The sequence below is a fragment of the Chamaea fasciata genome, unplaced genomic scaffold (genome assembly GCF_029207755.1).
Source record: "Chamaea fasciata isolate MVZ Bird 193981 ecotype frontalis unplaced genomic scaffold, bChaFas1.0.hap1 SCAF_12, whole genome shotgun sequence".
NCBI classification, from domain to species: Eukaryota; Metazoa; Chordata; class Aves; order Passeriformes; family Sylviidae; genus Chamaea; species Chamaea fasciata.
The window spans coordinates 12,320,427-12,391,797 of record NW_027094097.1 but is presented as its reverse complement, the minus strand read 5'-3'; the positions used below and the strand labels follow the sequence as shown (position 1 = coordinate 12,391,797).

General features: G+C 40.3%; 3 protein-coding genes across 3 annotated transcripts; 2 read left to right on the top strand and 1 right to left on the bottom strand.

Moving 5' to 3' along the window:
• Positions 1-2,041: 2,041 nt before the first annotated feature.
• On the bottom strand, positions 2,042-16,245 carry BCO1 (beta-carotene oxygenase 1). The gene is made up of 11 exons (XM_066194666.1): positions 16,122-16,245; positions 13,219-13,347; positions 11,784-11,913; positions 10,403-10,550; positions 9,388-9,535; positions 8,200-8,420; positions 7,095-7,352; positions 5,884-5,986; positions 5,180-5,274; positions 3,455-3,566; positions 2,042-3,278 (listed from the first exon to the last, which is right to left on the bottom strand). The coding sequence occupies exons 1-11, from the start codon at positions 16,183-16,185 to the stop codon at positions 3,106-3,108; spliced, it is 1,581 nt and encodes a 526-aa protein (XP_066050763.1). The 5' UTR covers positions 16,186-16,245; the 3' UTR covers positions 2,042-3,105.
• Positions 16,246-24,329: 8,084 nt separating this feature from the next.
• PKD1L3 (polycystin 1 like 3, transient receptor potential channel interacting) lies at positions 24,330-59,847 on the top strand. The gene is made up of 43 exons (XM_066194386.1): positions 24,330-24,780; positions 25,324-25,488; positions 28,104-28,289; positions 29,198-29,308; positions 29,724-29,871; positions 30,441-30,670; positions 31,308-31,712; positions 32,797-32,895; positions 33,607-33,656; positions 34,753-34,858; positions 35,470-35,677; positions 36,274-36,394; positions 36,648-36,789; positions 37,289-37,489; positions 37,646-37,791; positions 38,243-38,437; positions 39,265-39,390; positions 40,549-40,731; positions 41,741-41,865; positions 42,660-42,786; positions 43,666-43,800; positions 44,458-44,683; positions 44,941-45,134; positions 45,534-45,764; positions 45,972-46,073; positions 46,269-46,447; positions 46,796-46,942; positions 47,462-47,661; positions 47,817-48,043; positions 48,560-48,773; positions 49,677-49,905; positions 50,661-50,892; positions 51,357-51,453; positions 52,133-52,273; positions 52,981-53,166; positions 53,983-54,310; positions 54,409-54,542; positions 55,439-55,566; positions 55,902-56,062; positions 56,749-56,959; positions 57,471-57,572; positions 58,726-58,857; positions 59,651-59,847. Exons 1-43 carry the CDS (start codon positions 24,330-24,332, stop codon positions 59,774-59,776), a joined length of 7,587 nt encoding a protein of 2,528 aa, XP_066050483.1. The 3' UTR covers positions 59,777-59,847.
• A 719-nt stretch (positions 59,848-60,566) lies between these two features.
• GCSH (glycine cleavage system protein H) lies at positions 60,567-67,439 on the top strand. The gene is made up of 5 exons (XM_066194665.1): positions 60,567-60,706; positions 63,949-64,028; positions 65,001-65,064; positions 66,618-66,749; positions 67,310-67,439. The coding sequence occupies exons 1-5, from the start codon at positions 60,586-60,588 to the stop codon at positions 67,405-67,407; spliced, it is 495 nt and encodes a 164-aa protein (XP_066050762.1). The 5' UTR covers positions 60,567-60,585; the 3' UTR covers positions 67,408-67,439.
• Positions 67,440-71,371: the final 3,932 nt, after the last annotated feature.

The following is a 71,371-nucleotide window of genomic DNA, read 5'->3' as shown; positions in this document are numbered from 1 at the left end:
CAGAGGAAAACATTGTTGCATTTCTGGTTTTTAATGTGTCCTGGTAAACACTGTTTCTGCTTCTTCCTGCTGCTTATGTGGGGCAATGGGACAAGGTGTAACACATAATATCCAGTTCCAGAGAGCAAATTCATTGTTATACCTTGTTATTTGTTCCATTTAATGGGTGTATTAACAAAAAAAAAAAAACCAAACCACAAAACAACAACAACAACAAAAGCTAGACCAAACCAACTACAAACCAAACCACTCTATCAAGGTCCATTTGTAGCATCTCTGAGGTAATTAATTATATGTATGCATACCCGTGGCCTGGTTCTCTCACTCAACTATGTATTTTTATTTTAATGGAGATACTTATCTTTACTATTTTTTATTTGCAGTCACCCCATCTAGATTTGTGTTAAGCCATTATTATAATAATTCCATGAATTTTGTTGGGCTAATTTATGACTTAAATTGGTGCAAACCCTTGGTATTTCATTTATAGCAAAGGGTGTCAGAAGCAAACCAAATGACACTCATTACCACGTGCCAGGTTACCACATAAAAAAAACCCCTACAAGTCTTGCAGCCACTTGGCAAAGCATATCTGCATTTCCCCTTGCTTCTGTCAGCCTGGAAATGATAGTGTGTTACCATATGCAGGGTAAATATTTCATCAGATTGGTATTGCAACCACTAAAAACATTCCTGAACAAATTTGTGATTAGCTGTATGGTTTTATTCCTATTGTCTCTGCTGCAGGAGGATCCTGGGATTAGCAAATGTAGATTTACATCACCGTTTTTCTCCTCAGGTTGACTACAAACTTAATGCTAATCCAATCCTGTGTAGTACTGACCAAGGGAATATGGCACATCTAATTTAAAAAAATCATACCCCAAGACAAGTTCCAATCATTTATTTTCTGCATTATTTCTACAGGAATGTAAATAACACATTTGCTTTCTTAGACTACAGGTTGTTTTTATGATGAGTGTATCCCCTACCCTGTCATCTCTACCCGTAAAAATTATCTCCTCAGAAGTCAAGCAACTCCTGTATCCAAACCCATGATCATCCACAAACAACCCTGTGAGTACTGCAGAAGAAATTCTGGAGAAGAAACTCCTAGAAGGAAATCAGTAATAATGGCTGGACTTTTGATTCATTGCCACCTCGTAATTCTAGAAATGTATTTGTGGACATTTTTTAAATCCAGACTTTTTCATATGAAAAGAAACAGAGCTCGTGTCTGTTGCCAATATCACAAGTCAGTCGTCTCTTCCAGTACTGGTTCCATATTATTTACAAAAATGGAATGAAATTTCTTTGTTAGACGATAAAGTGCTATTAAACACTAATGGTAATGTGCCTTAAAAACACTAAAAGTGACTATTTCTGCAGACACACCTTACTGAAGTGCTTATTTCCATTTTATGGAGCATGTAAACATTTGAAAGCCCAAACCTGCATGTTTTAACTAGATCTGACCACAGTTTTGGGGTTTTTTACATTAAAAATAGCCTGTATGCCTTTATCCTAACAAAGTGCAATGACTTAAGCAGAGGAACAGAGCAGACAGGAACTACAGATTGTGTTGGTTCAGTTCCTGCTCTGACACAAACACCTTAGGTAATCACAAACAGGTCACCAAACACAGATTCTCAGGTGGTTGGGGGGTAGTACATGTCAACAATTTCATTCTGTTTCCTTCCCATGAAACACTGTGAGCAGCACAGGCACTGAGGGAATGTGTGTGTCAAAGTGAGAGGCACCTGAGTTGTGTGATGATACAGACAGACCAGATGAACACCCGAAATGGATGGATGTGCACCTGGTTTTCTCCGTCAGTAAAGATGCTTCCAACAGCAAAGATGTCTACCATGAGAAAATACAATTCAAAGCAGAAAAAGCTCTCACTTAAGGAAAAGTCAATACCTCAAATCAGGAATACACTCAGGGGGGTAAGAAATGCCATTTCTGTAACACAACCCATCACATTGTGCTTGGCACTTGAACTTTATGTTGAAATGTACTTTTTAATTGCGATTGGGAGTGAGAGTTGTGCACTTTTATTAGAAAGCATCTGGTACAGAAAAGGATAAACATGTGTGAGAACACGGATACTCCTAAGCAGTCATAAGGCAAATGCTTAATTATGGCAATAACACCTTCTTAGTTTCAGCTACTGTGGGGTTCAGATGAGGCCTAAATTAGATCTTTCACTCTTTCTCTGAACTATTTGTTGCCCATGTGTGTCTGAGTTCTGCTTGAATACACTCATTCACATACATACTGCCATTAACAGAGACTAGTGGCAATAGCAAATGCTACCATTCTTCTTATCTTTTACACAATGTAATCATCAAATTACGTGAAATGCCATGGCAGATATTCTGCCCAAGGAAAACTGATTTAAATACAAACTACTTAAGACTGAATGTCACTAAAGTATAATTGAATGCTACATATAACCATGTACTCTATTTCAATAAAGTCACTTGATTCTGTCAACATAAAAGCAAAAAATACACCATGAAATTAGTAGAAAAGCTGGGGGAGGTTAGGTTTTGGATAAGAAAAATGTAGCACCTCAGCATAATACTTTGGTTATGGTAGAGATTAAGAAATCAAGCACCAAGAGAATACATTGCCATGAATTATTGGTATCATGGTAGAGAGTTTAACATGAGGTTTTCTGGCAGGAGACAACTTTCATTGTCAGCTGCAGTCTTGCAACAGCCCTTGGAAGTTACATGACCTGCAGACATGTGACTCATGCCATGTGTCACCCTATGAATACAGTACTTCATTTGCTCAGAAAGCTTTGTTCTACTCAAATAAAACATTTCTTGTTACCTTTGTCTCCTATTCCTTGCCCCACAAGCTGTATTCAACATTAGCACTTCATATTGATAATTCTTCTTTCGGAATAGTGATATACCAGTTTTGCACACAATAATTTGTAATAAAGTCATTTCTGTCTCTTTTAAGAGATTTTGTGTAGGTATTGAGGAGGTTATAATTAGTAATTTTTTATAAGAGAAGGCTTTTCCTGGAGGATATTATCCCACATTCAGCAGCAGGTTATGTCAGTCTGTGCAATACAGCAAATAGATTTTACTCAGTCTCAGTTTTCATGGCTTGCTGTGGTATAAACATTCCGTGCAGGTCCATATGCATTTCTACATTTACTGTGGCTCGACATAGCTCTGTGAAGGTTTTAGCATCCAAGACAAGTAGGAAGGGTGGATCCTTTGGATCAGTCTTCACAACACAGGTCAGAACAACACCTGTGACATACAAATGAAGAATTAGAAGCATATAAAAGTTTCACTAAGCAGAAAAGATAACCCCATCTCAAAGTGGAAGCATCAACCCAACTTTCTTGACTGAAAATATTGAAACTTATAACATTTAATACAAAACTCATGTAACCCCAGCTTTCAGAACGTTGTCATTATTTTACCATCATCCTCTTCTTTTGCATCAGGTCTGGGAACGAAAACAGGCTCGGATGGCCAGCAGTCATCCTGTCCCCAGTGGAGCATTTCCTTTGTCTGGGTATTAAATTTTGCAATCTAAATGGTTGTGACAAGAAAAGAAAAATGTCAGTGACCCTGACAGTGGCTTTTTCTGAAGGTACAACATGAACAGATGGCTGGCAGGGGGGAAATAATGCTAAGTGTTAAGGCAGGTATCATCACAAGATAAAACACCTGGAAAATGTTAAATTTTGGAGTCACATTTTATGGCTGCATAATCACACAATCATTTCATTTAATTAGATTACAATTGCACTTTGCATTTACAGGTGTTTAATAGTTCACAAATGCTAACAGGTCACAAGAGTCTCATCACTGAAGTAATGCCCCTCACTGCAGAGAGTCCAAGACACAGAATATTTAAGTGACTTGTCCCAATTCACTGAGATTCTGTAGTAAAGCAGGAAGCAGGACTTAAACTTGCCATTTTCTAATCCTGTTTTTTTTTTCTTTTATTGCTACTTCCATATTCCTCAAGGCCTTCTGTTGTGCAGTAGGGTACATATGCCAGAAGAAAGGCTGTTCCTAGTGAGGTGTAAAAATTAAACCAGTGAGGCAGACACTGGTGTTTACTGAAGGAACAGAGTGTGGATTTTCATCCCACTGAGTGGCCAGACCAATGGCCAGAGGGGAGACCTGGCATTTTTAGTTCACTTCCATTAAGGCCTTTTCTCTACACATAGAGATGCAGTTCTATTCTTCTCCATTTTGATCTTTTGCCAAAAATACGTTTACACAGAAGTGAAACCATTCAAATTACTAGAGGAAGAATTAAAAAGAATTCTCTCTTCTAGCCAAGATGACAGCACTTTCACTGACAGACTTTACCTAAGGATTAGGTTGTTGTGCTTGCATTCATTAAACTGCAACTAATGTGAAAGAAGATCCTCCTACCAGCATTTTTTATTATATTTGAGACAAGCAGACATTATCTACACTGTAAATCATGAACTTGCAGATTTGTTTGCATTATTGTCAGATGTACTGCAATAAGTTTTCTTGCATCATGCGGAAATCCAGCTTTATTTTGTAATCAGTTGTGGTAGTTATATGCAAGAACCAACAGTGACTTCAATTTGCACTGCCTTGTAGTCACAGAATAAGAATTGTAAAGAGTGAGTTTGTCCATATAATACTTAAACATTGAAATCTAAATACTTTTCCTTTTAATCCATTTGTACTCCAGGCTGTCTCCTGGCATCCTGCACATGTAAACAAAGCATTTGCTGGCTCTAATAGAGAACTAGCCAGCAAAATAGAAATCCTCCCCAAAATTAGGTATTGTTGTAATATTTAAAATGTATTAGGTAGTTTTGCAATATCTTATTTTTATGTTAGGCTTCCTAAAGGGAAAAATATTAAATATATAAATGTGAATTATATTTCTTTTTCCTACTCTCTCCATTGTAGTTCCTGGCACATCACAGAAGGTTCAGCCCAATTTAGCAGAGAAGTGAGGGTCTCACTAACTATTCAAGAGACTTTCATGGAATATAAAGCTGGAGTAAGAAGCTTGAGTTTATGAATACTTTATGAGGGAAATGGTACAAAATTAACTTTTCCTTATGAGAATTTAGGCATTTCATGTTTCTTTGCATGTAAATGACCCACCAATGGAAAAACACTGACTTTATAAATGTTAATTATACCTTTGTAGGAACTGGACTCCACTGGACTTGTGTTGCAAAGACATACTTGTACTTTTTGCCATTATAGTCATAGTTGATGCGGGGCAGTTCTATCCCTGCGTAAAATAAAGTTCAAGACTTAGGAACAAGACAAGAGAAAACACCTCAAATGTACATCCATATAGACACACCAATCTTCAGGAAGTTTTGCCCTGTAAAAAACCTTGACACTACTTAAGTAAGGTGTTGTCTAGACTTTGAATGTCTGAATTTCTAAGAATCTGAAGACGGGTATTAATAAAAGTAAGCCAGGGCTATTAGTTCAAAAGGCAACAATTTTTCATTCTTAGGGATTCATTAGACTGGAATTTATGAGGGTTTTTCTGGTTTGTTTGGTTTTTTTCTTTCTTTATAAATACATGACATGAACAACTGGGATAGAATTGGAGGCTGCCGTTCAAAGAAATTACTCTCACCTTAGGTAATTACATATTTACATATTCCTGTTATTATCCCCTGATAAAAGGTTAAAAATCCTCTTTCAGAGGCAATCTTTATAAAACACAGCTAAATTTGAACTACTACTTATAACAGACTTATTTAACTAAAATTACTCTTTTAACAAGTAGATTTGCAAGATATATTAATAATTGTGAGGTCAGACTTGGAATCCTGTATTAATACAAAACTGATGTAGCATCACATATTTAAAGGATGTGTCTCACCTTCACATAGTATTTCAGGTTGGCAATAGATGTTTCCATCTTTCTCCTTTACAGCAGTTGCAGTAGAGGGAAGTGTGACCAAATTAGAATCCATTGCAGCATCCTGGAAGAGACAAATGCTGGAAAAGTCATGGATCTCTAAACATATGCTTCTAAGTTAGATTTTTATCAGGTTTGATATTAATATTAACAATTTGGGGATTAAAAAAACAAGCTTCCAGAAGATCCTTCTTATGGCATTTTAGATTCTGAGGTTTTCATTAGAAATCTTGTTGCACTCAGAGTATTTTAATATAACATAGAAGAATACTTTTGAATCACACTGAGTCTTTAGAAATGTTTAGATACACATGGCTGTGATCCAGAAGTACCATAAATTTAAGAATTTAACAAATGAAGATGGGTTTCAAGGAACAAGGTATCAAATTTTCACTGAAAGTTACCAAGGTTAGGTTTTTGCACCTCCTAAAAATCAAGTACAAAAATAGGTGTGATATACTCTGCAATGTCCTACTGCTGAATTCTTAAGATTGCAGAACAGCTGGTGTGATCCAACACATCCTTTGTCATGCTGCAGAGCTGTTTCTGAGACAAGAACAGAGCAGCAAGGTTCTAGGATGTAGAAAGAAAAAACTAATATCCATTCCAAAGGTGCCAGGCAGAAACTTGCCCAAGTTGCTGGGCAGTTTAAAATCTTCCCTGCAAACAATGATGTAAAGTGATGCTTTAAATTAAACTGAAAGATAAAATCTTTTCTCTTCCTGCTATATATCACACTTAAATGAAATCTTCTAGTTTTAATTGAACCATTGCACCACTTGGGAGCACATGTGTATTGTATGTGGGCTTCCAGTGAAGTGGAAGAAAGAGGTTGTGCAAAACCTCATGCATGCCCTTGCAGTTAACAGCCAATATCTGCTTGTATTTGATGGAATTTAACGAATAATCTCATTGGGAAGAAACTGACATGTTCTTCACAGCCCTGTTCTCCAGAGTGGATGCTGTAAGAACCAGGATCCATAACCATGCCCAGTTCCCCATAGGCACTTCCCACAGGACACACAAAAATCAAACCTTCCGTATGCTTTGGGCATCACAGAATCAGAAATTTGCACATAAGAGCTGGCAACTAATAATGTACCCATTATTCACACCTGATGTACTTTAAATTACAGATCAAAGAATAGGTTAAAAAGTAATTTTCTTTCTACCTTGTCACACTGCAGAGGAACCACAAATCTTTTGCAGGTTGGTATGGAGGTAAGTTTGACGTTCTCTTCAAAGTCTTTACCCAGGTTTTTTAAATAAAACATGTCATATAAGCTATTGTCTGTATAGGCAATAATATCAAAAATAATGTGGCCATCCTCTTCATAAGCATTTACATGGTGAAAAAACACCATAGCATCGGTGTAAAACTTGGTGGGCACTTCTTTTTTAGTCTTCCTGTCTATAAAGTGAAACCAAGTCTGGAAGAGAGAAAACATTTTAAACATTCATAATCAGCAAATAGTTATTTAGAAAACTATTTTCTAATGGTAACCATCAATATTCTGTCACTGTGTGTTTGTACTGAAGGATATTAAGAACTCAGGGTTTGCTGCTAGGAGACAAGGAGTTCCATCCTGAAGAAAACACAGCAGTAAAATGAGTGTGGGACACCTTCAAGCTCATTTTACTGTTGCAAATTATTATTTGGGCTAGGGTGAGGATTGAAGTTTTCCAGAAAAACCTGGAAAATCCCCTACTCTCTTTTTAAGTTAAATAAATCTGGCTTGGTCGAGATTTTCTGTGGTGCGGGTGCCCTGTACCTCAGCAAGTCCCATGTGTTTATGCCCAGAGCATGTTGAAATAAGATCCTTAGAAAACAGTTTTTCCCTCAGTTTCCACAGTGAAAGACTCTTCTTTTGTTCAGGGCAGGCTTTTCCACCAGTCTGGCTCTCCAGCACAAACAGTGCACGTGGAGCAGATCTCATCCACCACAGACAGAATTTTGTTTGAACCAGGAGCAACTGGATCTGTCTTGGATGCTAGTGCAGATTGGAATTTCTTTGCTAGCAGTATTTCTAGCAATGCCAAATTATCCTCTCTCTCAAGAGCTTCAGCATCATATACTTATTTGAGAAATTTCTGGATATGGGAGACAGTATTCCAAAACACCTTCTAAAAAAACTGTGCAACATGAAAGTCAAAGTTTGGAAAAAAAAAAAAAAAAAAAAAGTGACTACTGAAATGAATGAAGCAGATGAAAAACAGAACAGTGTGGAAGAGGTCACTGGCCTGCCTGACTCCATTGCTCGGCAGTAGGAAAAGTACCTTATCATCCTTATTAAAGGCCAGGCAGGAAGCCCAGCTCACACCTCGGATGTAAGCAGTTGCCATTTTGACAATATCCAGTCTGAAGGGCTGCTCTATGAAGATAATGTAATTCTCTGTGAGTCCAAAGCTGTGGTAGTAGCTGGGGTGGAGCAGAGAGCGAGAAGGGATGGAGCAAACCACTTCCAGGTGCTTGAAACAAGATTTCTTCTTTTCTTGTTCTGAAGATGAATGATAAAAATTAAAATTATATTTCTAATAAATTCCATTCCAAACTTGTACTTTGGAATGTGCTCCTTGTTCTCCCAGGCACGGAAGAACTGGTTCCTCTGAGTTTTATTTGCATTTTCCTGTTAAGAAATTGTTTGTTTACTCCTGTATAATTAACATAGAACTTTGCATGCAGGAAACAACGCAGTGAAATCACACTGCTGGATCCATTCAGGCACAGCCCCCTCGTCTTGGGATTTGATTCCACTGATTACTGTCTTCAGAAGTCCCAGCACGGAGGAGAAATATGTTTAATGAAATCAGCAGCTTTAAAAAGGGGTTCAAATGCCTCCGTGTTTTTTAACTTCTAAGGAGATGTTCCCAAATTTGAGCTCCAGCTAGAAATTGCAAACTGGTCTTTCAGCAGTGGAAGGCCTCTCGATTGTTCAAGGAGGGACAGGCAGCACAATAGCAGCTGATTTTCAACAACACACAGCAAAAAAAGATCCTGAAGGAAAAGGAGCAAGGGATTTACTCTGTGAACTATGGACAGCATTTCAGCAAGGGCCAATGTTGGCCAGGCTAGAGAGGAATTAACTCTATATTAGGTTTTATTTGGTGTCATGCTTCCCTATAATTATAGTATCAGCACTTTAAGAAAATTTTCATTTACAAAGAAATTAAAATTTTCAACTTCAAATTATATGTACTGCCCTATAGAGAAAACTGCTTTTGATTCTTCATCTAAAAGTTAGATTCTTCCTACTGAAACACCCTATTTACACAGTACTCAAGAAGAGCCTTTGTAATAGCACATGCCCAGACAGGCTAAGCAGTTAATATGAAGTTCACAATAGGTTGAAATTAAGAAAATTAACACCATGGGTTACTAGAACAGCTGTATCACCACCCTTGCCCTTTGAAGAAAAAAAATTGCTAACAAGTTTCTAGAAAACACCAGTAACAGATATATCTTACCCGGTACAGAGGAAGGAATCTTAAATAGAAGGTATTTTGTCTTCCCTTTATCAACTATTGAAGTGCCCATGTTGAGAACATTTCCAGCACTGTCATAGTGGGGGTGAGAAGTTGCCACATTTACAGCTACATATTTGTTGTAGTCAACCTGGAAAATGATACAGTAAGAGATTTGAGAGATGTGTAAGAGAATGAAAATTGATCTCAGCTAACACCACAAACCCACCAGGTATTTAGCCCTGGCAGCCTTACATTGGGACCCCACTTACAAGTGGCTTTGAAAATTAAATAATTAAACCAAATGACTTGTCTAGTGCTTCAAATGATTTCCTTATTCAAGGCTAAAAGAAGTTACAGAATCTGAATTACAGCCACTTCTCTCTTGAAGCCACATAACATCGGGGAGGATTAGCTAAGCAAGGTATTCTGCAAATGCCCGTTTCACCCTGAAAGCACTTTATTTAACAGGGGTGTCTGGCAATCTGCTGGAGTAAAAAGATTTCTATTTTATCTAAAGCTTGGAAATTGTACTCAAACTGTAGTGCAGGCTAGAAAAAAAATAATTTTATATATTTCAATATCTCAAGTTCTCATTTTAATAATTAAATAATATCTTACATAAGGTCCTTAAAAATAGTCATATAACTGACCTACTGATTTTTTAATTATGTAAATAATTTTATAACTACAGATACATAATAATGGCAATCATCCAAAATAGTCATGTAACTGTGCTATTATTCCTGCAACCTTCCTAGATTATGTACAAGTGAAATTGCTCAGAGGCCAGCTTTTCCCAAACTAAACAGGATTTAAATTTGAACTCATGAGTACATAAAAGATATCTTTTATCTTTTGGTCTCTTCACTATTTCACTTCACCACAATTTCAAAAGTAAGGCAACAGTAGAAGAAAAGTATTTTGTGTCCTGAACATGTTAAAGGATCCTTATGAATCAGCCTGAAATTTATTCATCAGCAGACAAGGAACCAGCATGACAGATGGTGGTTTGTACCTTCTCCAATGTCTCCAGAGTCTCTGGATTAATTTTCCTGATGAAGTTAGTCTCGCCAGTAGCATAAAAATCATCCCCAGCTTTCATAATGTTGATCAGACAGTTGTCAGTGAACTCAGGAATGGTGTGAGACAAATAGGAGAATGCCCTGTCCAGAGGGAAATTTCATTAGAGCCGTGGAAGCCGGAGCTGCCTTTCCCCCACACGGAGCACAAGTGACCCTGCAGTGCCACAGACCTGGGGCTGCCCCTCCCTGCTGTGCCCACTCCTGGCAGCTCCCTGGAGAGGGTGGGAAAGCAGAGGAGATCGACTTCCCCAATGCCCTTGGCCTGGCTGAGGGTTAAGGACATGCAAGTAACAGTTTTTCCACACACAAATGGGCATCCAGGCCCATTCCCGCTGTCAGCTCTAGGACATGCACTGGTTTATCAGGATGGGCTAATTACACACTCTGCTGTGCCTATCTTGGGAAAATTTGGCCTACCAGTCCCTACCTAAAAGCTGGTAGGTTTTTCAGTGTATGCCTTCATAAAATAGATGCAGTCATATACTCAGCAATGGAATATTTTTGTTCCCAGTGTTATTCCGTATTACAATTCTGATTTCAAAGAAGATTGAACTTCACATAGGCTTGACATTTTGCTTTATCATTGTATGATTTCATCATAGTCACTAGAAGCCAAGACAAAGTTGTTTTTGAACTAAAAATGCCAAAGTTACTCTATTGCTATTGGAAGAAGGAAGAAAATTCCATCTCAGGGGGACAACTTACAACATATCAGCTCTTTTGCAGTAACTGTCTGAGTATGTGTCCTTACCAAATATCAGGTTTGAGGTCACTGGAGGTAGTTCAGTGACAAGTAGGACAGAAGGGTGACCTATTTGCACTTGCTAGAGAATCCCTACAGCCAATTTTACAGGACCAAGGATAACATGATGGCCTATACTTCACCTTTCTGTTAAACCATCTTTATTCAAAAGGTTTTTTCTGATTTTTTTTGTAGTTATTGGTGCTTATCTTTTTTTGTTGAATAGACTGTGCATTAATAACTTCCCCATCTCTAAATATTTTTCTTTCTTGCTGCTTCTCTCCTTGCAGAGCATCAAAATGTCTCACACTGGAGAAAGATGTTTGTTTTTTATATAATCTACTTGTGTCACTGAATAAAGCAGCAAATATTGGTGATAAACTTAATTTAAAGTATTTGCCTTAGACTAACCCATAGGCAGTACATATCTCTTGGTCTTTCCAATGTGCAGCAATTGTAAATTTACAATTCAACTGTTGTATCTGTACATATGTGTCAAGGGTAAACAGAAAGACATCTGTGCTGAAGAGAGAAGTGGATAGAAGAATCTTGTTGGGAAAAGCATTGCTTACTTGGCAAATATGTTTTTGCATGGATCTGGATAAGCCATAGTCCCAAACTCAGACACCACAATTCTGTTTGCTTCTATGTTGCAGTTGTATGTGTCACTCCGGAGATACTTGCTTCTGTAGTAAACTTCACCTGAGGAGGAACAAACAGGTTTCAATCACATTTTATACTTAGTCCTTCAAAAACTTAGCACAGGTAGAGCCAGAGTTTCTCAAGCAGCTGTCCTTTAGCTAGCAATGGAATGAAACCAACAATGTCCTCAACTCCCTGTTTTAAAGGATTTATGGCTGCTGAGATTGGTAATAATTTGTCAAGATTCCCTGACTCCCAGTAGTAATACTGGGGAACTTTTGAGGGGAAAGGAGGGATTTGGATAAACTGTTCCAGAAAATAAAGCAATGTGTGCAAAAACGATTAATTATACAATCCATGTATGGGTGGTGAAAAATCTCCTGCATTGGCAAAATATAGTTATGGGAGTAACAGATTGCTTGAAGGAATGAACAGTTTAATGAATTACTATACTTGAAGGAACTGAGCTCTGTTTGCTTTAGGTAAATAAGATATACTGGCAATTTTAAAAATACTGATTGTTTCTTCAGAGGTTATTTTGTTTTGTAGAGCTGGACAGCCTAGAAATCCTGCAATGGCGTTAAAAGCTTCCAATCACAGAAATGGGAACTAAAAAGTAAATACTAGGATTAGAGGATAACAGGAGCCAATCCCATTTTTTTATAGATACATATTTTTTGCCACAAGGATCCAGATGTAAACCATCCTGTCTCACACTATGTAACAGCTGAATGGGTGAAAAATGTTTTAACTGAAAAAAAAAATTGAATTAAGATAGATAGCTGCCTGATTTTCCTCCATAAGGATGACAAGCAGGAGGAGGGGCTGTGGGGCGTCAAATGTACTGAGGTTTTATGTGTGAAGTGACACAGTGGCCCAGTTTCTCTCCTGGCAGCTGTTATAGCTGCAACCAAATCCCAAAAGAGGAGTGCTGGTCCTCCCTGAAACTGGCCTGTTCACCCACAGCAGAATGGCCTCTGGGCACTCCAAGACTTGTGGCTGCTCCTTTCCAAACAACAGAGGTTTTCTTGCCCCCGGTGGAAAGCAAAGGCTGCCCTGCAGTGACCTGCCCAGAGCTGGGTTTGTGCTGTCCTGGGGTGACAGCAGCACTGAACTTGGGCACAGCAGAAGAAAGGACAATGCAACATCTCCCTGCAAACAGCCCTGCAGAGATATTCCAGCTGTGCTGGGAAGGGTCAGGTGTCAGGGGGTGTGAGGAGAGACTTCCCCCACAGCAGCCCCCCCTCACACACCACTGCAGACAAAACCCACAACACTCCAATCCAGCTCAGAAGAGAATTAGCAATGTAAGGCACCAAAACGTGGGTTGTTGAGTTCCTTTCAATCCATTGTGCAACAACTTACCATTTTTAAATGTAAAGCTGTGCAGCAGAGCCAGGCCATCAAACCAGTGGTTGTACTTGCTGTCCCCTATGGTGTGCATCCCTGGGCCATTTCGGAGCAGTATCCCTTGTAACCAAGAGGGCAACTGCCCTATAAATAGGAAAGAGTTACCTGAATCATTCATTTAGGCAAGGAGAATGTTCTAGGACAGTTTTCCTAAAGGCAGAGGCTTCACGTAGTCAGACAGACTGTAGGTGTGTTGAGATTTGCAGTACCATATCATGATATTTGAGTTTGGGTTAACTAAAATTTCCCCTACTCAAAAATGTGGCACTAGTGATGTTCTGCATGACTATTGCTATTGGAGATTACTATAAGAAAATGAGATTGCTGGAATGTAATTTGTTAATTATCAGGAAGTAAATAAAATTGGACCTTTCCTTCCTGCATTCATATTTTACAGTGACACATTTAAACCCTTGTGCTTGTGCCAGAAAAAGCTAGAGCTTATCAGAAATCAACATTTTTTTATAGGTTATATGACTTGCATTGGCTTTCAGCACATCATCTCAGAGTTCAGGCTAAATTAATTTCACTAAAAATTTCATTATTTAAGTTACACAGCATAATACAGTGTCATTTGGGAAGTGCTTTTGTGACAGTAGTCATAATGTACTTATTTGTACACAAGTAAAGTATATGAATATTGTACTGAAATTGTATAGGTGCTGTTGAGATTTGAATCACAAATATTCCTCATAAAATCCCTGCAAGAAATGCATCACCTATCACTTGACTCACGGAATAATAACAATTAAAGAATGTCAATAGGTTTAAGTAGACGAACAAAGGCATATCACATATTAGATAAAAAGCCTGATTTGCTTCTTTGTGCATATGACTCCTGAGGGAATATTTAGGATCACATACAGCTTCTCCACATAATTCCTGCACTGGGTATTGCCTTGCATGAAAAGCCCTTCACAACTTCTTTTTCTCCTTATCATTGAGTTTGTGACTCTACATTGATTATGTTGACACTTTCTTGATAAAACCACTTTACAACAGCTAGAAATGTCCTCCTATGGTCCTTAAAAATTAATTCATTCCAACCCCTGCCATGGGCAGGTCCACTAGACCATGTTGCTCAAAATCCCATCCAAACTGGCTCTGAGCAATTCCAGAGATACGGCACTATCATTAGGGCATAATTCCATTAGGGTTACAGTTCTGCAATACATGAGGTACATAAAAAATTATTAACACAATGGATGAACTTTCATCATCATTATCATCATCATCATTATTATTGCTGATGTTGTTGTTATTTTCTAGAAGAGCCTGGAAAACTAAACCTTACTTCAGTTTCTAACACAGGAAAGTCCAAAGCAATAACTATAGTATATTTTTATATATTATCATTTTGCTGGGGAAGATAAGAAAGGGAAAAAGATCTTTAAAGCACTGTGGACTTTATTCAGTTTCTAAAATTTCTGGTGCAATTCCATGTGATTTCTGACAAAAATTCAGTATGAAAAACAAGGAGCAAAGGATCATCTAGTGAGGTTTTCAGAGAATTCATCTTATTGGAAATAAGCATTTCTGAAAATCACACTAGGTACCAAATCAGCACCCAAAAGTGCTTATGAAGCTTTAAAAATGTGGACCTTATTCTTTTCTGTAATGTAGGAGGACACATTAGTGACACAGTGAAATCCCCAAATATTTGGAAATTTATTAACTATGGCAGCAACAGAATCTCAGAAAATCACATGGCTGTAGGAGAGCATGGGATAATTGCAGCCAATGTTAGAAGTCTGATCGATATTTACAGTGCACATATTGACTAGCAAGGAGCCAAAATACTGGCAGAGTTCAGGACTACCAAAATATTTTAAGAGGTCATGGTTCTCTTTTATTTTCTTTAGCAACGAAGGAATGTTTTGCATGTGTAACTTTACCTTCTCAAATATGCAGACTTCGTTCAAATAAACTATTGCATAATACAGCTCTGATACAGATCAGGTCTGATTAGTTGTTTGCAAATAACTTCATGTGTTTTGATAATAACTTGTTATCTTGAGAAAAAAAAATTGAAAAGCATAAATCCATATAAGCATAAAATAATTCAAAGGCATTAAAACAAAACACTTTATCTGACTTGACACAAAATCTTCTCCAATTCGGCCACCAAACGGAAGAGCAACAAAGCCCTGCAAGTTTGGTCATCTCTTTAAGTTTTGTACTCGGGAATGGTAGATTCCTACCATTTTTTGGACTATATATCACAAACAACACAGCCAAGATTTACTAAGTAGGGGTTCCCAGCAACAAAACTATCCTGTAGCTGTAACCAAAAAGAAGTCTTCTGTAAAGTAAAATAAATGGGGAAAAACAACAGCTTGGTCGAGTGTCATCCCTAGAGAGCCACTTTAAACTGTCTCCCCGCAGTTTCTCCTGGATTATCTTCTAAACCCTCTTCTTATCGCTACCCTGTGTCATCCTGCACTGGTGCTTTGGTACTTAGCGGTGCGGCTGGTGAAGAGCCCCGATTTCAGAGACCCTCCCCGGGAGAGCGGAGGGCAGGGCAGGGTTACGGAGAGGAGAAACCGAAAGTGTGAGCAGAGCCATGGGGGAGGGGGTGTCCCGGCTGAAATCCCGGTCTCTGCCTCACCACCAACTTCAGTGAGTCCTGTTCAAACAGACTTTCGAAAAGTACACAGAAATGCTCATGGAGTGAGAAAAATCCCCCAGTAGAGTCACAAATATTGTCTGAGATCAGTCCTTTAAACAAAATTCCCTTGCGCCTCTCTCTCATCTTCCCTTTCCAGCGGCGCCTCGGGCGAAGAAGAGTCGCAGTTTTCACGGGTTGGAAAAATACCAAAATAGCGGCTCGTCTTACGACGGATTCTTCTTTCACTTACCTTGCACCTCAGCTTTTATGGGCTCTGGGTGCTCTTCCTTATTCCTGCCATATAGCGTATCCATCTCTGGTGAAATAAACGCCCGGTGCCTGCGCTGTGCCCGGCCGCTCCCGCAGGCGCCGTTGTCCCCCCCGGTCTGGGCTGAGAACGGCTCTTTCCTTTTACATAGAAAGATAAGGTCAAAGTGCAGCTCGAGCTGGTGGCCGGTGGCTTATAGATTGACTATTTATAATAGCTGATCTTTAATCCCTAGCACATACACTCTAATTCTTGCACATTCGTATTAAAATTAACTCCTTCACTTGCTCCAAGGGGAAGGAAGAAATGTGTTAACTCTGCTGTTTGCTCCTTCTGAACCTGGCAGAGGCAGGCAGGCACAGCCAGGGGACAGCTGGAGTGGCTGAAACAAAACCTGCAGTTTTCCGGGTAAATGTTAGACACTGCTAGGGATGCTTGTCCCATTTGGCTGGTATGGAGAGGAAAAGGAATCTGCTCACTGTTCTGGATTTGGAACTTTGGGAGCAATTCAGAGCAAAGGATCGTCTTTTCCTTTCCATTCTGTGATTTTTAAAGTGGGCTGTTCTGGAAATTAACAAATTAGCACCATTGAATAGTCATGTGATGCATTCCTTCATGTACAAGCCGTTCCAGAGTCAACTGGCAGAGTGGCACATCTTTGAACTAAATATCTTTTCACTCTACCATATTCTCCCATATGTGACCCAAATCCACATTTGAAAGTATGGCAGGATTCATTAAAACTAAGGCAGATTTTTAACTTTGTGCTTTTGTTTCTAGATAAGGTACTTAACTGAGTTCAATGTTGTTAATTTTAAAATCTTCTGGAAAGAGAATTATTTCAACATAAAGCATGTGATTGCAAAGTAAATCTTAGGCTCCATTGACCATGAAGGATAAAGAAAATCTTTGCACAATTATATATTATGCAATTTCATATGGGGTTACCCTAAAATCCGATTTTTTCAGCTGAATCACCATTGTTCCCAAAATGTTTAACATCACTTTTTAAGACTGACTGATCTCTTAGAACTGTAACAGTTATTTTATTCAAAATACAATTTGTCCTACGAACTTTTCTGACACATTGATTATACATTATTCCTCTTCTCCAAAGCTCCTGTCTGTTTGATGGCTGATCTTCACCCCAGGAGATCATCAGGACAGCGTGCCTTGGTCTCTTTTTGGAAAGCACTGACAGAAACAGATGATAACAAAATAAAAAGCCCGACTAGAAGAGAAAATATAAGGTCTTTGTTTGAATTAGTAATATTAATAAACAGCAGCATTCAGCCAGAAGGCTGCTGGAGATGAAGGGGATCAAAATCCACATAAATGTGGAGACACATACACGTAGATATGTATATCCACTGTATATACGCACATGTGTACTTGCATATATGTGAGAGTCTGCATTGAGATGTTGATTCACTTTATTCACAAAGCCGAGTAAGGGATTTCTCAGCCATTTAGGGACTGAAAAGGATCTGGCAAAAAACCAAGGCTGCCCACCTCTACTCTCACTAAGCCATGGGGAATTTTTCTCCCTCCACAATGTTCTGTTTCACTTTAATATCTTTGTTTCAGTGTATCCTCATTAATTTATGTGTGCAGATCTTAATGCTGCAGTTTTAATTATCTGACCTGTAAATTGTCTAATCTGGAGTGATATTAAGATTTCCATAGAGCAAGCAAGCAATAAAAAGATTAATTCAAACCTCTTTTGCCTCCTCCACCCCAAGTGTTCATGCAGGTTAAGGTTCAGCCATGATGAGATAATTGGAAACCTTGTTAAAAGTTGTCTGCATGGAAGAACATGGAGCTGCAGACATCCAACAGTTTCTGAAATCAACCTAAATGTGTTTGGTAGCTAATTTTAGCTCACTGAAGGTTTTGTCACATATGTTGTACAACTTAAATAAAGAAGTTTTATGAAGTTAGTTTTTCCTGCTTGTCAGTAAACAACACTTCATTTACCAGCAAAACACTTTTTTTTGTCGTTTTAATCACACTAATGACAAATAAGCTGTTTAGTACAGTATGTGAAGATAAATTTTCTTGCCAACTGTGGATTTCCCCCCTTTTTACATTGAAATGGCAAAATATCAAAGCATTGATTTACAATTATAATGTGCAATTATCAGCAGTAGAGGATGTGGATTAGGTGATTTTTCTAATTTTATTATTTCTCGATGTTTTTTCTTGTTGCAAAACCCTTCAAATATAAGTCTTCCCCAAATCAAATCTCACAGTTCTCTCCACAGTTTCCTCTTTCTATTCATCCCTCATGATAATACTTTTGAAATCACCAGTCCCCACCATGTGCAGATTTGCTTCACTATATTTCTTTCTGCTCTAAACAACTGTGGTGAAGGCCACAAACTGTTTTCTCTTGGGCCCTTTCTCACTTTCAGTTCCCTCCAGTCTCTGCCTTCCCTGAGCTTCTCTCCCAGACTTTAAAAGGGCCATGAAGACATTTTTGGAGGCTGGGGGTGACATTTTGGGTGTCATCTCTGTGGTTAATCAAAACAAAGCCTTCCAAGGCAGCAGAGCTTGTTAACTGCATTTCTAGTACAGCAATAATGCCACTGTGTGCCTACCTTTGTACTTTTGGTTCACTTACCAAGAAGCAAGTTATTGCCTTATTAATCACAGGGACCAATATAATTCCTTATCTCTATTGTACTTACTTTATTTTAATCTCAATCTTTTGCTTATAGAAATTGAGTTCTAATTAAAGCCCATTAACCAACATCAAATTGACTAGATATATATGACTTTAAGCTGTGCTAAGAACTTTCAGCTATCAACAGTTATCTACCACTACCAAATAAAGCTGCAGTAGTAAAACTGATATGAACTTAGGAGTTGTTCTTGCTGAAATCACATTGATTGCTATCTCACTTTCTAGAAACACAAGTTCTTATCTGTGTGAAATACTCTTTTATTGGCATGATCTCATTTCACAAAACTGCCACCAGACTATTTAGAAACACGTCTCTTGCACTGTCCAGATACAATTGCAAACACAAACTACTAATGCAATTTGTTCAAATTTAAATAATAATAGTTTCTCAATATTATTCTGACCAGATATTATTTGGGTCAAAACTGTTTTGATCATACACTGTTTTGCTCTTTATTTGGACAAAAATAACTGAGTTTGTGAGATTTTAATTTCCTTGATAATATTTTAATTTTGGGGAAAGGAGTTTTTAGTGAGAATTCACAATTTCTTTGATAAACAACAGGATTGCTTTCGTTTTTACAGTCATAGTTTTAATACCTATCACAAGAAATATTGACTTGTTCATTAAAATAAATGTACAATGTAACTTAATATTAAAACCCTTCAAGTGCTGAGGCATGGAATTGCGGGCCTACCCATACTGGTATCCATCAGACTGAGCCTGGCCAGTGGTCATAATGCCCAAATATTTAAACACTAGGCATTAAAACAAATAAACAACCACAGTACCCACATAAGCTTCCTCTCTGTGAGAATTTTATAACCTTATCTACACCTTTCAACATCCCCATTTACATGTTTTAATATGTAAATTATACAGTTCAGTCATGTGTTTTCAAGTGGGCAGAATGACAACATGAAAGTGTGCATCCGCTTCCACAACTGAAGGTGTAGAAATGGGGTCACAAATGGGTACAATGACAGAAGTTAATGTTGCTGCACTCTATACAACCTGCTGGCCTACTGTACATCTTTGGGGGAACAAAAACAAAAACTCAAAAGGACTGCTCTCTGGTTTTAGGAAATGGCAACTGAGTGGAGAGGGCTTGACACAAAAACAGTGTGTTCCTGAACACAGAGGCTGCTGGGCCTCTGCTCCTCTCATTATGGGGATTGTGAAGCTGATCTCTTTTGTAAGCTGTTGGATCTCTACTCGTAAGAGACATTACCAATGAAAACAACTTGTAATAGAGCTTTCTTTCCTCTCTGTTTCCATGCCCTGTAAGCTCTGAAATAGCTCATAATAAGCAGAAGAAAAAATGTGTAACCAAATTAAATAAAACAAGCAAGAGGTGGAAACTGAAACACCTTAGAAGTCTGGCCAGTTTTACACTTATGGAAATCTGAAGAGTCTGCAGAGACAGTGGCTGTAAATGATGGCTGTAAATTCAGGTCCAAGCAATTTATTTTACCTCTGTGTGTGCTGGGCGAAGTTCAGTCCATTTGTATCTACCAGTTAATGTTTTACCCAAAGAGGGCACCTTTAATGCTTTGAACAGTTCTCTAATTAAGATATTAAGGCAATGGCAGATCTAAACTGTGCCATTTAGTCAAACATAATCACAAGGACACATGAGGAGTCATCAGGTTCTTGAGATAGTTCTGCTCCTTTCTGTGTGAACTCGGGACTCAATCTGGCCATCAATAAGCCCAGCTCGATCAATATTCTTATGGGGCCCACTCATCCCCTTCTTCTTAACAGTCAAAGTTCTGCTCTGAAAGGCAATAGAGGCAAAGGGAAAGCTGGGAAAGAGGCAGGGATTGAGGCATCGACTGTGGCAGTGAGGAAAGGCCAGCTATGAGCCTAAAGGCAATGGCAGACACTTCCAAGGGGACAGTTCCTATGAGAAGATCCTCAGGGACCTATCTAGGTGACTTATCTAGGTAACCATACACGTCCTATAAACAGAAATTATGTTCAAACCAACAGCTCCTTAACATAATCCTACTTATCTTTATCCTGACCCCATCATGCCAGGCTTGAACATCTAATTCAATTATTGCACCCTGTACAGATAAGAATTGTTTTCCCTGGTTTTATAAACAAGATAACATCAAAATTGCAACTTGGCAGGGATCACTGGTAAGTTCAGTGTGTTGCCTCATGGAAAATTAGACAGTAGAGGCAACAACAAGACCAAACCCTTTTCAGTCAGCAATAACTGGGTCTCACCATCGGGATAAGCAACACAGGAGAGAAGCAAGGAAGGAAGTGGGGTTGTGATCCACCTTCTTAAACTAATTGGCAAATGGGCATTTTTAATGCCAACTGAAGAGACGGAAGGTGTAGGTGAAGGTGTAGAGTCTGATCAGGACTCAGCACTTCCTACCTATCAGGGTAACAATGTTCTTTGCACTGCAGAAGTTTACATGACACAGTAAAATGGACTACTCATAATCTTGTCTCAAGTTCATCATGCCTGAAAATAATCTTTTTTCTACCTCAAAGTAATAGAAACCAGTTTTCCATTTTTATGTTTATTTAACTAATAGAACACAGAGGTGTTTATATTCCTGATAAAATCTGTATATTACATTCAGTAATATTCAGGAATGTAAAGATGGTAATATCCTTCTATAGAGAGTAAATTTACTAGCTCTTCCTCAAGGCAAATGAACAACAGCCAAAATGAACAGGGGCGTGATTTACTCCTTCTCTTTGGCAGCTCTTCATTTCCTTAATTCTTCAAATCTAGCACTTTCTGGTCTTTACTATGGATTGTCAAGCTATTCTGCAGTGCTGCAGCTGGAATCACAGGACGTTCTCAGGCTGTCATGATGCAGCTGTGATCTGTGATCTGCACTGGGGTACAGATCAGGACCACTCCAAAGCCAATGACTTCTGGCATAAGAAAGCTATTTAAAAAAAAAAAAAAAAAGAATGCAAAGGACATGTTTCCCACAAGAAGGTAAGTTCAAGGAGCACTGTTTACTTGACATCAAGTGAGTTCTCACTTATGAGTGAAGAGGGTTTTTGGAAGTTTCTCTCTTCCTGAAGACCCTAGCTGATAATTTTGATGCTTTAAAAGCAGTATTTTCTTTTCATGTAAATTCTTTTCTCTTTCTTGTGGTAAGCAGAATAGACTGACAGAATGCTTTCCTGGCACTGAAGTATAAAAAGTCAACAAACTGCCAAAGAGGGAAATTGTCTTTCTTCCACTCTCCATCTGCTGCAGGCAGCTGAAGAGTAACTTGTAGCAACCGTAGATTAGGAAAAAAATGCACATTGCTATAGAAATTGCCAACAGTAGAGTCACTTGGAGAGCCTGGCTTTATTTGTAGACATTTCCAAACATTATTTGTTCTTTTTCAGGGCCTGTTTCAAAATCCATCAAAGCCAGAGACAAGACTTCCATTAATTTCAATGCCTTTGGAGCAGATTCACAGGGGAGAGCCTGTGGCACCCTCAGCCCTGGCATTTTTAATATGTTCATGTAGTCAGACTTCCAGTAGCAGAGAATGAACTGGACAATGCTACAGAAACCATTCATCAAAAAAGTGAGCTCCTACTGGAAATGTCTCTATCACCAAGCCACTACATTTAAGTACAGTCTCCCTCATCACGCCTCTGCTTTCAGAAACAGCCTGTGTTTCTCATATCTAGAAGGACAAAGTGGGAGGGCTGGATGCCAGCTGCTGTGAAGCCTGGCAAGACAGCAGGGCCCAAGAAGAAGGAGGGAGTCTGGAAAAAGCATCATGCAAACATACAGTGGCCAACTAACTGAAGAGCAGCTGCCCTCAGCTCTGACTGCTGCAACAGCTTGAATATAAAACAGTTGGATTGGCCGTTCCCAAACTGAAGTTTTGTATGGGGCCTGAAAGGGACTCTTAGTTTGCAGACACCCCCAAGAGAAGCAGCTGATAATCGTAATTACACAGTCTCATCCAGGAAGGGGATGAGTGTCTGGGCCAATTAGCTAATTAGAATATGGATTGGCCTTCTCCAGAGCTGGGAAATCCAGTCCGAATATTCACATCTTAGCTGCTCCATAAGCTCTCCCTATTAATCTGACAGAAATTCATTTGGGATCTGCTCCAAGGGTTCCATGGCTGAACTCTTGATTTACAGGTGTGGTGAGAAGGAAGACATCCAGCATAGTGTATTTTCTTCTCCTTTCCTCTCATCCCCCACAATTTTCCTACCCATTAAACACTTTCCAATTAACTTTATCTTGAAAACACTGATAACAGTCCTGCTTTTCCCAGCTGAGCATGACAGCCATGAACTGGAGGTCCAGAAAGGTCTTGGGATTGAAGTTCACTCTTAGATGTTGACTGAATACAGTGCATGAGCTGACTTTGGCAGCAAGCGTAGGAGCTGGACTGGCACACTGCAGGGGTTGGCACTGCCCTCAGCCCAGCAGTGCAGAGCAGGAGGCATTTCTGCAGTGCAGCAATCCATCAAACACTGCTGATTCCTCTGTGCTGTGGTAACTGGCTCACTGACCCATGTCTAAACACAAGTGCATGTACTTTCAGTTTTGGGTTATGGTGGTATAAATTACTAATAATGGCATCAAACTCAATGGAGTTAATGCCAAGGAGAGGAGGATCACAATAGCTAAAATCCTTATTTGTACTATGATTCTACAAAGCTGGTGGCTTTGTAAACCTGATGGATATCTTTTATAAGGAAGTTATAAGGAGATGCATTAAGAGATTTCAGCTCCTAAATGTTGCTGGGCTTGCTTCCCAAAGTCCATCAGCAGCCTTTGGAATGCACAGATAGGGCTCTCAAGTAGTTCTGATGATTAAGGCAATATTTTTATCTTTCCTAAATCATTGGTTTAAGTTCTGGTCTTCTCTTCTGCCTCCCAGCAGGTATAAATACTGTAGCTCCAAATAGTTGAGCAGCTTATCTTTTAAGGGATGATGGGAACATTTCACTTGGTGTGTGGAATTCTAAGCAGGCACAACAGTTCAAAATGAAGCTTATTTGGAACAGCTGAAATGAATCTTCACATGCGTAAACAGGAGGGCAGGATGGATATGATACAATAATTACAGACATTACATTAGCATCTAAAAGAAGCACCTCAAGCAATAATTATTACAAATAAAGCAATCCAGACCAATTAAATATATCTAGAGAAGCAGTGTGTTTTCCCATCTCATAGCTCCTTGTGTTTCTCATTTTTCTTGTTCTCACTATTGTATCTCTTTGCTGTTGCAAAGACCTCCCAACTTCAATGTTCGCACAATGAAACCTTTGATGTAGGAGTTTTATCTCATTTTCCACGTGTTCAACAGCAGCATATATCAACCTAATCTTCTCTGCTCATGAGGAAAGCAATGATTTAATGTCTTCTTCTCAAACTGATCTCACATGGGATGTGACATTTGTACAACAGAGCTCACAAGGGTCAGTGCAGGGGCTTAGCAACAGTGCAACACCCCCCAGATGCAATCACAATTATATATTACAAGTTCTGTTCTGTTCCATGTGCTATTGCTGCTGTTGTGGCAAGCAGCAAAGAGGAAGGAGAAATGCTGAAGGCATGGCAAGGATGACATCTCAAGCTTTTGAAGAAGGCAGCAAAAGGAGTGGTGTCCTGGAAAGCAAGACGAGTGCGACACACAGCACTGAGCTGAGAATGTGGCTGGGGGTCACAGCTCTGATTTCTCTTGCTGTGTTCTTGGCCACAGGGGAAGCAACTGATGAAGGAATACCTTGCTCAAAGTACCAGCATGCTTTCAAGCATTCCTGCTATGAGTTTGTTAGACTGCAGCAAACCTTCACAAGTGCCCAGAGCTGGTGTGAGAGAGGAGGAGGACACCTTGTCTTTATTCAAAATGAGGACACTCAGGAGTTCTTGCAAAAACATATTGCTGAGGATCAGGAATGGTGGATAGGACTGATCTCAAACTCCTTGCTGAATGAAACTACTGATGGTAGGTGGTTTTAAAATCATGTCTTTAAAATTGTATCAGCTCATGATGCTTTCTTAACATGGTAAAAATGCAGTGCCTTTGTAGATATCTGCTGAAAAGCCTCTGTCTTACGTTGCTGTATCTTCAGATTTATATTAAGATATTTAATTGCCTGCTTCACTTTGTTGTTGCATGTTATCACGCCTTCCTTTGGATTTTGTGGTTGTGTGAACACATGATGAATAAGAACAACATGCTGACCCAGTGAAACAAATGTGCTGTGTTAAGTGTCCAGTGGAAGCCAATTCATCCCACTAGGAAGTGCTGCAAGGTCTGATGCAAGGGAAATGGTGAAATCTTGAGGCTGGGAGCACAGGTGGAAGTGGCAGTGCCTCCTTTCATGATTGCATCAGGTTCAATATAAAATGTAACTGAAGATCCTTGCCCAGACTAAACCACATCTGCTTCAGTAGGAGCAGGGCTACAGTCCCACTCTGCAGGCTCTGACTCTAATTGTATTACTGTGGAAAATAAACATTTAGGACACAATTTCTCTGTTCATAGGGTCAATAACTTGGCTGGACACTTCAAATATAAGCTACAGTAACTGGTACAAAGATCAGCCATCTCCCTTCTCATCCACGTGTGGATACATCCTGAAGAATGCCAAGTATCAGTGGGGCGTGACTGAAAATTGCAGCCAGGAATTTGACTTCATTTGCGAGTTTGGTAAGATACACAACAGCTGGAACAGTGAAGTGAGTGTTCTGTGTTCACAATGGGGCATAAACTGCCTTGTTGCTTCCAAAGTAGCTGGGAAATAACTTAATGAATCTTACAAAATGTGAACAAGCAAAAAGCCATATAATCCCATCAGGTGCTCTTTTTCCAGTGATGATCTTACATCAGTAAGACCTGATCCAAAGAAGGAAGAACCCACAAACCTCTGGGAGATGTAGGTGCTCAGCAACCAGACATTAAGGTCCAGGGTTCCAGCAGAGGGCTGGTAAAATAGAAATGAATCTTAGAGTGAATCTAATGTTTAGCTGTCCACATCTTCAGCGGACATAAGCTGGCTAGGTTAAAACATGGCTGCAAGAATAAACTCCCACAAAACCATGGCACCTGAGCTAGGTGGGACGCGTGTGGCTGCCCTGTAAAAAACTCATTAATGTGTGCCAGAAAAATTTCCATTTGTAACTGCAGCAAAAATACAGTCAGACTTCCAGAGGCACCACTCCTTGCAGCCTGCAGTGAGCAAAAAGTGAGAGCAAGTTTTTCTTGTTTCTTCTCAGACCCCTCCACCAGGTAAAGTTCAAGGTTTTCCCCAGGTTAAGGAAGCAGACAAGAGCCTGTACTTTCTGTGCTCAGACAGAAAATCCACAGATACTATGTCTCTCAAATTGTGACTTGGAACAAACAGTTCTGGAAAGGAATTCTTTCAACATATAGATATGAGGGGAATTTGTGTTCCTCACACTTCGCACAAGAGTACTGTAAGCTGCAGCTGGAACTGGGGTCACAAGCACTGGAAGGATAGTCTGGCTGTGGACTCACTAATATAAAAAAGACTTCCAATCAAGTATGCAAGTACAGGTTTCCACAAGCCCTAGAACTGCTACTACCTGGTCCAGAAGTCTAATACTACTGACATAAATAACAAGTTGTTCTGCAATAGGCAGAACTAATAAAGTTTTGTTCCCTATCCTGATTTTCTGTTGCACACCCCCTCCCTACCCTCCTCCTCAGCACTCCCAGTTCACTCCCATATCCCCAGCATGTCTCACCTCTGCAAATGCTTTTCACTGCCTCAGTTCTCTCCCCTACAGCTGCTCCAGTGCTCCAGCTGTATGTGCTGGCCACTTGAATTTCATGTCCCAGAACAGGCAAATATAGGGTTATAATTCCTACTCCTCACAGATATTGATGTAGCTCTTTCTCTGCTCACTAGATATTGCATTTCCCGAAATTTTAGGGTGTTGGAGGTTTATATCTATACATCAAATTTAGCTGAAGATGACTAACATTAAAAATTACTGGGGGGGAGGAAATTGGCAGACAGCACGATCCCTTAAGCCTATTTTCCTTGCAAAAACAAACTAAAATTATTTTTCCATTCCAACCACGGTAGACAACTGCCTGTTTGTAAGGAAACTATCATTTGTTACCATAGGATCTGACTGAGAGCCCATTAAATTCAAAGAGCAACAATATCCTACGCTACATTCATCATTTCAGTACCCAGGAAACCAAGACCAGATCAAGGCAATTCTACCATTTGGTGCTCTGTAGGTTAGCAGTTTATTATAGCAAAAATGTATGTATTGAGCCAGAGTTTGTACCTAGGAACACAGACCAAGTTTTGTACATCTTTCCATGTAAAAGTTTCTGAGACAGCAAATACTGTGAGAAATCTTCATATAGAGAACAAGAAATGGCATGAGATAAAAGTCCCCACTAGAATTTACCAGCAAGTTATTTTTCAAGCTTATTTAGAGCTCTAATCTGCAAACTGATCATGTTGCTATAGTTACAGCCAGGCTTAGCTTTAGCCTTTAAATAACAATAGCACACAATTATTGCAGTGTGCACACATTGGCACTGTTAATCAAGGGACTTGAGGGGAATGATCCAAACAACAACGGGAGGACAATGTATTTAAACCTGAGACAGCTGAAACAGAAACATCCTTTAGCAACACTCCTATATGAGAGCAGTTATCCACATCCTCCTCTTCAGGTTATTAAGTATCCTGATTACTACATGATACTAAGAATTCTGAAAGATAATTAACTGTCCCAGATTAATCAAAGAATGAGGTGTATGCATTTAGAGCTATGACCTTACCCATCTGAGCAGTTCTGCTGAATGAAGTCAGTCAAATATCACACAGGAACAAAGGAGCCTCTGTAGCAGAAATGGGATCAGCTCCCATACTTAATATACAAACTATTCTCCAAAGCAATTACCTGAATATTATGCAATCCATACATCTCCTTCGGAAGTAAGGAGTAACTTTAAACCTTCCAGTAGTTCAGGTCAAACAAATACTAAGAGTTTTCCACAAAAATACTATTTATTTTTATAATTAAAATATTTTTGCTTATTGAAAATGTTCTCAATGTTTTAAGGCAGTAAAAAGATAAATCTATTAATTTTGAGGTTTTAAAAACATAAATATTTAAATTTTTTTTTACTTTCTTAAATTTTCTTAGTTGCTTAGCTCAAAAGAGGCAAAAGGGAAGAAAGACAAAAAACCAAAATGGACATGGAGTAGAATTGTAGCAGGATTTTTCAGAAATTCAAAAAGGTAATATTTGGGTTGGGCTTTTTTCTCCTATTAGAATCTGGCCAGAGCATTGCTTGTGATAATTACAATGCCACAGCACAGTGTGGATCAGGAGAAGTTATTCAAATAGAAGAGAGCTTCTATGGGCGGAAGACTCCTCACTACTGTGTGTCAGAGACTCCTCTCCAGTTGGAAACAGATGAAGGCTGCAGCTGGATCAGTGTTAAGGATGAAGTAGCAGGTGGTATCTTGCACTATTGCTTGTCAGAAACACAGAGTGTGTACCAAAATTCCTTGACCCTTAAATATTTTATCTTGTATTCCAGTAGAGTTAGCAAATGGGAAAGTGGGTTATTCCTAAAATGAAGGGAATCACAGAGAACTCCTGGCAGGGAGGAGGTTGCTGCAAGAGGCTGGTTTTGGTGAGGAGCAAAGATTCAGAGAAGGAGGAGCAAAAGGAGGCGTTTAGTGAGGAGCGAAGATTCAGAGGAGGGGAGGAGCAAATAAAGGACAAGGGTGTGCCAGGCTCCCGCCACTGTAGGAAGAAAATTTGTGAGCATACTTATTCCTTTAACAAATTCAGTGGGATACACAAGGTTTGACAGAGATGGAAGGCAACACATCCAGACAAACCTAACTCCAGACCAGGAGGGGTGAAAAGGCTGACACCCACGGAGACATGAGGGCAGGGGGGACCTGCTGCTGCCTGCCGTGTGTCAGGCACACACCCTGCTGGAGCCAAAGGCTTGAAGACTACACAGTGACCGTGGCCTGTCCCCAGGGTGATCTTTAGGGCTTCCAGCCAAAACTGAACAGAACACATAAGGTGGTGTGGTGTTTTTTTGTTTTTGTTTTTGGGTTGGTTTGTTTGTTTGTTTTTGTTGGTTTTGTTGGGTTTTTGGGGTTGGTTTGGTGGAGGTTTTTTGGTACCTTTTCAAATTCAGCTTTGCTCCAATAAAATGAAATGGTGCTCAGAAATGCCACACAATAAGCAACACACTAAAGTCAAAGTGATGTGGAAATTTGTCTAGAAATCAGAGACATGACACTGCTCCTCCTGCCGTCTTTGTTTCTCAATCATCTTTCATCTGCGCTATTGTGACAGTAAAGGCAAAAGCCACTTGCTGATCTGAAATGCTCCCTTTTCAGGCCAGTGTCATGGTCTGCAGGCCTGCCAGGTGGCAGCAGACGGCACTTTCTTCGGAGATCCTTGCCCAGCTTTGGGAAGCTATTTGTCTATTCAATACCACTGCAAGGAAGGTAAGAGGGATGGGGCTGTCCACACTAGAAGCCTGCCCTGTTCTTTGCTGTAACACTGAAACCATTGATATTTATCTTAAAAATCACTGTTCCATCCTCAGAGAAGAAACTGGCATAGTGGTGATCACTGAAAACAGGCACAAAAATGTAGATTCCCTGTCCTAGCTGAGGGTTCTGGGTAGCACACAAAGCCCAGAAATTCAGACACATAAAACACATTTAGATGAAATTATATTCCAACAAAAATTTTGATTTTGGAAAAGAATCAGCTCTCTGTCACACCACTAATGCACACAAATTAGCAGCAGTACCAGCTGTGGTTTGGAGCAGGCTGGCTCTCAATTCCTGAAAATTGATTGAATTTTTTAAGAAAAGTAGGCAAACACTGGCACTGAATTGCCATTCTGCTTTGCAGGTCTGCAACTGGCTATGACAGACACATGTTTTGTCTTTGAAAACATCACGGTCACTTTGAACTGGCTGCTCTCACCATACTCCGGGAATCTTTCCTGCACCATTAGCACTGGAGATGGTCACACCATTGATCCTTACTACCCTCTAACGTAAGATATAGCCTTCATTTCTCTTCAGACAAACTGTACATTTCATTGCTTGCACTTTATTAAATGTGTCAAGTCTCATAAATGAGATGTTAAAAACTAGGTAGCTTAGTAACAGAACATACGTATGAGGGACTTGGATTCTGCAAAAACCTGTTTTGAAATCAATACAAAATTTTATATTAAGTTGCCAACCACAATCTTTCTTCTATTATAACAAGTGTTTCCTATTTCCAAGACTGTTCCAGATCTTAAGACTCAAAATTATTGAAAACATGTCAGTAATTGCCAAACTACAAGCAAATATTATTTCCTTAAGTTTAAAGAGTGTTTGTTGATAAAAATTAAAATATAACAAGGACATTCTCTAGTTTTTTTTTTGTTTTAATTGCATAAAAACCCTGTTTTTAATAGATCAAACATTTTTCTGCTGGATTTAAAAATCAGATTTTGTCTTAGTGGTAGGAATGACATTTGAATGAATGAAATTAAGGGATGTGTTATCATGTGAGGTGAAGAACTTCCCAGGATAATCTTCCACAACAAGAGCAGCTGTTCTCTTTCTATTCTAGACTGGTCAGCAACCTCACATACAGCTACTCCTCTCCTGGGGAGTTTACAGTTTTTGTGGAGTGCACCACCAGCGAGTGGCACGTGATGGCACAGAGGCAGGTGACTGTTCAAGACAAAGAGGATCAGCTCAGCATTACTGGGTGCTACAGCCAGTATGAAACAGGGAATAGCTCCCACTGCAGAACGCTCTATGGGGAGGTGCTGTGGATCCAAGTTCAGCTCAGTGGAGGTGAGGATAATTTCTCTGAACGATTTAAAGGGAAGGATAAATATTACTGCCATCCATGGGATAGAAGTGAGATTTTGATCATGCAAAATAATCCTTTTTAGTGAATGCCTTCCCTTTAATTGTTGTATTCCTGCAATTTAATTCTCTCAGTTCCCCTGAAGGGGTCCTTTCTCAGAGATATTTCACCACCTAAAGTGTAAGTATAAATCTTTTTTTTTCTATTGACAAAGCTGACAGCACAAGCATACCTTTAGTCACAAAAATACATATGATGCCAGTCAGAATATTTCTATATTGGAAGTTAGAAATTCATGGAAATGCTCCTCTGACTAGAGGAAGAGGGATCCACTCTGAGCTGGTGTATATTTCTTTCTCCCTTTAAGTTTCTGGAATCCCCATATATGCAGAAAAAAAAGTTAAAATTCGGTTGTGTATGTTTGAATTCTCTTAAAACATTCCCAGCAGAAAAGACACGATAGATTTTCATTAAGTCACCTTAAGTGACTTTGTTAAAAACAACTGCATTGCTGTAGTGTTCTTGTGACTCCTGTATAAACCCTGGAATGCTGCACAAAGCAGCTGGAATTTGTTGGCCTGTTGCACAAGCTGTGAGAAATTTTCGTCTGTCTTTTTGCAGGCAACGAAGTAACCTACAGTATGTTGGCAAATAACAGGACACTGACTGAATCCAGCGCAAAGGAAGGTCTTGTCCCCCATAACCTGACACTCAACAGTGCCTCTCAAGAGCTGATAGGCCCAGGGATACATCAGCTGGAAATCCGAGCGTCCAGGAACACCACGGCATTGGAGATCTCCGGGAAGATTGCTGTTCATTTAATTGAGCCAGTATCTGGAATTCAGGCTGCAGTAGCCTCCCACACTCTGCAGCTGGGGGAGGATTTGGAGGTGAATGTCTCTGTGTCCCGTGGTGCCCCAGAGAAGCTGATGTTTGAGGTGATTGGATCCAAGCAAACCCACTGGCACAAAGCAGACGGCGCTCATGGGGAGCCACGGACGTACAGCGTTCCCGTGCCCTTGGAAGGTACAGCACACTGACACCTCCTGTGCTTCCAAAACACCACAGGTCACATAAAGAGCCATCCTGGCCTAGGGGACAGTACTGTACAGCTGAATTTGGCAGCTTTTCTGACTGCTCAAACCTAGTCTGCAGAGCAGGATGAACAGCACAATCCTATGTAAGTGAGCTAAAAAACGGAGCTGACAAATGGGTCTGCACATGCAGACTCAGAGCAAGGTTTCACCTGATTCTTGCAATGGAGGAGACACAGTGAAAAGACACAGGGTTTCTTTTTTCATGGCACCATCTGATTGAAGTACAAATGAGAACATTTTCTTGAATAGCAAAGTGTTTTCCTCCTGTTTGTTCATAATGTTTCAAGTTTAAACTGTTCTGCATTTTGCACTGAAGTAATCTGAGGAGTTCTCAGTAGACAAAGACAAAGAAAAGGGGAGTTTTTCCGTGTGTCCATTTCCAACACAACTTGTTTTTGAGTTAATTATGAATAAACATTTTAGTAATATTACCCTTCCTTTATTACATAGTCAAAGCCTTTAAAATGTGGAATTAGGCAGATTGTGCTAAGAGTTAATTAACAGTGGCAGAAGATAAAAAAGTTTCCACCTCTAATGAGTTATTCCAACCCCATGCCAAAGTGGGAACACTTAGTAGAAGCTAATTATGATTTCATTTCATATTTTTAAATTATTCAATATTAAAGTTTTATTTCTTTTCCCTATACCCATTTGAACATCCCTTCCCCATAGGCAGAAATTTTCAAACAAAATAGCTGCTGTCTCAAGATGCCTAAATTCATTTGGCCTCCAGTGTTTGTACACCTCTAGTTTCCTGTGTGATAATATCATAGTCAGCTGACAAAGAATAGCATGACAAGGGCTTGGAAAAGGCCAGCTGAGTTACTAAGAAGTTGAGACAATGGGGAAAAACATTCCAGGAAAAGCCTTTCAGAAGTGGACCCCTATCAGAAACCCCCCCTGAAAACTCTTGACAGAAAAGAAGGAGGTTTTCTTTACAAATTGGATATTATACCTCAAACCTGTTGGTCTGGACCCACTGCTACTCTTACCTGGTCCTTTGCCTTCTCTAGGTACTTTTCTAGTGAAAGTGGTGGCCATGAATGCCTTCTCAAACACCAGTCTGGATCTTGGATTCATCACTGTGCTGGCAAACAGTTCCCATAAAAAAGGTAACTGCATTAATCTGACAGTGCTGATTTTGACCAAGTAAGTGTCTTTTTGCAATCAGAGCATTTCATGGAGTGTTTATGGTTTGCATGTGGTAATTGCTTGTCTTCCAGCAACAGCGCTGAAAACTTTTGTGGAGGCTTCTTCCTGATGTAGGCAGATTCCCTGGCTTTGATGTAGTGATAAATTAGCATCACTCCGTATATGTAACACATTGCACATTTGCTGTTTGTCCCTAGAAAAAATGAGGGAAGTTTATGGCTCGGGACATGGCTTTGAAACCAGAAAATATTTGCATCACAGCAGTCTCATAAATTGCTGTCACTAATGGCTTCTAGATGGCTCATCCTTACATTTACAAGAGCAGATTATACCAGAAATAAAAACCCTTAGCACTAGTTGTATTGAAAGTTCTCCAGTAGTTTCCATCAATTTTCCTTTTTTTCATCAGTGAAACTACATCACCTTCTGTGAATATATTTTGATTTATAGCATTATGTTTGGAGAATCAGGATCATCTCCTGTGTAGTCTGTGATAAGCGTTTTACCTATTTGACTGTGCTGTTTATCACAGCTCTGGAGTCTGATTCTTACAGCCCTATCTTTCACACTGTCAGTAGTCAAATCCTGTGGATTTAAGTCATATTCACTGAGGATGACTGAAACATTTACAGGTAACACTAAAATATTCTGTTCTTTTTTGCTTGAAACAGATTCTGCTAAGGAAGAAGGCAACTACAAAACAAATACCCAAAAGAAAAATGTAAGTATTATTTAAGGATCCTTCTTTAAAATTGCCTAGAATTTTTTCTTACCAGTGTAAGTGCTGTATAAGACAGAGAAAAGAAGTATTTGTAGCATAGTAAATGATGGACTAGATGTTCTGTTCCCCATATGGCTTAACACAAAATCTATACCACAAGTCTTGGAGACAAATGTGTTTACAGGCATCCCATCTTCAATTCACTTCAAAAGATTAAAGAAAATGAACTTCTTTCAACAATTCAGTTTTGGAAGTTAAAATGTGTTTAGATGATTTTTTGATTCATCTACTTGACTAATGCAAACCTCTGTCTGCAGAGTGATCCTTCAAGTAGAGTTTAATATATTTTAAATGGTTCCCAAGTGTTTTCTACTTCTGTATTGAAGTGTTTAAATTATTTTGCAATGCAAAATTTTCCAGTTTATGGCAAACTAAGAAGTTAATGATACACCAATTGCTACCAGCTGTCCAAATTTAAATAATAAAAATGCCAGATAGAATATTTTATCACCTTAGAAGTCTAGTTTTTAACTGTAACACTAGCAGACATCTGCTATAGGAGAATATACTGCTTCACAAGAAGCCATCATGCTTTTTGGTTACCTGTAAAAAGATATTGCATCAGAGGAATATAAATCCAATGCAAACCCAAGTTTATCACAGTTTGGTACACAGAAAGACAAACTCAGCTACCCCTTCTTCTCTTTGTTTATAGCTGCAATATATCCAACTCAAATAAAGAAGGGATCCACCAGAAGACAAATTATTGCTCAAGGGTTAGAAGTCTTGGTCCAGATGTGAAGGTTTAATAGGAATTAATTTCCTAAGTACCTAGTTTTGAAAATGGGAGCTGCACTCCTAATGCAATTCTGCATTTGGGAGAACTTTGCCACACAGTTTTTCTGTGCCATCTGCTTCTATTCCGATAGCTTCTACTTCCATACTACCTCTGATAAGGGAAAGATCATATAAATTACAGATCTGCATCCAGTGATTTGGGGTCTAAACTTTCAGACCTTTTTCATTATAAAGAAGCAACATATGTATATGTTTATACATGTTTGTGTTCTAACTGATACATTTACTTCTTATTTAGGATTGCAAAATATATATTAAACCGAGTCGCCATGTGGATCCTTTCACAACTGTTACACTTGGCTGGCCAGAAAACAACAATAATTCCAGTTTTCTCTGGACCTGTGGTTTGTGAATTTCCTGAGCTTTTTCCACCAACTTGTACTCGATGAGTAACAAACTCACTGTTGTGTCAGATCCAGTGTTGAAAATCTGACTTAAGGATGCTCCATTTTCTGGCTTTCAAGTTTTCCACTCACTGTGGCAAACAATTAAAGAATGTCCTTCTACCCAACCCTTGTTTTGGCACCCAACTAATTATGGTATATAATATGGCATAGTACTCCATTTTGTCTTCTCCCAATGGTTTCACTTCTTCAGTTTTTCAAGATCTACCTGTCCTAAGCTTCACTCTCATAGCCAAGGACTAGTCCCAAGTGACTTACACAGTCATTTGCAAAGTACATGTGTCTCAATAAAACAGCAATAATTAACATTAAACATGATGCAAAAACATTTCTGGCTGAAAACAGGATTGGGATTCAGGCCATCTGTGTTCTATCCCCATAATTATCCCTGACCTCATACACGACTTTGGAAAAGCCTGTATTTTTGGTAATCCAGATTACCAACTCTTTAAATTGTGTTCAGGAAACTTGGCTATAAAGCTCTTTGACACTTATGGCAGGAAAGTCCTTTATAAAATGCTGTTCTAACTATAAAGGAAATGTTTCTGCAGGAGCTTGCTGGCCTGCCTGGAATGAATGTGTGAGGCAACAGTTAATTCTAACCAACCAAAGTGAGGTGCAAATCCCACCTTCCTGCCTTCCTCCTCCAAAATCAGCAGTGACTGTCAGGATTACCGTCCAAAACCACGGCAGTGAAGAGAGGCAGGACGAGCAATGTCTCTATGTGACTGCAAAACAAGAACTGCAACTGGACATCAGGTCTGGTTTTAAACCCTGGTATTCATGGGTTAATATTATTACTGCACAAGCACAGTGCAAGGCCAGAGTTTCCAATAATAATGAGAATAAAGTGGTATTATACTTTTAGAATCATAGAATCACAGAATGGTTTGGGTTGGAAGGGACCTTAAAGATCATTTGTTCCACCTCTCAGTCATGGGCAGGGACACCTTCCACTAGATCAAGTTACTCAGAGCTCCATCCAGCCTGGCCTTGAACACTTCCAGGGCTGGAGCACCTACAGCTTCTCTGGGCAACCTGTGCCAGGGCCTCAACACCTTCACAGTACAGAAAACTTATTGTTCTAAATCCGTTTACACCTTACCATTATTAAAATTACCAAATAAGTCTTGCTGCATTTTTCAGTCCATGTTTCTAAACACATCCTTTTCATAAACTGAAACACATTCTTCCAAAAACCACTTAGAGTTTTTGACCCCACTGCATCCTTCCAGTGTTGGAGAATTCAATGTGTCAACCTCATTGAAACAACAGGAATAAATACCATGAGTTATATCTGGAATTTCTCTCAGACATCTCATACTGTGTGTAACTCCCACCTTACTTCCTTACAGGTGTGAGGCAAACTGCAAGCCAGTGAATGTTAGTGATGAAGTTGTTTTGAGTGTTTCTGAACAGGAGGACTTCCAGGCCATACATTATAACTGGTATTTAGATAACACATTCCAAAACAAGGTGAGAGCACCAGATTTGTCAGAAATAATGTACAGACAAAAATAAATATCCACAAAGCCACATGGCCTCAGAGGGGTATTTTGTCAAGTGGATGCTTAGAAAATACTAGTGAAGACCAAGACAAGGGGGTGCCTGAATTGGGAGGGGTTATAATGAAGGGCACCAAATTGCCACCCTGCTCCTAATAAATCACAACAGGAAGAACAGCAAAGAGCCTCTACTGCCATGTGTTGTTTTCTGTCTGGTTTTCCAGTCTACAACCCTCCCTCTAGCCTGTGGCCTGACTGGTTTCCAGCAGAACTCTTTGACTTTGCTTCAAAGCAACACATCTGTGTTGAGAATGACCAGCTCCTTCTTGCAGACACAGGGAGAAGCTTTTCAGATTAAAGTAACAGGTAGGGGCTAACAGGGTTTTTAGGGTTTACAGACTCCTTTGGATAGTTTCTGCTGACATGACATCATATAGATGTCACATATGTGTAGCCTTGCTGAGAAATATGAAGGTAAATTGGTCCACAAGTTGAAAGGTGTTACTTTATATGTGAGTTCTTTAAAATAATGAAGATATAAGTTTGTTCTGGGGTGTTGCATGTCAGGAGAAATTTAGTTATCTTTCTCCAAGCTGTTAATAACCTTGCTAAGGCTCACCTGAAACAAAGTTATGCTGAATGCTTCATCAAATAATAGAGCTTTCCTTTATAATGCAAAAATTAACATATTCGAAATAGTTCTTTTCCTCTTACGGTTTGTTCAGTAGCAGGATTTCATTCCTCATTGGGCCCCCCCTGCCGTGGTTGGGCCCTGAGCCGGCAGCCCCGCTGCTCGGTAGGCGCGGTGCAGGTCGGCGCTGCTGGGGCACGGTCCTGGCTGATGCTCTGCTCCCTCCGCTCCCAGCCACGACTCAGCGAGGCTACGGGGAGGGATCGTTCCTGGTGAGCACCGTGCCCCCGCCCGAAGCCCCCGGCTGTGCCCTGAGTCCCGAGCACGGCTCGGTGCTCACCGCCTTCAGAGTCTCCTGCAGCGCTCCCGGCGCGGAGGGGTCGGGCCGGTCCAGCCCTGGCAGGCAGCTCACATATTGCTTCTATGTGACACCAAGTAAGTCCCCTGGCGACCTGTTTGGCTTCTAACACGAGCAAAGGCACGACCTGCCCTGCTCTGCTCACGGGTGAACCATGCCCTGAGTCCCTGCTCTCAGAGAGCACGAGGTGTCTCTGTGGAGTCTGGTCCCTAACCCCTTCTTTCCTGTTTCAGATTCTCTCCTGGATTGTAGCCCGGATCCTGAACTCTTCCCCGTTTACCTTCCACTTGGAGAAGAGGGAAACAATTTTATTTTACATGTGACAATTATTGTTAGCAACAACTTTGGTGATACCGTTCAAACAAATGCTTCAGTGAAGGTACACAGTAGAATTAGTTTCAAGAACTCTCAAGTTGATAACTAACCCATAATTGAGTTTTGCAGTTTATTCCTGTTTTAGATATATTACTTCCTTCTGAATGTGCCATAATCACCATTTTTCTATCTACCAGAGACTATTCTCTGTGTGGTCAAGGTCAAAAGATCTTCTACTGCCCTTTTTTTCTAGAACAGAAGTCTAAAAGAATTGTTTGGACATTGACTGAGCAGCATAAGCCTGTTTACTGAGTCTGGAGTTACTCTGCTTCTCCCCCAGTGCCACAGTGAAGGAGACCCTTGTCAGGCCATTAAAAATAAAACATTTAAAATGGGGAACATGAAGTATTATGTCCCACTCTATCTAGGCTGTCATTAAGACGATCATGGAAGCTGTTCAAAGAAAATTGCAACAGCCTTGGCAATGTTGAGAGCATATCTGATTTCTTCCTCAGGTTGGACCTGCAGATATGATGGATGGGAACCTGAGCCTGCAGGCTGTGATATCTGAGAAGGCAAACACCATCCTAAAAGATGGGAACAACAGCATGAGTCTTTTCCAGCTGTATAAGTCAGTGACATCTGTCCTTAATCAGCAGATCCAAGAGGAAAGTTTTAACGTGTCTTTACAGACAAACACACGAAAAGAGGTCAGCAAAATGCTTTCTTGCAGTACAATGTCATATAATGGACTCTTCATAGTCTTTGACAGCTCTTAAGTAATAAAAAGCTCACATATCACCACTTGAAATCAGTGAAGGTTTCAAGTTTCTAGCATCTGTGTCAGGGTTTGGCACAGGTTTCAGCTAGTTTTCACTATTTGTCTACATAAATTATTTGTTTTATCACTCATCAGTAAAACAGTTAATTCTCAATTGTTATTTCATTAATTTAAACTAGTTAATCTAAACCTGATTTTCCAAAGCAATTTTAAATATCAATAAAATGGCATCTCCAGTGGGATAAATATCCTATCTAATTTTCCCCAAAAGCACTAGATGGCAGGTAATTTTCTTTTGTCCATTTTAGCCACCAGTTGATGTTTCAGTCAGAAGCTGATATTTGTACAGTGCTTTGAGTGCCTCAGATGAAGTGATCTAGAGAATGTATCCTTCAGTTAAGATTCATTATTTGAATAACATCAATCACACATGGCTCTGCTTTCTCTGGAAGTGGCATTTACACAGCAATTCACATACATTAGTACAAATTCTCACAAGTAACTCTCCTTGCTCTTAATGGATGTTAAGTGTATGAATTCTCCGTGCTGGGAGGTAACATAAAACTCATGATTATATAATTACTAGGGCAAGTGGCATCTTGTCAGTAGAGCTAATATCAGCTCAAATGATCCTTGTTGTGGATCCTTACTCTACTGCATAACTTACAGCAAGCCTGGCTGTCAATACACAGCACTACTTTCACAGTGCTAATTAGCATCTTGTTCCTTTGCCTAATTATCCCTTTTCATCCCAAGCTCCGACGGCTGATGCTGACAACTCTCTCTGTTGTTAACATAACATCAATGCAGACTGCTCTGAAGATGTCAGAGGTATTGAAAGAAATCACTTACAGGAGTGAAGAGCTGTCTGTCTCAGCACAGGTAAGAAGCAATTCATCTTATATCTCCTCACACTATTAGCAGAGACTCTAATTACCCCACTGACCTTGGAAGAGTTTCAGTGCCTTATAATTATCTGTTCTTATTCATTTTTTCAACTGTACCAGCATGTGCATTTTGAATAGCAGTATTTTGATTCTGTTTAAAGTAAGTAAATTCAAGTCTCAGAAATTATCTCAGCAATCTCTACAAACCAGGCTATGACCATTACATTTATCATACATTTTTGAGACAGAATCCTTAACTTTTAGTCAGAAACATGTCAGGGTGCATGTTTTCTCTTGTAAAGCACTTTTAGAACCCTGAAGAAGAACTGCTCCAAGAGGGTTTTTCTGGAATTGCCCACATTCATTCATCCCTGATCCTGGCACTGCACAAATTGCACAAAGGCAATGGTTCAGGAACTATTTATGCTTATGGGGCTGAGCATATAGCAGGACATAACAAACTGTCACTGGGGGAATTTTCCCAAATACGCAGGCAATAAAAACAGCTGTTCTGATTTCTGATGTATTATAGAATTTGAGCCAGACAATGGCTTGGGAGCATTTCAGCAGGATGTGGTTAACTTTGGCAAGACAAGAACACAACTCAGGTCCAGCCCTCACCCTGCAGAAAGGCTGCTCAGTGTTCACAGACTGTGGGGATGGGTGTAGTGAATTTGCTTGGCTCCTTCACTATCCTGGGCTAAAATCTGCCCAGTGCTTTCCCAGTCACAAAGCTGCATCCAGGCACAAAATAAATATTGTAAAACTCATCCTCCTTTGGCACTTAGCACTTTGGCACTAAGATAGAAACATATAACCTAATTTACTACTTTACTGTACATCTAAAAGCTATCCTTGCCCAGGGTTTGACAGACAAGCCTTCTTCAGATGTTATTCATCTTTTTAGGGATTACATCTGTAGAAGCAGGCTGCATTTTTCATGCCTGTATTCCATTTTGGTGTACCAGCTAGTATATCATCTTTACTAGCATTTGAATTATTACCCCAGCCAAATAATAACAGTAAAAATGGCATTACCCACTAATAGTCCCAAGAGATTACTGACGTTGCAATATTCACTAAATGACACAAGTGTCACTTCTGTCATTTATATGCCAGCACATATAAACTGCTCCCTGGGTTTCTCATGCAGGTGGAAGCCAGCAACACCCTGGAACATGTCAGTGCCTCCTTGCTGGCTGTAAACACAGAGCACAGCAGAGATGGTCAGGAGTTAAAGGAAGCAGCCAACTATCTGTTTAATGCAGTGAGCAATGTTCTTAAAGCTTCTGTAGAAATCAGAGCTGGGAACACTTCAGTGCCAGAGGCAGAACAGGTAATTTAGATTTGGTCCAGTTTGTACCGTGCTATGTGTGAATATTTGTTTGCTTTGGGAGTTTTTTTAAATCTCTGGTGCCTCCCATATTTTTTAATTAGCACTGGGAAGAGTTCATTGTGACACCATGATGGACTTGAATATCAGAGAAAATTTCTCCCCAGTTAGATATGTTAGATTGAATGTCTGGTAATGAAGATGATAGAGGCCTCTTAAGATTTGTTCCATTGAAAGCTGAACAGGAGAGAGAACACTTCTTCAGCTCTGACCTCTAATTGATGACAAGTACATTGTGATTTTTTTTCAGATTTGCTTCTATCCCCTCCTTTTGCCCCATAATTCAAGGAAGCCACAGGTATTAAATATTCATGATTGCTGCCACTACTTCACAGCTTGAACTAGCTCTGGTTGCTGCTTACACTTTTGCAGAAAGCTCTGATTATCTGTTCAGAAAGACACAACATAATTATTTTGTCCTATCCTTTCCTATCTACATGTGAATTATCCCAGCTAACTCTGTGTGTTTCCTGGGCTGAACATAATTTAATTTCATCACTGCAAGGGAGTAGGGATGAAATAAATCTAACCTGAGAGAAAAGATTATGAACTGGACAAGTTCCCCAACAATAACCCACTCATAATACACAATTGATATGTAATTAGGTCTTGCTTTTCCAAACACTAACATGTGCAGCTAAGGGCATTAATACACAAAAGTACATGAATATATTGATTGATGTCATGTTTGTAATTTCAATGTGTAGAAGTTACAAATACTACAATCTAGAAGTAGAATCTGTAAGGCATTTATTTGCTGTCTGCAATGTTTCAATGAGAATTACAGAAACTGAATTGCAATAGAATAATTTTCTCTGAGATTAGGAAGCTCATCACCAAGTTCGTCAGTTTAGTAAGACACCAAAATTAAATGGAAGCAATGACAAATAATGTTCAGCTTGATGATGCTGTGTACCTTTGTTGTAAGTTTACTCCTCTAATCCTTTTCCAGAGTTCAGTGTCACACCGGCTCCTGAGTACAGTTGAAAATCTCCAGAGTGCCCTTCTGTTCGGGAAGGCACCAGGTGATGAGCCAACAGTCCTCACCTCTCCCTCTGCCACAATGTATATGCACAGGTAACAGCTGCAGTGTCCTCCACTGAAGCCTCTGAGAGCTACAAATTTTGATTCCATTATGCTTAAACAGAATGTTTGGAGCTAACTAAATATTGTAGCATAATGACAATTTCAATAGTGCAACAAGGCTGTAGTTAGTGGCTTATAGTAAGAACAGCCTGGACTCCAGGAACATCACCTCAGAAATTCCTATGCTGTGTGTTCTTTAACCAGAAGAGAATTTACTAGTATTTCCTGAAAGAGGCAGTAGTCACTTACATTCGAAATTATGCAGAAAACTCATGTCATGTCAGCTAAGGGTTTCTTCTCTTTTCCAAGTTGCCTATAATGACAGGTTATATGGAATTGTAACCAGCTTGGCAGAAGCAAATATAATCCTGAGGAGCCTGACAAGCATTCTCCTTTCTCTATAATCATCCCTAAATTGTTCCCCAAGAGCCTGGTTTTCATCTGCATCAAACTGTGCATTCAAATCAAGAGCATGTTCACACAGAAACCAAGTCTTTCAAATAAGTATGCCTTGGTAAAATTTCCTCTCCAGATACGCCAATTCCACCCTTTTTTTGATGATTCTATGGTAGCATTACATGGAGTATTGCATCAGGGACAGATTCATGTGTGAAGTATTTACTAGCAGACTTAGAAATAGTTCTGCAACTAATTGATACTCATGAAGAGAGAAAGCTTTCTCTGTATATATGAAGTCCATGCTATTGATGTTTGGGGTTTTTTTCCTCTTATTAGTTTTTTTCTCTTTTATCCCACTTTGCTTATGCCCAACCCTAACTGGACAGATTACAAACAGAAAACATGGATAGCACATCCATTAACATCTCCAATTCCAGCTCTGCCAGCTTTACTTTCCCACCTGCTTCCTCTCTCAATGTTTCAGGAGTTGATGGTGAAACAGTGGATATAAGGGCAAGTAAACAGCTTTTATCTAACTCTATCTGATATCCTGCTTACCTTCTTGATCTAATGGTTTCAGAATTGTTTATCCTCTCACAATAAACACACAAGCACACATCATTCCACCTGTCATGCCAAGAAAATAATTTGACATTATTGGTCAGGGAAGCCTTCTTTTATCTTAATTGCATGAGGTTGGTTCAGTGACTTAAGGACAACTGAATTCTTAAATTCCCCATCCCATCAGCCCCTTAGATACACTTGGATTCACACATGCATGGCAGGAGCAGGCAATGGAATGAATCAATACCTACAAACCTATGTGCTGTTTGTTTACATCTTATGCTCTGAGGAGGATGCAACAGCTCAGAGTCCATATCACATTCAAACTAACCTACAGCAGCCTTCTTTCATCCCAGCAAGAAACACCTGACTGTGGGGCACTCAGATCCTGCAGGAGACAAATGTGCTGATGGTAGCACGTCCCTCATCTGAATTAGGATGTGGTGTTTTTTCCCTCAGAACAATACATTGCATATAATTGTCATATTTTCATAATAAATTTTCTGAAGATCTCTCTGGTTGATTTGACCCTCTCAGGAGACTCCTAAACTACCTGCAAACAGTTTTTTTTCATTGCATCTTTTCCAACTCTGCCAAAAAGGTGTCACAGTGCATGGAAAAAATAAAGATTGTTGTACACATTTCAGAATGAAAATCACTTTCAAGGTTTATAGTCCCACCTTTGAGATAAGGTAGAGTCTTATTTAGATCGGGATGCAGACTTCTTGGAAGTTGACTTATATTTGGGTTTGAGCAGCAATTCAGAGTGTGAATAAAATGAAATATTGACAACAGCTCAGTTGTCTGACCGTTAATGTCTTCTAACAGATGGTGAGCTTTGCCATGAATCCCTTTTTCTCCAGTGACAGCAGTTTTGACATCAGTGGAACAGTGGGAGGTCTAAGTCTAACTGGTCTGGATGGTTCGATCATACCAGTCAGCAACCTCAAAGAGAACATTGAGGTAAATCCACTATTTCATAACTCTCACCTTCTTTTCCCAATTTTTTCCTTTTTCCGTTAATGAACTGTGATATGTGAAGTGAACACAAATACTGGTAGTGCTCATTACATTAGATAATGGGCTGCTGCTGTTTGTAGTTGTGATGGAGGGATTTGTGTGATGTGTTGAATGAAATAACAAATATTTTTGTCTTTCCTTGAAAAGGAGGCATTTTATTCTTCCTTTTAATGAATGTAAGAATGCTAATGGTTGTGGAAATAGATTCCAGATTACAGTTGTCCCAAAGCACAATGTGAAGTCTGATTTCATCATCCAACTGTATTTATTGTACTACTCTTTGGCTTCCTAGCCCATATATAAACTGACATCTAAATCATTCATACACACTTCACGCAGCCAATGTCTCAGTCATAACTGCAGTTCTCAGTTCAGAAATGCACTAAGGGTCACAGGCTTTATGATGAGTCTACACAGATTTCAAATTAACTTTCCAGAAGTTAGTTGACAGAATCAAGAAAACTACTTTGAAAGTGATATTTTTGCTGGCCATGCTTTCCTGATGTTATGAAAAAAGACAATCTAGCATGTGGTTGCATGCTGAGAAGAAAAATGCTTTTCTGTATTTAAACCTATGTCTTTCTGTCTGTTTAAAAACAGATCATGTTACCAAGGCTTTCAGCAGCTCAGGAAGATAAGATTCTGTTGAATCTGGGCAATTATAGCACTTTTCAAGTCAATGTTACCTCAGAAAACACATCTATAGTGATCCACCTGGAATCTGAACATGACATTCCACTAATACTTTACTTGGGGTATGGTTATCACCCAAATGAAACCAACTATGATATGAAAAATCGTCTGTTCTGTAAGAAAACATCTGGAGGTAAGTGGTTAGTGACCCATGAACTTGCAGAATGAGCCTTGACCATGAGTTCAGGTGCCTAGCTGGAAAGAAACCTAGAAAATGTCTAGAATAAAGTGTTAATTAACAGGAGCAAAGATTGGGATGATTTGATCAATGAGTTGCCAAGAATGATTTCATGCCTGTTTCTTTGGTTCATTTATTACATGCAATACAGCTGCATACTTCTGAATTAGCCTTTCTATATACACATTGAAACAAAAATATTTATGTTTAAGGTGAGACAAACAGCTGGGTTCTCAGCCCAGAAGAACTCATTTTTGGAGAGGGAACCTACTATTTCATGGTTTTACAAGACATGGGAATGGATTCAACAGTCTACAAGGGTCTAACTATAAATGCCACTTGCTTTGCATCCCGCTGTGTATTTTGGGACGAGCGCCAGGCAGGCTGGAACAGCTATGGATGTCACGTAAGTAGAGCAAAACAAAACAATGTGTCTGCTACACAATTCAAAGCCAGCCCTCATAACCACCATCATGTAGTAACTGACACCATGAAACAAGATCATTCTGAGATGTTTTAATAAACTCAAGAAGTTTTGTCATATTGAACTAAACTTTAAACAACTTTCCCAATTCTATTTCTTGGGATGAACTTCTATATAAGAAGAAATGGAACCATTCTGACAAGGTCATAAATATATTGGAATGCCCATTACTGGTTAGGTGTTATTGGAACTTGAACAATTTGGTGTGCAGCAGCTCTCTACACTGACTTACCAATCTAAGCACTGTCTTTTCATTTGCTTGGTAAGTCATCTAATAATTTGAAGCCAGATGTTTTATCAGGAATCTTTTCTGGGTTTCAGGTAGGACCAAAAACAAATCCTAGCAGCACACAGTGCCTCTGCAACCATCTGACCTTCTTTGGGAGCTCCTTCTTTGTCATACCCAATGCCATAGATGTCACCAGAACAGCACAGATGTTTGCTACATTCGTGGACAATCCTGTGGTGGTGACAACTGTAGGATGCATCTTTCTGATATATGTGCTTGTAGTTATTTGGGCCCGAAGGAAAGACATCCAGGATGAAGCCAAAGTAAGTCTCCAGCTAATTAAGTCAATGTATTCAGGCCAATTCCCACCATTTAATAGGAAGTCTTTAACCAATCCTACTCCTTTCCCTGTAACTCTGTTTACTGGTAAGTAAACATCGTTCACAAGATCACAATATCCTACTCACAGCTTTCAGGAATCTGTCCTTACAGGACAGCTAACACTCTGCTGGTGTTATGTGGCTCTGCAGGTGAAAATCACAGTCCTGGAAGACAATGACCCCTTTGCTCAGTATCAATACCTCGTGACCGTTTTCACAGGACACCGCCGTGGGGCAGCCACAACCTCCAAGGTATCAGTGGCACGGTGTGGGAGGAGAGTTTATTTGCTTAGAGAACTGGATGAATAATGAAGCACCTGAGGCTATGGAACAGGACAGCTCAAATGCACAATCTGAGCCAGAAAGCCCTTAGGTTTGATGAAAGGAGAAATAATCACACATAGGATCGAGATATGCAAATCTTCATTTTGCCTCTTCATTTTCCAGGTGACTCTCACCCTCTATGGACTGGATGGAGAGAGTGAGCCCCACCATCTAAATGATCCTGATACACCAGTCTTTGAACGTGGAGGAGTGGATGTTTTCCTCCTCTGTACCTTCTTCCCTCTTGGGGAACTGCAGAGTATTAGATTGTGGCATGATAATTCAGGGGACAGTCCCTCCTGGTAAGTAAAGGTCTGGAGATGCTGGGAAGTAAAAATCCACAAATAATTTTTTATTATGGCAACAGCTTTCTCTTTCTAGCACTTGAAAAATAAACCTTTCTGCAGTTCTAGAAAGAAAAGAAGTGTTAAATTCTAGTTTTTGCAACTAAATAGACAAAATCATAGCCTAAACTGCAGGACCAAGAGTACTTCCCATATCCTATGTCCAGGACAGGATGGGATATGTCCTGTGCCTTACAGTTTAGTCTCTCTAAGAAGCTGAAGGCCAGAGTTTGTCCTCCACAGTCTTGTTGAGCTCTGGATTTTACACAGTGACATGTGACTGTGCCTTGTGTGTTTTTCCAACAGGTATGTGAATCGAGTATTAGTCCATGATCTGGCCTGGGATCAGAAATGGTATTTCCTCTGTAACTCCTGGCTAGCCATTGATATTGGAGAATGTGTCCTAGATAAAGTGTTCCCAGTAGCAACAGAGCAGGACATGAAGCAGTTCAGGTACCTCATGGATTTTTTTTACTCTTAATAGCAGTCAGTCTGGAAAAACAAGCATGAAAATACAGACCAAAGCCCTAGAAAAAAATGAAAACAAAGGAAGGTGTTTCCACTGTCCTTAAAGGGTGCTGAACAAGGGAGAGAGGGAGGATGGTTACATAAATCTAATCATTACCCTAACAGTAGTACCATACTGAAAACATTGCTGGTAAAGAAGAATAACCTGACAAACCTACAGAAACACAAACCTACAGAAACCCAAACATCTTCTCTTAGGTGTAATTTTCTTAACAATTTAAATAGGAGCTATTCACTTTCCCTCTATGCTGTGGCCAAAAGGAAAGGACATAAGTAGCTATGACCATTCTATGCAAATCAAGCCGTGATTTTTGATAATTTCTCCTAGTTATTACTTCTGCTGATAGTGCCTAGAAGAATGAACAGGTTGGGACCTTGAACTAGGCCTTTATTCTTCCCTCTCCTTTCTACATATCCATTTGATTTCCCTCTTCTCCTTCCCAGCAATCTGTTTTTCATGAGGACCTCCAAGGGTTTCCAGGATGGGCACATCTGGTACTCAGTTTTCAGCCGCTCCCCACGAAGCTCCTTCACGCGAGCCCAGCGCGTGTCCTGCTGCTTCTCACTGCTCCTCTGCACCATGCTGACCAGCATCATGTTCTGGGGGGTGCCAAAGGATCCTGCTGAGCAGAAAATGGATTTGGGTAACAGTCCTCACCATTGCTTGGGCAGGCAAATAGAGAGACAGCAGAATCTGGAAGCAAGAGTTGAATAAATGGGTTTTTTCACAAGAGAAAGACTTGATGGTTTATTTTGCCTGGGGTTATTTTCCCTCCTCTCCTCTGTTTGACTTTGACAGGTAAGATCGAGTTCACGTGGCAGGAAGTGATGATTGGCTTTGAGAGCTCCCTCCTCATGTTCCCCATCAACCTGCTCATTGTGCAGATCTTCAGGAACATACGACCCCGGCCAGCCCAGCAGGGCAGAGAGAAAAAGCCAGGAAAGAATGGCCAAGTGTCCCCAAGCCTGCCTCCCACCCCAGGGGCCACCCAGGCTGCCTCTCTCACTCCAGAGGCTGTGACAAAGGCAAGTCCCAGTGAGTCCTGCACTGCCCTCTGCTGCCACACACTACCGGCTTCCCCAGCTCCACAAATTTCCCTGTTCCGATGCCCTTCAGCCTTTCTGAAGAGAAAAGCCAATTGCAACTGGAGCAAAGCATTCATTTGCCCACCTAAACGCAATCCTTCATGAAGGTCTGCCTTTGTACATCCCAGCCCTTGTACAGTTATTGTGTGTGACCAAATCACTGTGTTCAGGAGTTAAAGCAAACACACAGTAAGATAGTGAAAATAAAAGGTATCATGGACCTTCAAGGCATCTTTCTCAGCTTAGGTCCTCAGGCAGGACCTTTTGAACCCCAAAAGCTGCCTTGCTGAATTCCCTGAAATCTGCCTGTCACATCCAGCACTGTAGGATGTGCTATTTTTATCCATTCTGGAGATTTTAGCAGTTGGTGCAGCTCCCAGCCAGTGGTACTGTCAGATCACATCAGCTTAAGCCACTGCAGCCAGAGTCACTGCTGTGTTGTGCTCTCTTTCCTAGGACATAAGAAGAATTGCCAACTCACTCTTTAAAGCCCTGAAGACTCCATCTCTCATCTCAGCACCAGACCTTGAAAAATTAACTAATATCAACACACTCTTGTCATTGGTTGAGGACACCATCTGTCAGCAGAACAGAGCTGGGCAAGGGTTTTATGATGAGAGCAAGAAGGATGACCCTATAATTGTCACATTGGGTGCTATGGATATCCAAGGTAAATAATACACTGTGAAACCCTTGCAAGGAAAATGGTGATAGCACTGGATCTGATGACCCAAGCTGTTCTTACATTCTGACTCAAAGGCAACAACAGAATCACAGAATAGCTGAGGTTAGAAGGGATCTCTGGATCCCACCATGCTGGGTCAGTGGGAGCAGGATTGCTCAAGATCAAGTCAGTCAGCTGCTGAATGTCCCAAAGGATGAAGACTCCACAAATTCTCTGAGCAACCTACTCCAGTGTGCAAAATCTATGTTTTTTCATACGTTCAGAAATTTCCCATGTTTTAAGATGTGCCCATTGCTTCTTGTTCTTTCACTGCACCACTGAGCATCCAGCTAAGTAAAGACAACTCTGTTTCTTATGGTGTAGAATCAAATGTTTGCTACCAGTCTGGCTTGGGAGTTGGATCAGCATCTACAAATGAAAATACTCACAAATATCAGTTGTTTCACAAACTCCTTGACCTGTCCTCTTTTTTTTCTTCTTGGCCTTGTGCTGTTGTTTCGTTCAGTCTGACTCTAAACTAACAAGAATATATGAGTTAAAATTCTCACTGATTTCATTAAGACTCACATTTGGCTTTTCCAGGGAGTCTTCCAAGCTACTTATTGCACAGGTACCATGAACAAATTAACCGTTGATCTGATCTGACCTGTCTATTAAGCTTTCAGGACTGCTGTTTAACTCATTTGCCTTCTGGAAAAAGTTCCAGGCCATTCCAGCAGAAGGGCATTAAGCTCTAGTACTAAAGCTGCTTTGACATGTCCCTTCAAATGTTTCTCTTCATCACACTCATGATCTTTATCTCCAGTTCTACCACCCTTTGTACTGAACAGTGGTTTAATCTGGGACTATTTATTTTCTCAATAAAAAAAAAAAATTCTTTGCCTGCAGAAAAAACAAGAAGTCCAACTCCAGAGAAAAGAATTTGTGACCAGCTGAAATACAGTGATTACCATCGCTGCTTGTACATGCAACTCCAGCATGTAGAGATGGAGCTGGAATTACTGGGGCCCCATAGATTTCAGATGCCTCAAAGTTACACACAAGCTGTTTGTCAGGTTCAACATATGAAGAACCTCCTGGAGAACCAAATCTGCTCATCAGCATCCATCAGTGAGGGGTAACCCAGTTCTCATTCTCAGTATAAGTAAATTCAGGTCATGAATTCAAAATTGGACAGGATGACAGAGCCCAAATAATTACTGCTTAACATGTGCTAGATAACTATTATTACATCTGTAAAAATAAGTCTAACTATTATACGACTGCAGGAGCTACAAAGAAATCTCTATGCACTGTGAGCTGCACACAAAGGCAATAATGACAGATCATTGCTGTTTGTCATTTTTGCCTCCAAAGTGGAAAGTTACAGTACAATGCCATGTGATAGTAAAGGGCTGGGACAATCACCCAGCTCCAAAGGCACAGAAATCTCTTAAAATGTATGGATAAAGAAAAATTAATAAGCAGACAAAAATAGTTCAGTGAAATATGATAATTAAGTTGGAAGTATTGAAAACAATTGCACTAATTACGTCACTTGGCCATTATGGTGATCACAAGAGATGCCTACAGCAGCTTAAATGCACTCACAACTTTGTCAATAATTCTACTGGGGATTCAATTATGCATGAACTGAGGAGTAAATAAGCCCATCACATTTATTTTGATTTTAGCTGATGTCTGCACCCTTCCTCAATTTTTTTTCTCACTGTACTTTTTGGTATCCATCAATCCTATATAACTGTATTAATTAAAAGAATATTTTGATTTTATATCATAAGATGTTGCCTATTCCCAGTGAACCTGATGACTGCGATTTTGGTTCCTGTTCCATCGCAGACTGATTTTTTTCTCTTCTGGTTGACTCTCAAGGTGGTCCCATACTCCAAACTTGTCCAGTGATGACAAGAAAAGTCCTTCTCCCAGAGGGCTGCCCTGGTGGTTTGTGTTCATTGCTTGGTTCCTTGTGGCAGCCACCAGCGGTGTGTCCGGGTTCTTTACCATGCTCTATGGACTCCATTATGGCAAGGAGAACTCCATCAAGTGGCTCATCTCCATGGTCATCTCCTTCTTGGAAAGTCTTTTCATCACACAGCCCTTAAAGGTGAGAGCCTCAGAAACACAACCACTGGCCAAGATGAACTCATCTGCTGCCGTTGCAGGAAGACAATGTAACATGTTCTAAAGAGCTACAGGATTTAGGATATAAAATGAGAAGTCTTTGCCCTCAAAACAAGAGCAGGCAGGTGATTGTGTTACAGAGTTCTGTTGGTTTTTACTGACATTAACTCCATTAGTTTCATCTCCCTTGCTTTGTCAGGGTTTAATGAGGTTTCTGACTAGTGAGGGTTTTCTGACTAGTGAGGGTGTGTCACAAAATCCGTTTAGCTGGACAAACCCCAGCACTATGCTCTGTTTTCTTGTTTATGGGCTTCAGCTGCATGGGTCAACAAACCCAGAGCTCAATTGTTCTCTTGCAGTGCCTGGATCCAAAGGGATCCAGGTCAAAGCCAAAGGCTTCTTAATATGAAATAGGAATATGGTGAGTCTATAGCTGATTCTTTCCAGGTGCTGGGATTTGCTGCTTTTTTTGCTCTGGTTCTGAAGAAGGTGGAACATGAGGATGAAGAAAACACAGCTATTGATGGGCCTTTATCTGCACCAGGTAACTGCCTGCAAAGTTAAAAATTGATGACGTGCAGAATTCTCCAAGCCTTTGGAGTGCTTTATGAATAAATATGTGACTAAGCTCAACTGGCTTGCAACAAAACCTGTAACTATTCCACAGCTTAGTGAAAATAAATAAGTGACCAGTAAAAAATGTAGAGTGGTAGCTCTTTATCTGACAAGCATAACTAAAACCTCTCACAAAAGAAATTTCCCACATCCTTTAAGCCCTATATGGACGTTCTCAGGTTACATACTTTTCCACAGCCACAATTATCTGTATTATTCCCCTAAACCGAACAGTGGCTCCTGCAGTCATAATCATATCTAAATAAAGCCTTCACTAGCAGACAGGAATCCTAGGGCACAGCAAAGTTATCTGATCTTCACCTTCCCCCCTGCTCAACCTCAGGCTATGAATACAGCACCTTCTGAGATGCTCAGCCTAGAGAGAGACACCTGGACCACACCTGGTCCTAAACCAAACACTTTTTGTGAGCTCCTTCCCTCCCCACTGTTTGCCTTACAATTGCTGTAGTAATTGTTTAAATCACATCCTTCATATTCCTGAGGGAAAGCATTAAATAGAAATGCTTCCTTAGAAAGTCCAAACAAACAAAAAGCAGGACATGGATGATCAACCGACTAATTCCGGGGTTCATTGTTCTCCCTCACAGGTGATTCACACCCTCTCTTTGGGGTCCGAAGGAACAGTGGAAGCAATATTTACCGGCCACCTCCTGCTGCTGATGTGGAGAAAATGAAAATCAGCTGCATGAAGGAGCAGAAAGCATTTGCCCTCATCAGAGAAATCCTGGGTATTACCCATATGTAGACTGTCTTGTTTTATTCAGTAATACTCATCAGTAATTTTACATCAGCGAAAATATTGTTCTCTTGGGTGACAAAGTTTTGGCATGTCTTCAGCTTTCTGCCAGCCGTTATGATGTAGAGACAGGCTGTTCCATGGCAGCTGGAGCTGCAGGGAGGTGGGAATGTTAGCTGGAGATAAAAAGAGTGGCTAAGGCTTCGTTTTATGGTAAAGAAACACATCACAAACACCAGAGATTAAAGAAATGTAGAAAGGACAAAAGGAGGAGGTCAACAGTTAAATGAAGCTGAAATCAAAGAGCAGATGGAGGTCATCCTTCTAAAAGCAGATAGTATCTATAGATAATGATTTATGCCCCTGTTTTACTTCCTCTAAAATCAATCGCAAAAAAAATTACCTCAACTTCACTTGGAACAAAGTTAGACTACTCATTTTATTTGGAGCTGCCACGGCTACTTCTGTGCAGCCTTCCCACTTACCTTCTTGACTGTTACTCATATTCCAAGTGTGAAACACTAAAACTGCAGCACATTGGAGCAGCTTGGGTGCATTCATTAGCACTGGTCACTCAGAGTCTACAAAGCACCTCCGTGGCCTAATAGGTGCTGACAGCAGTAATCATTCACGCAATCCGTTTTGAACAGCATTGTTAATTCAGAACTCAGATGTGCTGTCTCTGCCTGTTTTTTCCAGCCTATCTGGGGTTTTTATGGATGCTGTTACTGGTTGCCTATGGGCAGAGAGATCCCAATTCCTACTATTTAAACAAACACATTGAAGACAGCTTCACTGATGGATTCCACGATGTCTACAGTTACCAGGATTTTTTCACATGGGCGAATACTACTTTACTCAAAAACCTTTATGGATCATACAAAGGTGCAGAGTCATGTTGTTTCCCTTCAGTTTGCCAGATTCTGAAACATTATTTATTATACTTAACTCTAACTTGCATATTTGAGTGGAGAAAGGGACTGTGAGGCTAGAAAGGAATCTTATAATATGAACACCAGTGGATAACAAAACCCCACAGCTTGACCCCAAATTAAACATCCCCTGATATTTTCCTTATATTCAATATAACCCAAAAGTTCTGCATTGCAATGCTTAATTTTTCACATTTTATATTACTTACTCCAGATATTCAGATATATCCTCAGTTTTACACACCTTTCTTTCCATTAAAAATAAATGGCAGACAGGTGGCACCATAAAGCTTTTCCTCAGGAGTTGTTTGCATCATGACTTGGGTCAACGTGAAGGCAAATTATGCAGTATCAGCGTGTTTCTATCTAGCCATACCCAGTACAATATGACCCATTTTCCAGATCACATTTAAGGGTAAATACTGAAATACATTAGCAGAGTTTTCTTTGGTCATGACAGATCACATGAACACTGCATAAAACTACTCTTCTATGGGACTCGAGGTGAGTCACTTTTCTTCCCTAGGCCTCACTTTTCCTCTGTATAAAATACAGATGGGGGTGACACAGAACTCTGTTATTGTGAATGTTTAAGAACTCAGTTCAAATCAACATGAGGGTTTCATTTTCATGACTATTTTGCTCACAGTGTTTCCGAGAAAATAATATATGGCAAAATATTAATTCATCAGTGAATCGTAAATGAAATGAAGAAATATTATTAATTTTGTCATATTGCCAGTGCTGCTCTTTTCCATCTCCTGTTTAGGATTCATTACAGATGGCAATTCCAAGCTGGTGGGTAGTGCTCGAATTCGCCAAGTAAGAGTGAGAGGAGACACCTGCCCTGTTTCTCCCAGACTCCAGCACATAGTTGAGGAATGCCACGCTCCATACTCCCTACAAACAGAAGATAAATCAGTTTATGGGGAGCACTGGAATAGCTCAGTCTTTGATAACTCCTCTGACTTGAGCTCAGCATGGCAGTATCAGAGTCAGTCCAAACTGAGAGGACACTCCAGCTGGGGTAAACTTGCTGTCTACGGCGGAGGGGGATATGTGATTCACCTGGGAACTGACCCTAAAAATGCCTCCAGGTACCACTTGTGTTCTTGTAAATTAGCAGTGCATCCTCCATGTGATACTGTCTCATTCTTGTATGAATTATATCACTGGCTACACATTCTTTTGGCAGAATTCTCCAGTACCTTTTCAACAATGTCTGGCTTGACACCTTCACAAGAGCAGTGTTTGTTGAATTCACAGTCTACAATGCCAACGTGAACCTCTTCTGCATCATAAGCCTGATGTTTGAAAGCAACGCTTTGGGTGAGAGCCTTTCCTAAGTTACACATTTCTGAAGACAGCAAGCAATGCACCTACAGAAGGTAGATTTACACACTATCAGTGTTTTCCTAGCTCTTTCTTCAGGAAAGAGAAGTGTATTAATAAATGAGAAAATCAATGCAAATTTTCTAAACCATTTAGAAAAAATGCAGGATCACAGTAATATAGACCATAATGGAATATCTTATGTTTGCTTATGCTGTGGTCATCTGCTGATGAAGGAAACATGGTGCTGAAACTTGGTCTTGAGAATTTACACAACAGGAACAAGAAAAATTCTGTTTCCTAATTATTTCAGGTAATCAATACCATATTAAGATAAAACATGCAAATGAAAATCTGTCTTTTTTTTGTTCCAGATGACTTCTAATGTTTAGCTATATAATAATGTAATACATAATCTGGATACAAAAAAAAGAATAGTGAAAGCAGATTCTGGTTTAAAGGCTACAGAAAAACATTTGGTCTGAGCAGCAGCCTCCTTAGGGTGTGTCCAAGTATTGGAAAAAGCCCAAACTGAGCTCATTCTGGGTTTAGAATGAGATTCAGCTTTTTGAAAAATTCCAAGTCCTTCTGCTGTATTTCTGCATTTGCAGTCCAATTCAAACTCAGTCCTGCTGGGATTACTATGGTGCTATCACACAAGACTCAAGGAGACAAGTCATACCACTCCAAAAGCCTTGACTCTCTGAAAATCCTGTTTGAGGAAAATTTCAAACCCTTACAGGGTTACTCACATAGTGATGTCTAAATCTTAGTTCAGTGGTTGGATTCAGCCTCATGCTGACCTGAAGCCAAGTGCAGAAGTCTTACAGGTGAACTGAGCTGTTTGAATAAAAGCAAAACCAGCCCTGAGGTGATCCCTGTTTGTTTTCTAGGGGCCTTCTTCACAAGTGCGGAGCTGCAAAGTGTCCGGCTCTACCCCTACACCAACAGCCTCCACATCTTTGTGGTTGCAGCAGAAGTCATTTATTTCCTCTTTATTGTGTACTACATGATAGTACAGGTGAGGCCAATGGAAAGTTTGGCTGAGAGCATTATCTTGTGCCTGCTGTTGATTTCACTTAGAAAAGCTTTAGGACTGTACTTGACTTCAGTAGTGTAGATGCTGCTACACCAATGGAAGTTTGAATCAGGTATAGTTTCAGCATTAAATAATAGGAAGGCAACACTTTATTTGGCTTGGATGCTGTTTTTGAGAAAGATAATGAGAAATTAGTGCAAGATATAGTTTTATTAGTGCAGAGCCGTCTGCTTTACCGTGGAGGGCATTGACCTAATCTTCAGAGGTGCATTGTATGATATGGAGACATGAGACTGAAACAGTAAAACTCCTCCCAGGGAAAGCTGCTGAAGAGTCTGAGATGGAGATACTTCCACAGCAAGTGGAATCTCCTGGAGATGGCCATTATATTGATTAGCTGGAGTGCTCTGTCAGTGTTTGTAAAACGGACAGTCCTTGGGACCCGGGACATCAGCTACTACCAGGAACACAAGGAGGAGTAAGTACTAATGCTATTTAGTGCAGCTTTTGTTGTTGCTACTTATGCAGAAATAAATCTATTTTTCCTCTTCCCAGCTAGCACATTGTCTGTGCTAGATATTGCTATCCTAGATGGCTAGATATTCATGAAGCCTGTAAGTGTGTCAGGGCTGAGATTTGTGTCAGCAATAGGATTTCTTCTGATGCTGCTCTAATAAAATCCAGCAGACTTGAGCACTAAGTCCCCCTTTTTAGCTCCTGCTTTGCTGTCTGCATCACCCTCTTGTGAACCAACAAGCCTTTGTGCTACAGAACACCCACCCAGAAAGCACATAATCTGCCTTATTCTTTGTTGTAAAAAGCCATTGGTTAGTGGACAATAATGGCATATTTAGTACAGAATGGAAAGTTATAGCATCTTTTAAAAAATGGTCATACAGGAAAGAGATGAGAGAAACACGGGATAATGAGCAGAATTTGGGCTACAGCCTAGACCTCCTCTCCTTAAAAATCTTAGCCATGCATAACTGAACTTTTGGCGTGCACACAGTAGGAAGTGCAGGTGGAAACACTCAAGCAGGAGCTCATTAGGTCTCCACTGAAACCCCAGCACAGGGTGACTGGCTTTTCCAGCATACCCATTTATGCACTTCAAAGGATTCTGTGTGCATGGAATATTATGTATTTTCTTTTTTTTCCAAACAGCTCTATAAGCTTCAGTGAAACAGCAAGAGCTGATGCAGTTCTTGGCTACTCAATTGCATTCCTGGTGCTTCTCTCCACTGTGAAACTGTGGCATCTGCTGAGGCTCAACCCTAAACTGAACATGATCACTTCAACACTAAGGAGGGCATGGGGTGATATCTCTGGATTCCTCACTGTTATTGCAATCATGTTCCTTGCCTATTCCATTGCTGTGAGTACCATGGTGCTTTCTCTTGTCTGCAGTCTGCTTCCAGGTACTGCTGGGTTAAATCAACCATTCTTGAATGCTAAAAGCAACATAGCTTTGCCATGTAAAATGGAATAAAGCTGCCTGTCTAAATCTTAATTTAGCAGCTTGGAGCACAGGTCTTCCGTATGAGTGAAAGAAAAGTTAAAACATCTACTTGTCTGTTCTTTGCAAACTGAAATTTAGTGAAAAATCAAAAACTGAGCTGAAAAATAAGGACTCTCTATGTGCAGTAGATGTGACAAAGTACAGGAAAGAAGATTTTCTGGATACAGCTTAAACTGTGGACCATTCAGAAAGTGCCATTTTCTGTCTGGCTAGTTTATAAGTGGCAAATAATTACCTTTTTTACATATCTAGTGGCAGCCTGAGCAGATATAGGACATTCTCCTATTCATGATAAAAGGTCTGCAAGCTCAACACATTTTGCATTTTGTCTGATCATGACACACGACATGATCTCTGTCCTCTGCAGGCAAACCTGATATTTGGCTGGAAGCTCTACTCCTACAAAACTCTGTTTGATTCGGCAGAGACCATGGTCAGTCTTCAGCTGGGAATCTTCAACTATGAGGAGGTACCACATCTAATTTTGAGAAGTTTACAGGTGGACAACTGGCATTTCAGCTACCAAATATGGTTTGACCCAGCAAGTAGAAGGACTTTCAATTAGTGTTAAACATTAATCTAATTTTGCAAGCTCCACAGCTCCCTAAAGCAGCCACCTTTTCTGAGCAAGAAAAAGACATCAAGTGAAAACTCTTTCATGTCCTATTTTGACCACAAGGAGGCTCATAATGAACCGTTCATGAAGAAACTTGCTCACACTTCAATTAGAGATGTTACTAATTGATTACAAAAAGTTTTGAGCAATTTCCTTAGAAATCTACAGATAGAAATCAGAGTAAAGACCTGTGTTTGTTCTGAACACCCCCTCTATCTTCCCAAGAAAGGCAAGACCTCCCACAAGGGAACTTCATGTTAATTTTTTTTTTGTTATTCTTTATATACCACTTTTCCAGTAAAATCTTTCAAACATTTCAATTTCCTTACAGCATTTCTTTGTGGATAATTGTTGGACATACCTGACTGTGAAGTCCTCCTTGGTGCACGTTTTTAGACCATGGATCCAATAGGATATGGGTGGCTTTGAAGAGCAGTAATTTGGCACACTTCCACATCTACATCCCCTACATGATAATCATGAAAATATATTCCTACGTTGTAGGTTATATGAAAATTAGTGTTTTTATTTTTCACATCCCTTGGTTTATAAGTGTCTCTGACAGTCTGACTGTGCCTCTTTGTAAAGCATACAGTAAAATAAATGAAATGCATACAGGGATTTAATCTATTTTGAAAGCTGGGGCATTAGGAAGCTTCAGCTGTTCTGTGGATAAACAGCTCTCCAGGCTTGTCAACTTTCATATGAAACTGTCATACCATTAAAATCAAATGCAAACACTTAAAACCCCCCAAAGATTGCCCAAATTCACACACACATATACAAAATATTCTGTTGTCTTTGTACTATATCATATCAACAAAGGACAATATTAGAGTAAAAATTTTTATATGTGTATAATACATATGTCATAATTGAATAGACACAGGATTTTCAAGGTGACAGACTTCTTATTGGGTCTCAACTGCTTGTATGAATGTATGTAGGTATGTATGCATGCTTTTTTGGTTTGTTTTTTTGATGTCTTACCTTATGCATTATACAGGTCTTGGACTACAATCCAATTTTAGGCTCCTTCTTGATTGGATCCTGCATAATTTTTATGACATTTGTGGTACTGAATCTGTTCATTTCGGTGATTCTGGTTGCTTTTAGTGAGGAGCAGAAGCATTACCAGGTTTGTTGATCTAAGCTATCCTGCTTTTAGCATTTTTTGTTCAGTGCTTACTCAGGTATTCAACCATGGGTGAAAACCATGTAAACTCAGTCCAACTCTTAAGAAGGCAACCTTTTTTCAGAAAGTTAACTTCAGATTTTCCAGATTTACGCTATCCATTCCTGTTCAGATGAGTCCCTGTTCAGATATGATTTGTAGCCTTCTGTTCACATAATACATCCATCAAAAATCTCTTAGGCTTGTGCTGGCCTATATTGAAATCAGTGCCAAAACTGCTACTGAAGTGCATGAGGCTTTACAGCTCCTTTTCAATCTCTCACTGTGAGTGCCTGACCCATTCAAACTATTGATAGTGTGGTGTGAAATCCATCTTAGCACTCCAGTGCTGCCCAGAATTCCCCAATGTTTTAAATAAAGTCAAGGGAGATGAAAACAAAGGATATGGCTGATAGAAGACAGGATATGTATTTAGTTTTTCTCATTTGCTTCACCTAGTGTCTCACCGTGTATATCACCAGCTGCATGGGAGCTGAGAAGTGCACTCCAGCTCCTGTGGAGAGATTTCCATGGGATTTGACAGACAAAATTTCTGTAGTGCCCATACTCATCTGGGGCTTCTATGTGGATAAAAATATTGGCATGATGTTTCGCTTGGCAGTCACTCATGCTCTGCTGGAAATCAGCTTATTTGACCTCAAGTAGAGATTTTGTCTTGCAACTTGCCCTGACTTCAGCAGAGACTGAATCCACTTTGTGTGTGCACCTCTGAGTAACTTATTTGTTATTATTTCAGGCTTCAGAAGAAGAGGAGATTGTTGATCTAATGTTAATGAAAGTCTTCAGTTTCTTTGGGATAAAATGCAAGAAGGAAGAGAAGCCGGGCACTGGCGAACAACTGGAACAGCCGGTCAGCGAGTGAATGAAGACCACCTTCAAAAATCACTTTGCTTGCGGGCAAAGTATTTAATTATTTGCTATCAGCTGCAGTGGTTAGTGTTAGGTTAGGCTGTAGGCTTAGGTTATTACAGCTTCTGATTAAAATGTGCTTACCCAAGGGAATGGCTGGAGCTGTGTCAGGGGAGGTTTGTGTTGGATTTAGGAAGAGGTTCTTCACCCAGAGGATGTTCGGGCACTGAACAGGCTCCCCAGGGAACGGGCACGACGCCAAACCTAAGAGAGCTCATGAAGCATTTGGACAATGCTCTCAGGGACATGTGGGATTGTTGGGGTGTCCCTGCAGGGCCAGGAGCTGGACTCGATCCTTGAAGGTCCCTTCCAGCTCAGCCTATTCCGTGATTCTGAGAAAACGCGGTGTTCACCCCCAAAGTGCTGCCGGCGTGTTGTTCCGGAGCAATAGCTAAGAAATAGCGGCAACCCTAAGGCGAAACGTCCCACGTGCACTTGCCGTACACTTGACGCCTGTATCTGTTTAATAAACACCGAGCGGCTGTCGCACTGTTTGGTTAAACCCTCTCCGTCTCCGCCGAGGCGGCGCGCGGAACATGGCGGCCCCCTCAGGCCGCCCGGTGCCCGGTGCCCGGTGCCCGGTGCCCGGTGCCCGGTGCCCGGTGCCCGCCGCCGCCGGGGCGCGGGGCGCGGGGCGCGGAGCGCGGGGCGCGGCCCGGGCCGCCCCTCACGGCCCGCGGGTCCCCTCGGCCTCCGCGCCGGCCCCGCCCCGCCGCCATCGCCGCCTCCCGCCGGCGCCGCCCGCGCCCGCCCCCGGCAAAGATGGCGTGGCGAGCGCTGCGGCGGGTCGGGCCGGTGCTGGCGCCGCGCTGCCCGCGCCTCCCGCTGCCGCCGCGGGGCCCCGCGGCCCGCAGGCTGGGCACCGGCTCGCTGCTGCTGTCCGGTGAGTGGCGGCCCGAGGGAGGGAGGTGCGCGGCGGGCGGGCGGCACGGCGGCCCGGTGCTGCGGGGAGCCGGCGGTGCCTCCGCCCGGGAGGGTGGGCAGGGTGGGCTGCGGGGGCTCGCCCCGGCCCAGCCAGCCGGGGCTGGGTGCGCGGAGCGGCCGGAGCGCGGGTCCCGCTGGCGGCCCCGGGTGGCAGCCGCCTTCTGTCCCTCTGTCCCCTCCTCCTCCCCTGCTTCCCGCCGTGCCGTGTCCCGGCCGGCCCTCGGAGCGCGATGCTGCGACCGCCCGGAGCCCCCCGGTGCCGGCGGAGAACCTCGCAAGATGGCTGAACCCCCGAGGGCCCCTCACCTGCCCCCGGACTGGCACTCCCGACCCCGCTCCCGCAGGAGCGGCTTCGCCTCCGTTAGTTGCCCGGAAACTTTTAACCTCGTCCCCACACTGCGGTTTTGAGCGGCTTAATCCCCCTCTGGTCCCAGAAAGAGGCTTCGCGGAGCGGGCCAGCTTGCCCGAAATAGCGGATCGCTTTTCCCGGAATTGCCGCACACAGTCAGCTCGATGTTGGCTCCGAGGAGCATCAGCAGCACAAGAAGGGTCAGGGGTGGGTGTCTGGGCAGCCGGAGGGACCCAGCCGGGCTTGCGGGGCCTTGAGCCGCTCTGGGCTGCGCGGGTTTGGCTCTGGCTCCTGTGCATCCCACGGCAGGGGATGGACTCGGGCATCAGTGCTTGCCGCGAGTGTGCATTTGGTGTAGTTAATTCTGAAAGCGTCTGCTGCTGTCAAAGCTCTCCTCGAATGGAAGTTACCCACGAAAGTCTGAAAAACACAATCTGTGGTACTCTAGCAAACAGAAATGTTTAAAAAGTAGACGAGAAGAAGATGCTGTTAAAGTAATGAGTGCCACTAAGGAAAGCTCATCCATTTATTGACTAGCAATCTCAAACCTACCTGCTTAATTGCCTTCTGCTTCAAGTGAAAAAACTAATATTTATTGTTCATTACTTGCAAACTGAGTCAAGATCTAAGCTTTTTTTCACTATTCAAGTCAATGTATCCATTATTTTTCTATACACATCACTTGAAGGAATAACAAACAGTACTTTTGTTTGAGGCATAGAGGAAAAGTTTTGTATGCCTCTGTGGAGGTGTGAGTTCACTCTTCAGGTATATATGAAATATTTAATAGAGGCAGGTTACACTAAATGAAGGGCTGAGCAGAATGTGCTAGCTAAGCTGAAACCAAAGTCCTGTTGAAATGAATGAAGCTAGAGTAAATTCAGCTGCTCTTCTGCAAAAGAATGCAGAGAGAGATTTGGTATGCATTGACATTTCATATTCCTTTAGGTTGATTTCTTTAATGAGCTGTCCACATAAGCTCAAAGTTCAGATTTTGAGATTACTTATTAACTGGTTTTAAATTGACCTTTATTTGCAGTGGTTTTTGTTGCATGCTCAGATTTTTTTCATTATTATTATTATTTTTGTCCTCCAAGAAAGTTACGTGTTCTTCTAACTGTTCAGGACATTTCGCTGCTGTATTCCAAACTGTTGTGAAATTATTCTGGTTTTTTTATTAGCCTTGCTTTAGAAAGAGATTCCATACGATGTCATTATCCTGAATAAAGATGTACTGGTTGGCTTCTTTGTGCCATGTGTAACATCACTAACGTTCAGCTTGGGTTTGAGATTTATCAGTTGTCATTCTCCATTCTTATGGTTCATTACTCCTTTCCAATAGAATTCCCATGGGTTTAACATCTTGGCTTGAAATTATTTGAGACATTTAAGACTCTGCTCATTAGAGTGTGTAGTGAGATTTTTTTGTAGTTATAAGTAGTGCTAGATAAAATTCTGTGGGGTTTTGACTTATAATTCATGGGAAAATACTTAATATTTACAGTTTACTCATGTTTGTTTGTGTACTGTGCTTGCAAACCCACATGTTGTTCTACTGAGCTTTATAAAACTTGGGCCCAATTCTAGGACAAACTGTTTTATCTGAGACTTGCTACTCTTGAACTTTTCAGACACAAGAGGATCACTGCAACTGAAGAAGCTTAAAGTATTGACTGTCTGGAAAGATTTTAGCAGGTCTACAGTGAGCTCCTCTGTTTTCCTTCACATACAATTTTAGGAAATATATAAGGATTTGCAGAAGTGTAGTTTGTCTGGTGTTTGCCATAAAGAGTCCAGCCCACAGGATGAGCTTGAGGAGAATTTTGAACTCAAAAGGAAGGTGCAGCTGTACTACTCTGGCACTAATCACTCAGGGAGCTGTTTCAGAAATTACATTTTCCAGCTTCTGCAACATCCCATGACTGACTGGATGGGTGCTGCAAGTGGAAAATAATTTTTTTTTTTTTTAAAGTAGGAAGGTATTTACAGGGAAATTATATAGCAGTGAGAAAATGGACATAGCAGGCTGAAAATTCTCTGAGTAAGAAAAGTCCCAGGAAAACTGTTAGCAAGAAAAATGCTGCTTGTTTCAGTTACTTCTTTTGAAGTTTCTCCATATGACTTTATAAAAACAATTGCCTCTAATAAAGCTGTGTTGAGTCTTCCAGATCTAAAATGTAAGGAGAATTGTAACCTTGCTGTGAAAAGACTTATCAAGGTTTTAACAGACTTATTTTAAAGTGAACAGAATAACTACTGTGTTCTTCTCACAGTAACAATATTAATAGAGAGCAAATTCTACTAAGTAGCAGTCCTCTATATGACTTGCCTTATTAATTTTTCCTGTATTAATTTGCCTTAATATTACATAGAACTGTGCCAGCTTTGCACTTTGAATGAGATGCTGTAATGCTGACAGTGTTTCTAGGGTCACTAACACTGGCCTTCCCAGCCATAACAAAGTAGATATCAGGAATAAACACTAAATATGTTTGAAAAGCCACTGTGCTATCATAAGAATGTATAACTATGAGTAAAATACACATCTAAGCTTTAGATTTTGCATATCTGTTTGATGTAGAGCTGCTCCTTTTGCTGCTGAACTTTATCAGTCTCCAGATGGTTGCACAGGAACTGATAATACTCTGAGCAGGACACCCAGTGAGCCTCTGCCCTGTCACTGAGCATGTTCTGTGCTTCTGTAAATTGCATGTGCTGGTTAAAATACTTTCCAAGAAAAAAATGAACAAACTCAGTGAAAATCCCCACAGTTTAAACCTGCAAATGTGTTACTGTATTTAAGTGAGCAACGTGTCACTTCTTTCTGAAATGTCGAGTTTGTTTCCTTTTAGCCCGGAAATTCACAGACAAGCATGAATGGATATCTGTGGAAAATGGCATTGGAACAGTAGGAATCAGCAATTTTGCACAGGTATTGATCCTCCCCCCTTGCCCAGGTCTGCAATATTTATTTTTGCCTATCTGCTCTGTCCTTGCTCTTTGGACATTTTCGGGGTTTTTATTGTTTTAACTGCATGTGCGACACACTGATTTTTTCTGACCTGGGTCTATCACATTATTTGTGATATTTGTGCCACCTCAGCATTCTGGGAAGGTCTTAATGGCTTCAGACTGAGCCTGTGGACAGCTGAACTTGGTGAGAAACTTCAGTGTTCAGGTCTAAGCCTGAGCACTTTGTGGCTGTGTGAAGAGGACATCGTGTATGTTTTTAGGTCAGATTTCCTTTGAACACAAATATGGTGAAATCTCTCTGGCTGAAGAACAATTGTGAACAGATGTACAGCATGGCACATATTCCTTACTCTATGACAGGAATTCCTTTGGAGTTTTTGTTCTCATGAAGGTACTTGATTTGGAATAGTCACGGCAAATTCTGGGCTGTATGTGAAACTTAAGAAAGAATGGGACAAGCTAGCAGTAAATGGAATTAATGTTTCTCAGGACAAGCAGCATTTCTTCTAAACTCAGGTTTCTGTCAATAACTCTAATACTCTCTGGTCTTTTGTGAGATAGAGTACATGTGTCAGGGAAGAGTTGAGCCAATTCTTATGGTGATGAGTCCTAATTAAGTCAGTAAGGACACAGTGTGTGCTAACAGCTCTCTGTAGCTGATGCTAAGACAATCAGCAGATGTTATTCCTCATTCTGCCAGAAGAAATCTGCATATAAACTGAGCCTCAGGGTTATTAGCACTGATAACACAACAGTTTATTCATATTAAGTGTTTGCTAAGAAAAAGTGAAAAATATGCGATCCGTGAAGAATGAGATCAATATTTAGAGACAGAGAATACTTCTATGCAGATTCTAGAGTTACTGGATCAGTTCTCTCATATGTGTAGTTTTGTTAATGTGTGCTCTGATGCTTTTGTTTTTCTTCTAAGGAAGCATTAGGAGATGTTGTTTACTGTAGTCTTCCAGAAGTTGGAACAAAATTGAGTAAACACGGTAAGTTTCAGTTCTAGCTGCTCTTGAAGCGATTATTCTGCTCATCCCACTCTTCCTTTGCAAAGATAGATTTTCTGAAATAATATTTATGGTTATTAATACCATTATAGAGCTTCTGGATGCAAAATAAATTCAGGTATTTCTACAAGAGACAGTAATTTAATTTTAAAATCTCACTGTACTTAGCATCAGAAAATACTTGCTTTTAAAACTGTGAAGAAATTTATCCAAAAATGAAGTGTTTAAAATATTTTTTGTAATAATTTTATCTACATTCTGTTTTTAAAATATTTATGCTTTGATTTGGTCTTGCAAGTGTTTATTTATAATTCTTCAGTTATGCACTTTGTGAGCTGCATGATGGGAAACTTCTAATTAGTATCAAGCTCTAATTTTTCTACAAATATAGAGACTCAGTAATTTTGGGGTATTAAATGTAATCAGAGGGGGTTTGCTCATTAGTGATGTACAAATTATTATATTCCTCATCATTCAATTTTGTAACTTTTCCTGTTAAAGAGAGTGAACATTACCAGGTAGAAATGAAAAGCCTTTCCCTGTATTAATATAGAGAGCTGTCTTGGTGGTATGTGAAGAAAAGATTGTCATTGTCTTCAGACAATTTTTAAAAAAGGAATGGGGGTTTATGAGGTAAAGCAGAAGGCCTTTCTTCTGCCATCCTTCCTGTGGAATAGATCCCTATCAAACTGTTTTGGCCAAATCTGTTACACTGAATGCAGACTGTTAGCCAAAAGGTCTCTCTGTGTAGGATTTTAATTAACCAATTTGTAGTTTTGCTTTATTTGAAGGAATTTCATTTCCATTTAAGTTCTTCTCTTTTCTGCCCATTTTGGCCTCAGCCTAATTCCAAGCTTTCCCAGAACAAGTTGTTCTCAGATCCCTTGTGCTGGTGCCTATCTACTCTTGTGACAGCTCCCTGTTCCTTCAGGCTGTGTCTTGTTTGCTTGTGGCTGAGAGCTGCTCTGGACTAACATTGCTCCAGGAACCATTTCCATAACTCCCCACAAAATAGGAAAAAGGGAAGAGCTGCTGGGTGCTTCCAGTGTGGTGCTTCTGAATACTAATGTGTGTTTTCCAGTGAGTGCAAATATAACACTTGATTGTGTTTCTGAAGGAAAAACGGGATTGCTGAAATTGTGGCTGTGTTGATTTTGTAACCAAATTACAAATAAAAATATTTAAATTGTAGAGAAAAGGCATATTTAAGTCTCTTGCAGCAAGAGCTGGGTGTTATTCCTTCTAAGTCAATATCATATGTGCTGTGGGGCTTTAGGCAAAGGATCAACCAAATGTAAAGAATTTCTGTCCTTCTGTAGTAGCTAGCTAGTACAAATTCTCCAGAATACAAGAGCATAAACATCAAATTTAATAATGCTGATCCTTTTCATTAAGTGGGTGACTTCAATCTGTTTTCTTGCTCAAGATCAAGACATTTCTTCACTGGTTGGGTCATCACCAGAATGTCTGACTGAACAAATGGAAGTGCTTTGTGTTTTCCCCTTTGAAACATTCAGTCATATTCTCTGTTTCAGATGAGTTTGGGGCTTTGGAAAGTGTGAAAGCTGCTAGTGAACTCTACTCCCCTCTCTCAGGAGAAGTGACTGAGATTAATGCTGCCCTTGCAGATAATCCCGGGCTTGTCAATAAATCCTGTTATCAAGATGGTAAGATGTCACTTTTATCTTTCAATAATGAATACTATGTGGATTCTTGCTTCTACAAATGGCTCTGCAATTCCTGTTCTTCCAGTTTAATAGTATGGAGACTTAAATGGAATATACTGAATATAGTTCAAGCCCAGTAAAATTTAACATAAAAGCATTATCATAGTGTCATCTTTGAACAGCTGTTTTAAAACATCTTATTTCCAGATATACTCTGTGGCTGAATTTAAATCTATTTGCCTTGACTGCATTTCTGGGTTTTTGTAAGAGTTTGGATTTTGTAAGAGTTCGTGATCCTGAGAGGTCAGGCTCCTTTATTCTTTCAGCCAGCACTAAATTTCACAACTGCTCTGACTCAAAAGGCCATTTCCTACAATGAGTTGGTTGGTTGTTCATTTTGTTTAAATACCGAACTGTTCTTTTGCCTGCACAAAAACCTGGCTGATTCTCCAGTGATCCCAGGCTGGTTGTTCCTGCTGGGAGTGCTTTCCTAAGGCAGTAACATGAATGAATTTGTTCTTGTAGGATATTACCAATTCTTTTTCATTTCCTAACTACAGGTTGGCTTATCAAGATGACTGTGGCAAACCCTGCTGAACTTGATGAACTGATGACCGAAGATGCCTATGAGAAATACATTAAATCCATTGAGGACTGAGCTGGAATAATGAAATAAATTCATATAAAATATCTCAGTGTAGTTTGTCATCAATTAAGGAAATACTGGATATCCAGTTTTGGCAACTTGAAAAATACCACTTAAGATCACATATCCAAGACTATAAATAATTATAGTGACAAATGTGTTTCACATCTGTGTACCTGTGAGGGTTTTTTATTCTGTTTTCTGATTCATGTAACTGCAGATGTTATCTATAATATTTTGGGAAACAAAATTCACTTGCTAAAATGTGTAGTTCCATAGATTCATTTGACATCAAATTTACTAACAGCCTTCTATTGTAGGCACATGACTGTTCTCATAACCTGGACTACAGTTTTCCCTGAAATATTTTTCTACTGCTCCCAAACCATTGAAAAGCAGTGTCTTCCTAATCTATCACATCCTTCTTTCTTTGGGTTGCAAAGATGATACCAAAAAATGAGAAGCCATATCAACTACCCCGTGTGATTTCTACTTCTTTACAGAATCTATAAATCCTTTACTTTCCTTCTTTTTTAATCTGTGTAATCAAATAGTCCTGCCTGTGAGGCAGGAGGAATGGAGCCCTGCCTTCCCCTTTCTGTGCTTTCCTAGTGTGCAAAGTGCTGCAGTGATTGTTTATCAAGGTTCTACCGTGGATTATTTAGGCTGTATTTTTGTCTGGTAAGCACTACCTAAGTCACAAGTAATTAAGGAATTAATTTTACATCTTTTTTCCTGGCAATTGTGGTGATTTCAGCAGAGCAGGTATGTGTGGAAATCATGTGATCAGCAGTAGTTTGACATATCATGTATCCATGTGTGTCTGTATTTAAGATCAAGTAGCCAACTGCTCTAATGACATCTTGGGACTGAACCCAAAACTTCCCCTTTGCAAACCAGGGAACTAAAGCAGCTGGTTCCATTAGACTTATTATTTAATGACTCCACAAATGTGAACTCAAAGTTGATGTGGTATCTAATGGTAAGGTGGAGTTGTACACACCTGCTCTTTAGGAAAACACAATGATACAGTAGAGTTTTGGTCTAGAACTTTTCCCCACAACTTAAAAATGGTTGATAGCAGCTAAGCACAAAATGGGAACAAACCCCAGCGATTTAGGTTGTTCGAAGAGGAAGCAGAGGGAATGCTTAGTTCATGTAAGATGACTAAAGCAAAATTCATATTCCTTTGAAAGTTCCTTCTTTCTAAAGGGATGTGAATCACAGACCTAAAGTGCATAAATACACTGCTGGTAATACAGAAACCTTTCTAATGTATAAAAAGAGGGTTTCTTTAATGATCTGAATGGATGTCAAAGTAATTGCTTTGGTGGTTTTTGGGTTTAAATCCCAGGAGTGAGCTTTTGCTGCACAAGTCACACATCAAAGCTCTGCCGAGAGAGAATCCACTGTGTGTTTAAGATGGTTTCATCTTCTCCACAGGCGTTAAACTGCAAAATGAGTAAGAGGGAAGAGGGAGTCTGGCTGTTCCACAGGAGTTCTAACTTGACAGTGGTTGATAAACAAAAGGCTCTTTTAAACCTCGTGTAAATGTTTTAAAAGCTCTCAGTACTTATGCATTATTCACAGTTCCATGTACTATTTATTGTGAAAACATTCGGGACTCAGAGAGCTGGGAGGTTGGTCCTGGCCTCCTAAAAACTCCCTCCGTCAGTTTGAGTCTTTTCCCCCTTGTGCACCTCGGATAGGAAAAGAGAAAGTTTGTTTCAAATACAGTAAGTGCAGGCAAAATGAGGAAGGAATGCGGGAAAATGTTTCTATTTGATACTGTTTCTTTCACCATCTTTTTTCCCACTCGTCTAGAGAGTAACAGGTCCGTCACTCTGTCCTGTATACCTGACCCTTGTTGATCTGCCCATAGAGGTTAGTCCAGAGCACTGTAACACATTTTTATACCATTTTCCCTTAAAATGTTTGTGTTCTTTTATTTTGATCAATAAAACATTAATTCCTGTAATGACCTAGGGAACCTGGGGAACAATAAAGACTGGCAAACCTGATCTCTTCTCAAACTGTGCCCATTTTAACTATTAGCAGTTTAGATACATCAGTGTGGATAAACGACAACTGTCTGAGGAAAGTACCTGAAACAGAATTCAACCTCTCTTTCATGGTGTACAGGTGGAAAAGTGATGTTCTGTTGCTTAAAGAGGAGGAGCAAGAACATCTCTATCCCCAATTCTTTTAAAATTTTCTACAACTTTAAAGTGACTTATTCCTCTTAAAATGGGAACAATAGTACTTAGGTGCTTTTTTAAAAAAATGTGTTTTATGCCAAGAGCTGTGGTGTTCTGCACTTCAGGACAAATTATGTCTATTGGACCAAATGTTTTTATACCTTTTTACAATTTACTCAACTATTTGAATTATGCTGCCAAAAGAATGTATTCTTCCTTGTTTGATGTTTCATGCTACCCAAGCAGAGCTCCAAGCATCTCATGACTTGACTAAGTTCAGCAGCAGCAGGAGGCCTCGGGCAGACCACCAGGCACTGGTTGAAGCCAGACTTGCAAGAGCAGGAATGCAGCACTTGGTGACATGAATCCACAATAAATGTCTTTATCAAGATAAAAAGATGGAGTGAATGTGCATTACCTTTGGTCTATGACACAATTTTAAATGCTTTTGTATTAATTGTTGGGGAAAACGTCAAACTTGTTCACCACTGTGTGCTCCTACAGAAAATTAATAAAGGAGGTGATTTCTTACAATTTTTTTTTTCTGTGACCTCTTAAGTCTTGATCTTGAGCTTAAGAATTTAACAATTACAGGATCATTTATATACATTATAGATTCAATAGAGAGATTTGGTTTACAGCAAATTATAATCCCACAGGCAATAATTAACATCTCTGTATCTCCTGGGGGTTAATTTATATCATCACCTTTCTTTGTGCCAACACTTCCTCACTGTTCCGCAAGTACCCAATCTTTTATCTCCACAATTATCTGACTAATAGAAGCTAAACTTGGAACTAAGTTTTTCAATCCATATTTTATTTTCCAAGATTTTTATCAGCATCAGTCCCCAAAAGCTTGAATACCTCACGTTTTGTCTGTTTTTCAGCCAATGGAGTCCTGCATCTCTCTGTGAATCTTGGGCTTGTAATGTATATAAATAGAAGTCGCGTAATTGTTACTTCTTACCAGAGAGAGACAAAAATCAATGTTTAAAATGAAAAGAACTAAAATACATCAAAACACTTGGCAGTGTTTTGATGAGCATAAAGAAAGGGCAATGTCAGCTTCACTGTCATTAAATTAACAGTGAGACAATCTTTTAAGCAGCTCTGACTAGAGATGCAGCAAATCTCAGTATCCAATGCTTGCCTGAACTGGTGTCTGCAGACAAGTGATGTCCTGTGGCTAAGGATCCTCTTTCCTTTTCCTTCAGACTGATAGGTGGGAAATCTGAAATCTCCCCTCAGAAATGGTTCCCATCACTGAGTTTTAATCTGCCAAACTCACACAGAAAGGACGTGACATCCATCTTCAGCCCAGCCGAGTGAACAAACTGAACTGCAGCAATCAATCAGCCCCTGGGCACACGAGGCTTTTCTGCTGTGATGTGAGATCACACAGCAAAGAGGCAAAGGGAACTGCACCACCCGCACTAAATATTCTGGAGTAGAGAAAGAAAACCTGAAAATATCGCAGAGCTATTTAATAAACACAGGTCACCTGTGGAAAAAAAAAAAAAAAAAGCTTCAGGTCGCAACGGGTGCTCTGACTGCAATTAAAACTGGGAATTATCGCACGAAGTCACCACACGGTGGCACTTGGAACCTTGAAGCCGCCTCCGGCTGCCAGGGCTGCGGGCTCAGCGCAGCTCCGAGGCCACGCACTGGCCCAGGGCAACTGCAAGAGCAGAAAAAAGAAAAAAAAAAAAAAAGGAAAAAAAAAAAATGAAGACACCCTGCTCCATTGAAAAGGTTTAAAACACACAAACACATCT

Coding starts and splice junctions, on each gene's coding strand:
- BCO1 (XM_066194666.1), bottom strand. CDS start 16,185: ATGGATACGCTATATGGCAGGAATAAGGAAGAGCACCCAGAGCCCATA. Junction 8,421..9,387: donor GATTCCTTCCTCTGTACCGG/GTAAGATATATC, acceptor ATTCATCTTCAG/AACAAGAAAAGAAGAAATCT. Junction 5,987..7,094: donor TTCCTCTGCAGTGTGACAAG/GTAGAAAGAAAA, acceptor TGTCTCTTCCAG/GATGCTGCAATGGATTCTAA.
- PKD1L3 (XM_066194386.1), top strand. CDS start 24,330: ATGTGCTATTGCTGCTGTTGTGGCAAGCAGCAAAGAGGAAGGAGAAAT. Junction 35,678..36,273: donor GAACTGCAACTGGACATCAG/GTCTGGTTTTAA, acceptor ACTTCCTTACAG/GTGTGAGGCAAACTGCAAGC. Junction 55,567..55,901: donor TGTACTACATGATAGTACAG/GTGAGGCCAATG, acceptor AACTCCTCCCAG/GGAAAGCTGCTGAAGAGTCT.
- GCSH (XM_066194665.1), top strand. CDS start 60,586: ATGGCGTGGCGAGCGCTGCGGCGGGTCGGGCCGGTGCTGGCGCCGCGC. Junction 64,029..65,000: donor GAATCAGCAATTTTGCACAG/GTATTGATCCTC, acceptor TTTTCTTCTAAG/GAAGCATTAGGAGATGTTGT. Junction 66,750..67,309: donor TAAATCCTGTTATCAAGATG/GTAAGATGTCAC, acceptor TCCTAACTACAG/GTTGGCTTATCAAGATGACT.